General features: G+C 31.4%; 4 protein-coding genes and 1 long non-coding RNA gene across 13 annotated transcripts; 3 read left to right on the top strand and 2 right to left on the bottom strand.

Moving 5' to 3' along the window:
- Positions 1-15,479: 15,479 nt before the first annotated feature.
- Positions 15,480-19,753, top strand: LOC107430249 (deoxyribodipyrimidine photo-lyase). Of its 7 annotated transcripts, none has more exons than XM_048463778.2 (10): positions 15,480-15,924; positions 16,055-16,395; positions 16,520-16,760; positions 16,930-17,087; positions 17,185-17,218; positions 17,482-17,540; positions 18,172-18,253; positions 18,877-18,948; positions 19,092-19,146; positions 19,219-19,753. In XM_048463778.2, the coding sequence occupies exons 1-10, from the start codon at positions 15,613-15,615 to the stop codon at positions 19,371-19,373; spliced, it is 1,509 nt and encodes a 502-aa protein (XP_048319735.1). In that variant the 5' UTR covers positions 15,480-15,612; the 3' UTR covers positions 19,374-19,753. The 7 variants fall into 7 exon arrangements, 5 of the variants coding, with proteins under 5 accessions (XP_048319735.1, XP_048319736.1, XP_048319737.1 ...); XM_048463779.2 differs by having other exon boundaries at positions 17,182-17,218; positions 19,252-19,753; XR_007237933.2 differs by lacking the exon at positions 19,092-19,146 and having other exon boundaries at positions 17,182-17,218; positions 18,864-18,948; positions 19,200-19,244.
- Positions 19,754-19,952: 199 nt separating this feature from the next.
- Positions 19,953-30,165, bottom strand: LOC107430247 (SNARE-interacting protein KEULE). 2 transcript variants are annotated; one of them, XM_048463777.2, is made up of 22 exons: positions 29,853-30,165; positions 28,592-28,650; positions 27,967-28,048; positions 27,483-27,561; positions 26,704-26,754; positions 26,468-26,564; positions 26,300-26,332; positions 25,778-25,903; positions 25,506-25,697; positions 25,326-25,409; positions 25,153-25,251; positions 24,996-25,072; positions 24,185-24,281; positions 22,959-23,084; positions 22,780-22,875; positions 22,511-22,630; positions 22,357-22,434; positions 21,271-21,461; positions 20,922-21,012; positions 20,747-20,836; positions 20,537-20,633; positions 19,953-20,405 (listed from the first exon to the last, which is right to left on the bottom strand). In XM_048463777.2, exons 1-21 carry the CDS (start codon positions 29,923-29,925, stop codon positions 20,580-20,582), a joined length of 1,995 nt encoding a protein of 664 aa, XP_048319734.1. In that variant the 5' UTR covers positions 29,926-30,165; the 3' UTR covers positions 19,953-20,405; positions 20,537-20,579. The 2 variants fall into 2 exon arrangements, with proteins under 2 accessions (XP_048319734.1, XP_048319733.1); XM_048463776.2 differs by having other exon boundaries at positions 19,953-20,633.
- An 11,331-nt stretch (positions 30,166-41,496) lies between these two features.
- On the bottom strand, positions 41,497-44,014 carry LOC107430243 (IRK-interacting protein). Its single transcript, XM_016041061.4, has 2 exons — positions 43,591-44,014; positions 41,497-43,457 (listed from the first exon to the last, which is right to left on the bottom strand). Exons 1-2 carry the CDS (start codon positions 43,684-43,686, stop codon positions 42,060-42,062), a joined length of 1,494 nt encoding a protein of 497 aa, XP_015896547.3. The 5' UTR covers positions 43,687-44,014; the 3' UTR covers positions 41,497-42,059.
- A 12,162-nt stretch (positions 44,015-56,176) lies between these two features.
- Positions 56,177-61,509, top strand: LOC107430245 (probable protein S-acyltransferase 14). Of its 2 annotated transcripts, none has more exons than XM_016041064.4 (7): positions 56,177-56,739; positions 57,359-57,605; positions 57,691-57,782; positions 59,599-59,722; positions 59,838-59,923; positions 60,048-60,113; positions 60,918-61,509. In XM_016041064.4, the coding sequence occupies exons 1-7, from the start codon at positions 56,551-56,553 to the stop codon at positions 61,047-61,049; spliced, it is 936 nt and encodes a 311-aa protein (XP_015896550.3). In that variant the 5' UTR covers positions 56,177-56,550; the 3' UTR covers positions 61,050-61,509. The 2 variants fall into 2 exon arrangements, with proteins under 2 accessions (XP_015896550.3, XP_015896551.3); XM_016041065.4 differs by having other exon boundaries at positions 56,187-56,739; positions 60,921-61,509.
- Positions 61,510-64,667: 3,158 nt separating this feature from the next.
- On the top strand, positions 64,668-67,450 carry LOC112493295 (uncharacterized). Its single transcript, XR_007238143.2, has 6 exons — positions 64,668-65,314; positions 65,460-65,521; positions 65,613-65,750; positions 65,841-66,625; positions 66,780-66,848; positions 66,989-67,450. It is a non-coding gene; the product is annotated as an uncharacterized LOC112493295 (long non-coding RNA).
- Positions 67,451-72,089: the final 4,639 nt, after the last annotated feature.

Raw genomic sequence — 72,089 nt, 5'->3', positions numbered from 1 at the left:
CAGCAAGTACTTGAGAAGCATCTAGATAATATGGGTGTCAAAATGGTCCCGAACTTACTTTAAAATGAATGGGGGTTAGTTATATTTGTTAGTTACATTTATGCTTTAGGAGCAAAACAAGTTGTAATTTCATTTTCTGATTTAATAATTTGAAGTTTTTTTAAATCTTTGTGCATATTATATTTTACATGAAGTTTCGGATTAATTATATAGTATATGGTCATATAGATAAGTTCATAGAAGACATGATCATAAGTTTTCATAATTAATGCATTGTCTCACAGTTGATAAATAAAGTTGGGTACTTTATTTAGTCTATAATATTTTGTGAAATAATCTATCTTACATATTATAAAAATGTTGGTATGAATTATGGTTACTCTAAGAGGATCATGAGAGATTTAATTAAGGATGAATTTCTATGACAACGAATTAAATCTCGAACAATATTGGATATGTTATTTTTCTTCATTTTAAGTATATTATAAAGAGGTAACTTAGTGATTATAATTATTTAAGTTATTAATAAGTGAAGCCTATTATAAACGGCTAATATCTTGATAATTTAGAAATTATGATTATTTGATTACCAAGTATTTATGAAATATATAAAATGAAATTTATTTGAAATATACTCTTAATATGTTTTAGTACTTAGATATTGAAAGTCACTAGCCAGTGCATTAGATCCATTAGAGAAACTGATAAGTTTAGAGAATAAATAGTTAATTGATTAATTGAAAATATTATCAATTATTTATTGATATTTTACAAAGGAAAAATACATTTAATATGAACATTATTAATCTTAGAGTTTAAATCGGAGCTTTTAGTGGGGCAGCATCAAATTAGATCAAAGTTCCAAGCTTACTCAAAGCAAGTGGAAGATTGTTATATGTATGCTATTGGAGCAAAATAACCAATTGGTCAAGAGCTTTGATTAATAATGAACTGTAAGATTCCTAAACTAACTCATTATGTGACAAAGCCCATTAGTAAACCCTAAGGTGTTTGTTAAAACCCTAATAAGCAAGGTCGGTAGTAGATACATGTACTACCTTCTAGCCTTCAATTACATAAGGTTTTATGTATTATTTTCAAGAGATTCATAATCTTAGTAGGAAAATTAAATACTTTGAGAGAAAATAAAAATTGTGAAGTCTTAGAGTGCTTTTTCATGTTAACCTTTTTTTTTTTTTTGGTAATCAAGTGCACCCATTCATAGATCTATTAGTTTGGAAGGTCCTGCGAATTCAAAAAGATATTCTTTACACTACTATAGATTAGTAATGGGTGAAGAAAATATATTTATCACATGTTTTATTCAACTGTGAGATCCTAGCCTCTGCTGTATGATTCCAACACACCTTACATAATCTTGAAAGAAGCAAATATTAGAAAATGACAAGAGGATAATATTGAATGAGTTTAGCTTTTTTTATATAAAGATTCTGCAATCATTTTACTCCACCCATTTCAATTGGAATTTTAGTAAACTATCTGACAAAATGGATTGACAACGGAGATGGAGTCTAAAACAAAATCAATTTGCTTACAAGCGCAATTATTCAATACTCATGTGGTTGTCAAATTAGTTAGGGAATTTGTTTTAAAACATCTAGTGATTCGATCACTAGCAACATGATTATAAGTTGAGCTTTTTTTTGGCATCTCTATTGCAAATATATTGGGCCAACTACATAAGATAATCAGTAAATAATGATGATTTAGGATGTTTGCTTCTGGAATGTCCTCATCCTTTTTGCAAAGTCACTATTGAAGAAGACACTGTCAATGCATTGGTTCTGATCATGCTGATAAGGAGAAGTACTTATCTTAAAAGGAGAAGTCCTACTTTCTACCAAAAATCTTGATCTTAAAATGGGGAATTCCAATTTTAGGGGTTGAGATTTTAAAAAAGAGTTGCCTATACTCTATTAAAAATTTTAATCTTAATAGGAAATTTCTACTTTAAGGGTTGGGATTTTTAGAAATGAGTTGAATACTTTCTACTAAAAATCCTAACTTTAAGTAAGGATTCGTGACTTTAGGTGTTTGAATTTTTGGCAAAGAATAGGTGGCTCTTTGTCAAAAAAACTTGACTTTAAGTAAAGAATCCTAACTTTAAGGGTTAGGACATCTAAGTCATCTTCAACCATTTAGACAGACTAGGTTTCATATCGGCTATTTTGATTTTTCTATATTTCCCTATTTCAAATTATATTAAAGTATTTTAACGTCTATAAATATACTTAAAACACTATTATATGCAAATTTAACATTGTTTAGAGAGAGAGAAAGCAAAAATGGAGGTCAAAATGGATACACACCCAAGTTATAGTAAGTCTTGACATCTAATTATATGTAATTTATAAAATATATTAGCCAATTACATATAATTTATTGAATTATTATCGGAACTACATATAATTTTTTTTTTCGGATGTTGGAATTACATGTATTAGAAACACAGTTCCACTATAACATGGATAACATTATAGCATAATATATATATAGATCGATAAGGAACGATTTGCATGATTCAAATTTTGGACAGTTTGTTGTAAATATGTTGGGATTTTAGTTATCTCAAAAATGAATACAAAAAATTTTACTTTTCCAAAGAAACAATCAAGCTAAGATCAGGAAGATTTGATGGTTCTAATATCAGATTTTCTTTTATTAGCCCTTGTATAAAAAAAAAAGTTAGAATTTAAAATTACAAAAGTAGTCAAATATTCATTATATGACATATAAAAACTCTATTTAAAGAAATTGAACTTTGTCGAAACTTTGTGATTAAAAAGTATAATTTAAAATTTCAACATTTATGTGATTCAAAAATTCAAAAAAAACAAATCTTGACAATAATAATAATATTAAGTACCTAATTATCCAAAGTAAATGTCTAAAACAAAGTTTTTAAATTAGTCAACTATAGTTATTGTTGTTTTATTCAATCCCACATGTTGACTGAGACTAAAATTAATGGCCTGGATAAGATTGGTCTAATTCACATTATGTTTGTTCAGGAAACACTTACCCTTCAAAGACTCAAGTATTGAATGGGTTATTATGATTTTTGCCCTTCTTTAGGCCAAGTTAAAGAGAAAAACCCTCCCACTTCTAAATATTAAATTTTTACACCTATCAGCCTTTTAGTAAACACATCTTTCCCAAAACGTCATTGTCTTCAACCTTCGTACACCCAGATGTTCGAAAATTGATCCACCATTTTTTTACCTTCTAATTTCATTTTTGTTTCTATATAACTCTCCCAAGTACAAGAGATTTGAATTGAAAAAAAAAATCATTTTTTGATGCATTTTTTATACTTTTGCTTGAAACAAAATGTTCTCATTCTTTATTTACCTGAGTATACTGCGTTTTCAAAAGCTTCCTATCAAACCTATTTCTATTTCTATCCGTGCTGGAACGATCGTTATATACCAATAATAAAGTCTACAGTAAATCAGTGGAATACATCGCATCAACCTCAGAGCATTAGCCTACCTGGCACATCAATACATGCTCCTAGACCCATTCAAATCTTAACATCCATACCCACGCACAGACCTAACATCACACACACACTCTCCCTCTCTCACTCTCACTTAGTTACATAAAAAAAAAATGAATGTTTTTTTTTTTCTTGAATTGAAAATTTAATAACCAAATGAGGAAGAATCAATGACGAAAAGTACAATGAAATTTTCCAAAATATCTCCCTAATTCAATAGAAATTAAAAATAAAAATTTATTATCTTTTTCATTAACTAAAAAGTTAAAATCTAAATAAGTATGAATAGATGGCGGGAGGTGCAATGTAATTTTCCAAAATATGGAGTTTAGTTACTGGAACTTAGTTGGGTCACCGAAAGATGGAGAAAAGAAATTCCTTCGGTCGATTGCTTTTTACAAATTTCCATAACTTTGATGTATCAAAATTCCTGATCTTAAGTAGGGAATGCTTACTTTAAGGGTCAAGATTTTTAAAAATGAATTGTTTATTCTTTGACAAAATTTGAATTTTAAGAGTATCTCAAAATAAGTCTTTAAAATAAAAAACATATTCTCCACAATAAAGAACATCTTTTAAAATAAAAAGTGAAATTTTAAATGATCCTTCAACAATACTCTTTATTTATTTTTATTTTTTTGGTAATTTTTTTATTTATATTTCCTTTATATTTTTTTAATCTAAATTTTGCTTTAAACTATTATTATAATAGTATGAGAACTTATATTGCATTAAATTAAAATACTATAATATTAAAATAAAAAGTAAATTTAACTTTTTATATTTCAAAAGCCAAACTCACTCTTCATATTAAAAAATTAACATAAAATGCCCATTAATGTCCTTTTTTTAAGTGTGAGCTCTTTATGATAAGGAATATAACACAAATAAAAAATCCATTGGATGCTTTAAGTAGTGAACCACTGTTTTAATGTTGGGCTTAAAAAAAAAAGTTGCAATTTTTGGCTTTTCCTTAAAAAAAAAAAAAAGTAAAGTAAAATTAACAAAGCAATAAAAAAAAATAAAAAGTAAGCATAAGGATGTTTACCATAAACAAGATGTTAACTAATTCTATAATACCTAAGCTAAAAAAATGAATCTAAAAATAAATATTTTATTTTTAAGTAATTTTTTGTCTTTGGGAGAGTTAGGAAGAAAACAAAAATGTAATTAGACGTGTTAAGAAACAAAAACGGTGTATCAATTTTCTAAGATAAGTTGTACAATATGGTAGGGGTGGCAATTCCTGTTGCCATGTCGTGTTTGTGTCAATACTTTTATTGATCGTGTTGAAATTGCTCAATCCCAACCAGACCTGTATATTAATCGTTTCAGAAATCTTCAACCTGAAGACAACCCTTTTAATAAACTGGTAACCTGACATGAACCCCGTATAACCTATTTATTAAATGGATCAATTTGGATCAATACGATCCGTTTATACAAAATTGACCCGTTTACACAAAATTAACCCATTTATATTAAATTCATCCAATTAAATAAATTACCTTATTTAAATTAATTATTCATATAAAATAAAATCAATTTAGTCATTAATTAATTCAAAATTAAAATATATATGTAAAACTATATAATTATATTTACAAATTTACAATAATAAAACATATGATATGATAATATAACAATCTCATATAAGAGTTAAATATAGATACATATATACATAATAAACCTAATATTACTCCTCTAAAAATAATATAAAAAAACTTTATTAATAATTATGTTTTTAATTTTCTACATCTCCAATACTCTTAGACATATTAATTTTTATTTTTTTGATGTCCATAAATCCATACATGTATTAAACATATATATTTAAGTAAATAAGTATTATTTTAATAATTTTTATTCTTTAGTTTTAATTAATAAAAGAAAATTACTAATGCAACCTTAACTAAGTTTGATATTTAGTAATAAAAAAATTATTAGTTAAAGTTTTATTAATGGTAAATTTAATATATTAGAGTTATAATTTGAATAGGTTATAATCGTGTCGGATTGAATTGACATTTTAAGTGATATGTTTAGGTAAACTAGTCAATTTGTACCAATTTCAGGTTTAACGGGTCAACCTAAAATTGACACGTTTAATTAAACAGATCAACTTTTGTCAAGTTTGTATTTAACAAGTCAATCCGAAACTAACACGTTTATTAATCCTGTTAAACAAGTTTATCCAAATTTGACCCAAATCCATTTATAATAAACTCAAACCCGTTAACTTCGTATCGTTTTCGAGTCGTGTTACCTTGATCTAAATTGCCACTTCTAAATATGGGTATGTTTATGCAAGATTGTATTAGCATATATTATATTAATATTTATTGTATATTTTGCATTGAATTGTGCTGTATTGTATTAATGTTGTACAACATTTAGTTCAAGATGGTATTATACTACAAATTTTTATTAAAAAAAAAGAAGTTATGTTAACAAAAAGTATAGTGAAAATTGATTTTTTATTATTATTTATAGATATTTGTTTTTTATTAATTATATAATTATACTATTCATAATATATTAAATAATATACTTCCTGACTCACCATGGTAGAGAAAATTGAAAAAAAATAAAAATAAAACAACTGCAGAGTTACATTTAAAATACAAAAATCGCATCAATTATAAGAATAATACACTACAATGCAAGTTACACCCATGCCCCCTTGGATGTATATAATGCAACATAGGTGGATAAAAAGATAGGACCATAAAATTTTTTGCACATTGGCACACGTGCTTCTTCATCCAAACGTAAGATTGCAATATTAATACAGTAAAATGCAAGTCTATACTAGTTACCCAACACGCTCTGTGTGTTTAAAAAATCAATTTATATAATGCAACATAGCAACATAAGGTGGATAAAAGATGGGACCATAAATGTTTTTACACATTGGGACATGTGCTTCTTCATCCAAACATAAGATTGCTTTATTAATAAAGTAAAATGTAAATTTATACTAGTTACCCAACACACTCTGTGTGTTTAAAAAATGATCTGATAGGAGCAAAAATAAGGGAAAAAAACAAAAATGTCCACCCCTTCTCCAAAATGAAGAAAAATGCTCATTTATTTTTAAACACATAATTTTGGCTACACTTTATTTATCTAACCCAATGAATTATCAATTATACCGTGTGATACTCAGACTCTTCAAAATCATCGAAGCATCCATGTTGATATGACATGAATACGGTTGCAGAATCCTTTCCGGATACACCATGGGAAAAGTGGATGCGGCTATTTGTACAGTCAACATCTACAAAGCTTCCATGAAGAAAATAAAGAAACCATCCATGAAGAAAAGAGAGAAAGAGAGAGAGAGAGAGAGAGAGAGAGAGAGAGAGAGAAGCATGGGTAAAGAGCAGAAAAAAGAAAGAGATGGAAAAGAGATAGAAAAGAAAGGATCCAAGCACCATGGCATAAAGAGAGAGAATAGAGGTTCCTACCTACTAAGCTTCCATGGTGGAATTGGAAAGAGAAGAGAGAGGAGAAAGGTTGAAGAAAAGCATAGGGAAGAGAAGAAAAAAAGCATCAAGCGGTGAAGAGACATGCAGAGTCACCAATCTATCTACTATATGTAACTTTAGAAATTTTGAGAAGAAAACACAGACCTAACCTATTAATTACCCTATTTTCACTATTATTTTATTAATTTTATATTAAATAAAAATTACATAAAAAAATCATTGCTTTTAATTTCTATTTTTTATTATTAGTTTGAACTTTGGGAAGAGATGACATTTATTTTTGTCAAACGCACCCCTGCACCTGTATCCAAGTTTTGGATACTTATCATCCATATCCCTATATTTTAAATTTTGAAAATTAACTAATCTGACTCTTAGATATGTAACCTATTTTTATTTTTTTTAAATAAAGTGTGAATGTTTTAACTTAAATGGGAGGCATTAATGTGCATTAATGGGTTTTTATTACTTAATGTTTTGATTTTGATTTGAACGGTTTTTTTTGGGGGGGAAAATAGCTTTTGGAAAGCCACATGTATTGAAGCTCCCTTTGAAACAGAGGGGAAAAATTAGAGATTGCATTTTTTTTGCATTGTGGGTGATAAAGTGAAGGTACTGAAAGTTCGAAGAGAAAGGCTTTAGGAGTATCGTGTCCAAGCCTTAGCATTCGTTTGATCTTGGAAGACAATCATTACAGATCCATCTATACCGGTGGGGCGAAAATCATTTTAAAGATATTGTGATATCACACAGACCTCGGATAGATTGGTCAAAAACACATAAATAGGTTCTAAAATTGTTTATTAATTTTTTAATTTTATTCCACATATATATATATATATATTACAACAAGCTTAAGACGACATTACCTTTTGTTTATTTATATATGTGTGTTGGTTATTTACATTGATACACATATATGTGGATATGTGGGGTTGTGGTTATTTTTTATCTATTTATTTTGGTTAGAAAAAATAAAATATATATATATATATATATATTTTTTTTCCCCCTTACCTATGGCTTTTGAATTGTTTGGGTATTGATTTTCCTTTATTTTTCATTAATTGCCACTCCTATTTGGTTACCCATGCGATTCAGATGAATTTTCGATGCCGGATTGATGAAAAAGGTGAGAAAAATTTTGAACAGAGTCGGACAACCTATTTAACAGTGAAACTGCTCAAAATCGATCCAGCTGAAGGCTGAAGGTCGAAAAAGGATAAACAGGCCGAATTCTAGATTAGTGGGCCTGAAATTAAATTCTATTAGATCTGGCTCAATTTCAAAGCCCAATCCGTGATTAGAACAGGCTACTGTTCAACCTAAGACACAAGGCCCAATAGAAACCTGGCCCAATTGTTATGGTTCTGCCACGTGTCGTGGAAAGAGAATCTTCATGTGTCATACAATGGCGAGGTTGCATGTCGCACAGTGGAAAGGCCATGTGCTGACTGATGACAAATGACATGTGATGTGCAAAGACACAGGCCACACTTCGGCCAGTGGAGGACGTTATGTATCTGCCAAAGACGGTGACACATGTCAAGCTGAGATTGGGCCATATGGCCATGCTATTGGTGACAATAGTGCCACATCAACGTGCAATATTAGCACAGATGTGCCACATGGCTTTTTCACATCAACTAGGTGTACCATGTGGCAGTGCACCACATCAACACAGTGTGCCATGTGACCTGAGCCACATCAGCATCATCGATGCCACATGGCAATGCCACATCAGCATACTACCACATTAACATGACATCGATGATGATGTCATCGTGATGAGGTTAGCCTAGTAGGTGTATAAAGTAATTTTGTGAGTATATACAGCAGTTTTATGGGTGTATATAGAAATTTTATGGTGTATATAGAAATCTTGAAAAATCACATTGTTGTATTTTCTTATTAGAAATTTGTTTAATTAGTTTGTTGGGATTTAAAAAAAAAATAATTAATTAGTTTCGCTTTTTATGATTTTACAGAAATGGCAAGTGGATCAGATAATGTGATTTCTGATTCGAGATCAACTATGCCTGCTACACATATGTCAACTCCGACTCCTATGATCCAGATGTCTACCCCTGTAAACCATGTAGAAAGATCAGAGAAGTTTAATGAAGCACATTTTAAGAGGTGATAACAGAAGTTGTTTTACTTGACCACTCTGAACCTTGCGAGGTTCTTGACTTAAGATGCACCTCCGAGTATGATAGGGAAACACTCATGGTGGTGGATGCGTGAAAGCATTCCGATTATTTATATCAGAATTATGTGTTGAATGGCCTATCTGATGTTTTGTACGGAATGTATTGTAGCACAAAAATAGCAAAAAAGTTGTGGGAAACTTTAGACCTTAAGTACAAACTGAGAATACTGGTTCCGAAAAGTTTGTTGTAAGTCAATTCTTGGAATTCATGATGGTGGATTTAAAGCCTTTGATGAGTCAAGTACATGAATTGCAAGTGCTTAATCAAGAACTTCTTGCTGAAGGAATGATAATTAATAAAGCCTTTCAAGTAGCTGTCATGATTGAAAAGCCACCTCCTAGTTGTAGAGATTTCAAGAATTATCTTAAATACACGAGGAAAGAAATGGAAATGGGGACTCTTGTTGGCAAACTTCATATCCAAGATGATAATAGGAGATCTGATAAAAGATCTTTGAAGGTCGAGATCAAGGCCAATATTGTGGAGTATGGTCAAAGCTTCAAGAATAAAAAAAAGATTGGAAGAGATTCAAAGTTAGGATCTAAAGGAAGGATTTTTTAGAAGGCCAAGTTTTAAATGCAAATGCTTTAATTGTGACAAGATGGGTCACAGAGTGGCGGAATGTAAACAGCAAAAAGAAAAAAGAACAAAGAAGCATATATGATGGAATAAATCACTCGAGAGGTTGATGATATCAATTTCAATACTGTTATCTCTAAGGTGAACTTGGTGGGATAATATCCTAGAAAATGGTGGATTGATACTGTTGCGACTCGCCACGTGTGTTCTAACAAGAAATTTTTCACTTCCTTCGAACCAAGTAAAAACAGGGAGAAGTTGTTCTGGTGATTTCTGTCATATCAGAAATCCAAGGGGAGAGCAAGGTAGTCCTGAAGATGACCTCTGGAAAGGATCTAACTCTAAATAATGTTTTGTATGTTTCGAACATTCATAAGAATCTAGTGTCTGAATCGCTATTGAGAAACATGGTTTTCGCATAGTGTTTAAGTCAGATAAGGTTATTTTATCCAAGTATGGAATGCTTGTGGGAAAAGGCTATGTAACCAATGGTTTATTTAAACTAAATGCAATGACTGTAAAGCCAAAAAAAATTAATAAAGCTAGTACTTATTTTGTTTACTTGCTTGAATCTTCCAACTTGTGGTATGGTTGACTAGGTCATGTTAATTATAATTCTCTACGGAAGTTAATTAACTTAAATCGTATTCCCATATTTAAATTTGATTGTAAACATAAGTGTGAAACTTGTGTAGAGGCAAAAACAATAAGGTTATCATATCAAACGGTTGAAAGGAATACCAAACCTTTGGATTTAATCCATAATAATATATGTGATTTGAAATTCATACCAACTACAGGTGATAATAAGTATTTTATCACCTTTATCGATGATAACATGAAATATTGCTATGTATACTTGCATGAGAGCAAGGATGAGGCATTAGATAAGTTTATTCTCTATAAAATGGAAGTTGAGAATCAACTCAACAGAAAAGTTAAAGTAATAAGAAATGATCGTGGTGGCAAGTATGTAACTCCATTTGGTGAGTATTATACTCAACATGGTATTAGACATGAAGTTATTCCACCATATTCACCATAGTCAAATGGTATGGTTAAACAGAAAAATCTTATCTTGAAAGATATGATGAACCAATGCTAATAAGTTTTGTATTACCTCAAAACTTATGGGGGAAGTCATTTTGTCGGCGAACTACCTTTTAAATAAGATGTCCCGGAAGGATCAGGTGAAGATACCCTATGAGCTTTGGAAAGGAAGATAATATTTTTATAAATACTTATGAGTATGGGGGTGTCTAGCCAAAGTATTGATACCTACTCCTAAGAAAGTGAAGATAGGTCCTAAAGCAGTTGATTGCATTTTCATAGGATATGCACAAATAGTAGTGCATATCGGTTTATTGTGTATAGGTATGAAATTCCTAATATACACAAGAATACGATAATAGAATTGAGAAAAACATCATTTTTCGAGCATATTTTTTCATATAAATTTGAAGAAGGATCAAGATCATCTAAATAAACATATGATGCTATCAGTAAATATAGACATGATAGCGATCAAGAAAAAAAGACTGAAGTTGAGACTAAAGTTGATCTAAGACGAAGCAAGAGAGTAAGAACGGAAAAATCCTTCGGTCTAGTTTTTTTACTTACATGCTAGAAAGTGAATCTCAAAACTTTCAAAAAGTTGTAAACTCTCCAAAAGGAAATTTATGGAAAGAAGTCATAAAAAGTGAAATTGATTCCATCTTGCAAAATCACACTTAGAGTTAGTAGGTCTTCCTCCAAGTTGTAAACCATTGGATTACAAATGGATATTTAAAAGGAGAATGAAAGTAGATGAAACAATAGATAAATACAGAGCAAAGCTTGTAATTAAAATATACAAGCAACAAAAATGAATTGATTATAATAATACATATTCTCCAGTGACGAGAATAAATTCCATAAGAATGGTCATGGCAATCGCTGTATTGCAGGATCTTTAAGCACATCAAATGGATGCTAAAACAATGTTCCTTAATGGATATCTTGATGAAGAGATATTCATAGAACAACCTGAGGATTTCTCCGTACCAGGACAAAAAAAGAAAGTCTGTAAATTGGTGAAGTCCTTGCATAGACTAAAACAAGTTCCAAAGCAATGGCATTAAAAATTTGGTAGTGTCATACTAAATGACGGATTTAAAAAAATGAGTGTGATAAATGTGTATGTGTAAAAGATACAGAAAATGGATATGTCATTCTTTGTTTGTATGTAAATGATATACTCATTGTGAGTAGTAAAGACAATATAGTCCAAACTACAAAAGCCATGTTAAAATCTAAATTTGACGAAAAATATGAGGTTTGCTGATGTGATTTTAGGAATGAAAATCACAAAGGCTTCGAATACAATTATTCTTAGTCAAATACAAGAGGTGGACAAAATATTGGCTAATAAAGATGATACTGGTATAGCCGGAACACCCTTAAATATGAGTTTACACTTGTTCAAGATTAAAGGGGAGAGTGTATCTCAAATAGATTATGTAAGGGTGATTGAAAATCTGATGTACCTTATGAATTGTACAAGACCAAACATAGCATAAGCTATAAGTAGACCGAGTAAATACAAAGTAATCCAAATAATGATCATTAAAAAGGGATCGTTAGAGTACTAAGGTACTTACAATATACTCATGATTACAGACTGAACTATACAAGATATCATGTTGTATTAGAAGGATACAGTAATGCAAACTGGATTTCATATATCAAGAATTCAAAGTCCATGAGTGGCTATGTGTTCACTTTGGCAGGTGCAGCCGTAGCATGGAAGTTCTCAAACCAAACTGTTATAGCCCGATGCGCGATGTAATCTGAGTTTATTGCATTAGATGAATGTGGTAAAGAGGTTGAATGACTACGCTAATTTCTAAATGACATTCCAAGGTGGCTTAAACCTGTGCCAGCTATAAGTATACATTGTGATAGTCAATCTGCAATTGGTAGGGCACATAATATTATGTATGATGAAAAGTCTAGACAAATTTATCGTAAACACAATTCCATTAAACAATTAATCTCAACTGGAGTTATCTCGATAGATTATATAAAGTTGAAAGATAACATGGCGGAGTCGATAACCAAAGGGTTAAATAGAGATTTAGTTGAGAAGTTATCGAGGGGAATGGAATTAAAGCTCATGAGTAAAGTTAATACGATGGAAACCCAATCTAGTTGACTGGAGATCTCAAGATCTAGATTCAATGGGAAATGCAATTGTAAAGACTGGTATAGATTATTGCGAAGGTTAATCCTTTACCCATTCCTATGATGAAAAGTGATAGATGAAGGTTAAGCATAAAGCATGCTTTTAATGATTTCTATAAGTGTATGTTTGGTAATCTATGTATAGCCATGCTGAATACATTGGAAATAAGAATCACCTATGTGAGAGAGAAGAGTGGCCGTTTTAAAGGAGAACTATTAAAGGCACAATTCTTTAGAAACTCTCATAGAACCAAGGAGTTGTTCAAGGCCAAAATGAATACAACAGTGAGAAATGAAGTGTATCAGGAAGAAATCATATGTGAATTATATTATTATTTACACAAATGATGAAATGGTTCAAAGATATCGCATCTACCATTAGTCAGTAAAGTAGATATAGTCTCACAATGAAAAGGTCAAAGAGTAATATCTAACTATCTTATGCAAGTTCCAACCGTAGAGTTTTACCACTAAAGTCTTGCTTTATCCTAAGTAGTCAAATCATTCATGTGGGGGATTGTAACTTTTTTTTTTTTTAATAAGGTGTGAATGTTTTGACTTAAATGGGAGGTATTAATGTGCTTTAATGGGTTTTTATTACTTAACGTTTTGGTTTTGAACCACATGTATTGAAGCTCCCTTTGAAACAGAAAGGAAAAATTAGAGATTACATTTTTTTTTGCATTTTCGATGGTAAAGTGAAGGTACTAAAAGTTTGAAGAGAAAGGCTTCGGTGGTGCCATGTCCAAGCCTTAGCATCCGTTGTATCCTGGGAGACGGTTGTCACAGATCCTTCTACATTCCTGGGGTAGAAATCGTATTAAGGACACTGTAGTATCACACAAGCCTCGGACAAATCGGTCAAAAGCACATAAATAAGTTCTAAAATTGTTTCTTAATTTTTCAATTTCATTCCACATATTTATATATATATATATATATATATTCTAACAAGACATGTACCGGTACCTGATATCCACACCCGAGTCCGAGCAACATAGATTATACCTTTATAAATCCTTGTACCCAATCCTGTATTAACTGTTGAAATCATGAATATTTGCTTGCTAATATTTTTGTCAGGATACCTATTTGGAAAGTAAGTTTAATAATTAAGCAAAAGAATTTAAGAATTAAGCTATTTGCTCATCAATATTTTACGTTGGAGATTGAAGAAGGAACGGCGTGCCCTATTTGTCTAGAGAAGATAAAGTAGGGGAAGGAAGAAGAAAGAGTAGTGGCATGTGGGACTTGCAGGATGCTGATCCTTGAGGAATGCTTGTTAAGGTGGAAGAGGAAGCACTGGGACAAGATTGGCTTAGCTGCATTACTCACCAAAAAAGGTATTGCTTTCATTACATGATTCATGAATTTGTGAATTTATTCATACCATGACCACCAAATTTGGGACCTCACCCAAAGTTAATAGTAATTCATGTTTCATGATTCAAGATTTTCGTACACCGCCCCAAAGTTGGGATTCCAATCACCATTTAGACGAGGTATAAGGTAGAAACTTTATCTGGTACCCCATCTCATTGGGGAGGGTGGCTCCAACTAATAGACCGGCTCTGAAATTGGGCCTGGGTATTTTATCAGGGGCCAAGAGGCTACCTTAACAATCCAACAATTAAACAAAAAAGCAGTTTGGTCTGATGGCACTTCTCTCCGCTAACTAACCATCCCATCATTTTCTTTCATTTCCAATCCTCTCTTTGTCTCAGTTTCTTTCTTCTTCTTCAACCTCCCATTCTGCACTTTTTTGCCAATCCAATTTGGTTTTTTGTTGGCCACAAACTCACAGTTCTTGTTTATGGGTTTGAATCCTCCACAACCCACCATTGATTTTGTTAAGTATTCACTTCTGTATTGTATGTTCTTTGAATTTCAATACCAATGAGAAAAAAAAAAATTTTATGGTTTTCCATAGCACCCATATAAATCAATTTTACTCAACTTTTTTCCATGGCTTTTCTTTGTGCTACTGTCGAAGGACAGCCTGTGTGATCAATGGGGGGCAAAGTTTTTTGTTTTAATTTTAATATTTAAAATTTAATTAAGGATATAATGGATGATTCATTAAATTGAATAAATTAATAATGGGCAAAATTATGTATTTTGAAGAGGGAGGACATTTTTCTTTTTGTTACCGCATGGGCATTGTTGTATTTTCACTGCAAAAAAACTATTTGTTGAGCTTGACTTTTACGAAACACCAATGGGTCCAGTTTGATAATCCATCTCATCTAAGGGCCCACCAAACCCATTTTATTATTATTACTATTATTATTATTATTATTATTATTATTATTATAATACCATAGCCAATAATTTTGTGCCACGTTTCGATAGGATAAGAGGCCACGTACAAACTTTCAAAACCACACAGTCCTTCTTTTTCAGTTCCCTCCAGTTTTTGGGGTCTGGTCTTCCGGTCGCTCCTCTTTCCATTTCCTGCAATTCCAGCAAGTTCGGGACACTCTTTCTCCGTCTCTCTCCGGCTCTCCCTACATTTCCTGCGCGCGTTAGCAAACGCCCTCAGCTTCGCTTCATATCCACAGCTGTTCTCTCATCATTATCATCATCCATGGCGGTCAGCTCCACCACCGTTCAACCTGGTCGGATCAGGGTTCTTAAACAAGGTTTGAAGCCGTACAGTAAGAATTTGGGTCCCGTAGTTTACTGGATGTTCAGAGATCAAAGGGTCAGAGACAATTGGGCTTTAATCCACGCCGTTGAGCAGGCCAACAAATCCAATGTCCCTGTTGTCGTTGCGTTCAATCTGTTCGATCAATTTTTGGGCGCCAAAGCTCGGCATTTAGGGTTTATGTTGAGGGGTTTGCGAAAAGTTAATCTGTTGCTCGAAGAAACCCTTCAAATCCCATTTTTCTTGTTCCGGGTAAACTCTGAAATCGTAAATCCATTAGAGAAAAGTTTTTTACTTTATTTGGAAATTCCAGAATTTTGGGGTTTGAAAGGTTTATATTTTGTTTTATTTATGGATTTATTTATTTATTTGTGGTTTATAGGGAGAAGCTGAAGATACCATTCCGAACTTTGTGAGAGAATGTGGGGCTTCGCTTTTGGTTACAGACTTTTCGCCTCTACGGGAAATTCGGAAATTTAAGGACGAAATTTGCAAGAGGGTTAGTGATTCTGTGACCGTGCATGAAGTTGATGCACATAATGTTGTACCCACTTGGGTTTCATCTGAGAAATTGGAGTATGGTGCTCGGACTATAAGGAGTAAGATAAACAAGATGCTTCCAGAGTACCTCATTGATTTTCCTACATTGAATCCACCAATTGCAAAATGGAGTTCTACAACTCAAGTGATTGACTGGGATGCCATAATTGCGGAAGTTTTGAGGTTAGAAATCACTTTGTCTACTTGGTATTAGTGGGGCTTCTTTAAGATGGTTTGGTTGATGTTAATGTCTTCTTTTCTTTTCTTCCTTTTTTTTTTTTTTTTTTTTTTTTCCTCTCTCTTTTAGAAAAGGGTCAGAAGTTCCTGAAATTTCATGGTGTGAACCAGGAGAAGAGGCTGGAGTGGAACTTTTGATGGGTAGTAAAGATGGGTTTTTGACGAAAAGGCTGAAGAATTACTCAGCAGACAGAAATAACCCTTTGAAACCCAGAGGACTTTCTGGCCTGTCACCATATTTGCATTTTGGCCAGATATCTGCACAGAGGTGTGCCTTAGAGGCTCGTAATGTCCGGAAACTCTGTCCTCAGGTCGGTGATGTCAAACTCACGTCTATGATCTAGCATCTACGTATTGTATCGCCTTCAATTTTCTTAATTTACAAATCCATCTTGTAATCGTTTAACTGTTGCTTTTCATTTGGTGGCTTATTGAAACTGATATATTGCTATTCTCCTGATTCTGCCTGCTATACTGAAGTCAGTTGATGCGTTTCTAGAGGAGCTGGTTGTGCGAAGGGAACTTGCTGATAACTTCTGCTTCTACCAGCCTCATTATGATTCGTTAGAAGGGGCTTGGGAATGGGCACGCAAGACATTGTTGGACCATGCTTCTGATAAGCGCGAACATCTCTACACGTAAGAAATCTTCGTTTTTCTGGGTTTGAATTTTTGTTGGCTTTCTGTTTGATGACCGATGGTTTTGAACTCTATGAATGACTTTCATTTCCAGAAGGGATCAACTGGAGAAGGCACAAACAGCTGATCCTGTAAGCTAACATTCTGAGCAAAAATTGATTATTCTAGTTCAGAATTCTGTATGACATTTTGGTGATATCTAAATATTTCTTAGGTCTCTCCCGGCTCCTGATTCCTCCTCTTTGTTTTGAATTTCATGTACTTAGATCCTTTATTAGTATTATAATATGATAACGTATGAGAGTGTATCTACCATGTCATATTGCTTCCAGCTATGTGCCACTGTCATCTGATTTTATTGACAAATTTATTCCTCTGTATTGCTAATTTTCAGCTATGGAATGCTTCCCAGTTGGAGATGGTTTACCATGGAAAGATGCATGGATTTATGCGGCAAGTAACTCTTATCTGATTATTTATTTATTTTAACTTTGCAGTTTGGTGGCTTATTACTGTGGTTTTTCTGACTTAGTTGGCTGGAGTTGAGCAATTATCTTGTAACAAAGAGTTGAATTAGACACCAAGAATTTTCAAATATTATCAGATTTTCTAGTTCATACTTTGGATAGTTAAAAAAGTAATGGATTACCATTGAGGTCTTCTAGCTTTATATCTATGACTAAATTATAGTCTTGTGGTTATATGATTATCCAAGTAAAGAGCATGTTGTCCTTGCTTTGTCTGTAAGCAAGCATTATCACTTAACCTAATTAGGGTTCTAGAGAGCCTTAGTTTAATTCTAATTGCTAAATTCCTCCTTACTTCATGACCTTTCTTTGCTAATGAATGTCATAATAAATATGGTGCTTTCTGTCACAAGAATGACCATTGCTGAAATAGATAAAAGACACACATGAGACTTGCTACATTGTGGTTTAGTACTTGGTGAAGATCAAATAATTAACAGTTATTTTTATGTGAATTATGCTCTTAGCCATACTGATAAAGGATGCTGCCAGTTTCTTATGTATATTTGTTTTTGTAAAATGACAATTCTTCTGACATTTTTTAAAATCATGTGCAGGATGTATTGGGCGAAAAAGATTCTTGAGTGGACAAAAGGACCAGAAGAAGCTCTTGAGATATCTATATATTTAAATAACAAGGTAATTCATCTATTATTATCTCTCGAGATGAATAATTTACAAATTTTACATTTAACTCCTTAGACCGTATCAAGGAACAATCTCCTTTCCATACTTTCAGTTGAAGTAATGTGTTCTCTAAAATAATTCTTTTTGGTTTTGAGTTGGGCCACCACATCATAAATTGGTAACAAAAGATAATATTGGATATGGTATGTATAAATATATCTATATATATATATATAAAAATTATAGCAAATATATATGTTTATTTAATTTTGATTGAATGTTATTTTGTGGAACCATCTTTACAATTAATTATTTTATTCTTTATATTTGAGAAAAATTATGGAGTGTGAATTCACATTTTCTTACTCTTTAAATCCTTTAAAGCTCAATTTGGGGTTAATAATCAATTATATTGTTGATAAATAAAATTCTTTATTCTCCACAAAAATCCTCTAATTTTATTGATCTACTGGCATTGATAGATGTAACATCAAAACAGAGAGGAAAGATTAGGGGAAATTTTATTTTTAATTGAAAATTGAGAGAAATTGTCTCTCAAGTGTTAGAAGTCTAAATGGCTGAATGGTGAGAGCCACTATATTATCTTAGCTTATTGTTATAGATTCTGATTGCAGTATGAAATAGATGGGAGGGATCCATGTGGATATGTGGGTTGCATGTGGTCAATATGCGGCATTCACGACCAGGTTTGTCTCCATGTTATTGTTTTCTTTTTATCTGATTCCCAGTTTGCAGTTCTGCATCACAATACTTCTTGGTGAAAAAAATAAAATGAAGGGCTTGACTTCAGACAAGTAAACAAAATGAAAATATTGGATTTTGAATGTAGTCCTGGAATCTACAACAGATACAGACATTGGAATGGAATGGTTCGTTTCCGATAGGTAATTCTCTCTTGAAAATTTTTATTTAATGGGTTTTTTTCTCGGCTAATCAGGGTTGGCAGGAACGACCAGTATTTGGAAAAATACGTTATATGAACTATGCAGGATGCAAAAGGAAATTTGATGTGGATGGTTATATTGCATATGTCAAGAGGCTTGTGGGTGAAATGAAGAAGAGAAAAGCAGAAGACTTATCGAGTAGAAAGTTGAAGGAACTCCGTAGATAGATGGTATCTTGGGCTTTTTATCTGAATATTGACATTTTCTGCTGCTTCCCATTGAGTATTATTTAATGAAACAAAGCTCGTTTAGAATTAGAAGCCAGGTTTTTAATTTGATAGTTCTAGATCTTCCAGCTGACCAATTTAGGATGGTTATTAATTCCCAAAAAACAAAAAAACAAAAAAAAAAATTAGGATTTTTTTTTTTTTTTTGACTTTTCCAGTTGTACCCTCTCGACAACTGTGCATGTACCATCCAAGAGAAGAATATGTATGTAAATTGACAACCTTTCAATGACATGTACGCCACCTCCAATTCCGTAAGAAAAATGTAGGCGCTTATTCTTTTTGGGTGAAAAATGCAGGCACTTGTTTGGTTATAGAAATTCAATTCGCAATCATGTAAGTTCCTACGATGGATGGCAGGAAGTCGTTTTTAGTTATGTTTTTAATTAGAATGTTTAATGGTTTGACAGGATTGAAATTACATATTGGGTTTCGCAAGAATTTTTTTTATTTTTTTTAATTTGGCCAAATTTGTCTATCAACTCATTTACTAAATATGTGGATTAGTAGAGTTAAATATGAACCAATAAAATAATATCATATATATATCATGCATATTTTGCAATCAAAATAGAACCCATATTCGTAGGCCAAAAGAAATTGATAATCAAATTGGTATGCACCATGGAAGAGAGGAAGATGTTAGTTTGAGAGGGCGTATGGATGGCATAGGGATCTTGCTCTTTCATACATGGAACTCTTCATGGAATACAATTTGAGCCATATAAACTCAACTAACTGGAGCCGGACTATACTATACAATACAAAACTCCAAGAACCACCCATTAAACCATGAAAAAGATCCAGTCACAATCAGACAGCATTGGAGTTCCCAGCTTTGGAATTTGCAATGGTTGTTTCTGTCAGTTGAAAAGAATTATGTTATACACACCGTGCATCAAACCCACTGGCCTCGTGGACATGTCGATATAATACAGAGCCCAGGAGACTAAGCTGGTCAAGATGCTCCATCTTGAATATACCACAGGAAGCCACTAACCGATGTCAATTTTATATTTGAATGTCTCATGGAACAAAAAAAAAAAAAAAATGGATACAATGAGCTGAATAAAATTTTGAATGCTACAAATTTGATTGGATACCCTTGTATAAGTTCCCAATTCAGCATTCCTAAGCCGTCCGCCTTCAGATCTGGAGATCATCCAATGAGAGCTCATTCGCCGTCAGCATCTTCAGTTTCTGCAAATCAGAAGGGGGCAAAACTTTTAAGGTTTTTTGTTAAGAGGAAATGGAAGGAGACGCAGTATGACGATAGAAAATTACACTTGGAAGGAGAAAATAAATTTAATTACCGTTAAAAATTGTGGAGGATCATCAAGACTTGACGAGCCCAAAATAATTTCCCTCTTCAGCTTAGTTGTCAGCTTGTGGCAGACCCGAAGCTGAAAAAGAATTAACAACTTGTATAATCTAATGATCAGGAAAACCAACCACTACAACATATTTGATGGATAGATCTTCTCATACCTCTGATCTGGTAGCTCCACCAACGATAAATACAATAATTCGTTGGCCCATCTTCTTGAAATCGCTAGATGCATGTCTTAGAACCGAATCACTGTAGGCACCAGAGAAAAGAGAAATCCACAATTAAATATACATACATATATATATATATATATATCAATAATGGACAGACAAATTGCCATCACTAAAGTACTATAAGCAACCCAAAATCATGAACATGAAAATACATGGTTTTAAATTAAAAAGCAAATATGCAGAAGAAACTGAATGGGTAGTGCAAGAAATGAAATTATTGACAGGTCAAAGTACAAAATAATTAAGTCAGCTGTCAGATGAGTAAGAAAAGCACCTTGAATATCCATCATCAGAAGAACGAGGCCGAGCCCATGTTGGTGTCCGTCTTGATCTCATTGAATGAGCAGCTGGAGCTTGATGTAACGGTGTGCTATTTGGAGTCCCATGGAAAGTGGCACTTGGGTCATTTAAACATGGATAATCTTCTTTTGACAGTTCGCCTTTGCTAAGTTTTTCAACAAGTTCCTGAAAGGGGAAATGAATTTGAATCAAGTAATCTAGAATACTAGCAGGCTTCAACTACTGGAATAGGGACAGAAAACATATTGCATCACTATAATGACAACATAATGGAGTCCACATGCAAGCTACACTCAGAACCCAGTAACTTACTTGTTCTCATCTGCATGTTACCCAGTAAAAAAGGAATTATAACTTTTAATAATGAAAACGAAAATAGATTAAAATGCTCAGAACTAAGGGACACAAGGAATTTCAAGTAGCTTTTGTCGGCTCCAAGTCCTCTTTTCTGATACTACAAGTCTTCCTATGATTAAACAGCATCACCATTGAACAATTACCTCCCTCCACGCCCCAAAAGAAAAAGTACTCTATTTGCTATTATTCTTTGCTAAAGTGAAAGCTTTCAAAAGAATTAAATAACTAATGCTACAGAAAATCAATGACTAGTTTAATTTTCTTCTCATTAAGGTTTTAGAAATTCATGACATGATTTAAACCGGAAATTGCCTGTGGTTACCGGTTTGGAACCACAAACCAAACAATATCGAGCTTGGAAACAAAGGGCTAGGAAAGATAACACTGCTCCAGATTTATGACCATGTTAAAGCGAGGATATTCATAGAGAATTATAGTAGTAACAATATGGGAGGTAAATTGCCAGTGGTTGCTGGTTTGGAATCATGAACAGCCAAACAACATCGAGGTTGGCAAGGAATGGCTAGAAAAGATTACGATGCTCCAGTTCTACAACCATGTTAAAAAGATACAGGATATCCATAAAGAATTATACAGGAAGCAATTTGCGAGGCAAATTTGAAAGGTTGCAATAGAATGTTTCAACCAGAAACAGGTAATAATAACCATACAAGCTATACAGTTGAGATGAACTTGGATGTACCTCTATAATGGGATAAAAGCGTGAAAGCTGCCATGTTTCTTCTTCACCTGTACGATCTTTCCTAGCTGCACGTTTCTTCTGGAAAATTGAATAACTTCTGTTAGAATCAAAATTTTCATAATCAAAAGAAGAACTTAACTTTTAAGTATATTACCTTATGCATATCAAACTTCAAAGAGAAAGGTCCTGTTGAGGTTTTTTTGGTTTCCGATGATCCCCCAAGCAGTCTCAAATTATTCACAGCATTCATGTCCTCAGGTTGTAACTTTGCCAACTAAAGAAAATAAATAAAGGAACAAAGAAAAACAAAAAGTTCCCATAAATCAAGCAAATCAAGACACACTAAACACAAAAGAGAATAATCGACCTCACATAAGAAACAAGAAATGAAATTCTGTTAGTTAACAATGGAACAAATCCCACCTTCATTAAATTAAGACCCTTTTCACCATCAAATTTTTCAGGATAAATGGCTGCAAGAATCATCAGCAAGCGCAGCTTATTTTCACGAGTGGTGTCCTGCATGACAAATGGTACCCATTTATAATACATTTATTGGTAAGGAGCCTGGTGGACCCATATATATCTCTACAATTTCTTACATCTTTTGTTGTCAAATATTTGATTACATCTTTCATTCCTGCATCTCCAAAAACAAGATCCTGCTCCAGCTGTCCAAGTTCTCTAAGCCCAACATCCTTAATAGTTCTGTTTATTTTACCTGCAATCTGGACAAATAAACAAAATCTGCATAAAGCCATGGCACCCCTACCCATAGATCAACATCTAGAAATTATTCCCAATTATTCTTTTTGATTTGAATGCAAATCATTTCTAATTTGACAGAAAAGGAACTACTTTCTATGTCATTCTCTATCTCTCATTTTTTATTAACCACTCTTTTGATTATCTTACCTGAGAAAAAATTAAGCTCGATTTACAAAGACAATGGTTCCATGAGTTAAAACATAAGATTCAGTTTCTAACTATATGTACAATCAAATTTAATTATGCAATTATAGCAAATAGAAGAAATTCCATGAAGAACTAGAATCTAAATATGAACATAACAAAATAAAATTTTGTCCTATGACATCTTTCTCAGAAAAATAGAATGTTTACAATTTTGATTTTCAACCAATGGGAAGAAAAAAGAGAACCATTAAAATTGGTGGAAGGTACATACTTGAAAGTGGCGTCTTTATCATTTTGCATCCATGAACCATATAACAAGTTAGAAACAGTAATTTTTTCAAGGAATTTGAGAGCTTCTATTCAGTTAGAAGATGCTTTCCACGTGTAATGCATGTAACAGTCAATAATCTATTATTTTCAAAGAAGAAATTGATTATCTTTAATTCAACATATATAAAATAATCTATTATTTTCAAAAAAGAAATTGATTATCTTTAATTCAGCATATATAAAATAATCTATTATTTTCAAAGAAGAAATTGATTATCTTTAATTCAACATATATAAAATAATCTATTATTTTCAAAGAAGAAATTGATTATCTTTAATTCAGCATATACAAAATAATCTATTATTTTCAAAGAAGAAATTGATTATCTTTAATTCAACATATATAAATGAACGTTAATAGGAAAAAAAAAAATGTTATTAGAAGAAAGCAACCTAAAGAAGGTTTCAGCTAACACCATAGGGAATTCAACATGAAAACTGATAAAAATCGTACACGTCATAATGGCACAAGGGTTAGTAGGTTTTGCCAAATAATAAACAGGATCAAGGCATTTTGATTCCAAGACTTCAGCATAACAAATTATTTTACAAGATAATAATCTCTCATGAATAAAGAACTAACCTCCACATGAAGGGAGAGCTTGTCAATTTGTTCACTATATTGTGGTAATGCTTGAACCATCTTTTGCAAGTCCCGTGTTGACAGTTCACCACCATCTCTATAAACCATGTGAAATTTAATTTAAGAAACACACCATCAAGAAATGAAATACAAACAAACTTGCTCCAGCTACAAGTTTAATATATACTAGCATTCTGGATCTGAGAAGACGAGAAAGCTCTGATTATATCAGAATCAACCAAGAATAGAAAGCGCAGACTATTCTAAGAACTGACAGAAGAGAACTCTTATGAATGCAGTTTTAACAAGAATGTCCAGCCCATAGTAATATTTGAATCCCCTCCCTGTATCCACACTTGATGAGCGCTCATTGGTTTTGAAAGTTAATAAGCCTAGACGTTTTAACATTTTATTCTAAGTCCTTAAAGGATTAGGAGTACAGGTTGCCAAGATGTTCACAGGCAGCTGGAGCATTCAACCTCCAAATGCATCCTCGAACCCACTGGAAAGAGAAATCCACTAACACGTGGTAGAAGCTAACAAAAATCTTCGTGATGCTTTAACCAGTAAAAGCATTTATTATTTTGAAGCAGTTTGGCCATTCTCAGGATGAATACCGACCATTTACCATCAAAAAAACTACTTCCTAATAAAGAAATAATTAGGAAAAGTCAAGATATAAATTGCAAGCCATACAGATTTACAAGCCTAGATAATTGATATGGATCAAAATAAATAAATAAACAATTTCCATAAATATGAGAGTAGCAGCATTCTCAAAGAACATATTTCTGAGACAACATGCACCAACCTTGACCCATGCTGGATTTGTGCAGCTTTATTCTTTGATATAAAGTTGGTCATTTTCTCATGCAACCTTTCACTAGCCTGACAGATCATTCGTGATCAAATGGAACCAATATTGATTAAGCAAAGCAAAAATTTTAAGTCAAAAACATGGAACATACATCTGCAATATGTGCATGGCGAAGCTCAAGCCACACAGGATCATGGTCCTCTAAAAGAACCTCTTTCTTCTCAGGTTGACCACCAGTTTTGCTAGGAATCTGAATGTAAAATATCATTCATACAATATCCAATAAATTAAAAGGACATAAAATTTCCTAGTGACAAGACTTACCTCATGTACATATTTATTGCCTTCCATATTTAGTAAATCATGGCACATAGCATCATATGTCCATTCATGTATGATAGGTGCAATCTGAAAATTCCAGAAACAAGTATATCATTGCAATAATAGCACACAATCACAGTAAACATAATGCTTGTTTTATAACCAACACATGCACCTAAAAACCTGATCTACAGATCTGTCAAGGATAAGCAACTCGCATGTTTCTGTCTGTGGAAAGTTAGGGATTGATTTCTTATATTTCATAAGGCAGTCCCAAACCCCAGCAGCAAGCTTCGTAGGAATTAAATCACGAAAAGTTGTCATTGTGGTTGCATCAAGGGACTTGGCAGCTCGGTAGCGTACAAAAGGAAATTCCTAAAAGGTTAAAAACAATTACATGTATCAGGAAACTTCATTTGATTTTCTACCAAAACTTTAACTAATTATATACACACCCTTAAAGAAGCAAAAACAGTAGCTAGGCGACTAGCCATCACATTCAAACATGCAACACCTTTGCGAGTGTCCTCATCATCCCCAAAAAGTTCCTCTAAAGCCCTCTCATTGTTGGTGATAAAACCCTGTGCAAGGCAATTACAGATAAGAATTTACCCACCGAAAATAACAAACCAAAAAAAAAAAAGAGATAAGAATGAAAACAATATGACATCAGTGTCAATGGAAAAAGAAAGTCAGATTGCTTCAAAGGGGAAAAGGAAAAGGTACATGAAGATTGAAATGGAAAACACAAAAGAAATCAGCAACATGTATTAATTTACAAATTGAATGACCCCAATGAGGTTCCATTCTAGCAAATCTTATCATGCCTTGAATTTTTATTATTTATTTATTTCCAAGATATAGAGAATCTCCACATGCAGCCGTACATAAGAATACTATCTGTACGAAAATTAACATATAATAATTACACAATTTACCAAAATGATAATATATAAATAAAATAAAATATTGAATACCTGGCTGTCTATAGCAAAATACTCCAAATTCATCTGCATAATTTTACCCAAATGAGTATCTACTGAAAAATCTAAATCCATGATATATAGACGGAAGCTAGCTCAATTATAGAACTCCTGCAAAATTAACATTCTACAGATAAACTATATCCAATTTAGAACCATAACCTCTCTAAGTGCACCTATGCGAGGTAGCACAGTTGAATCCTTCTTGATGAGACCAACCAGATCTTTTGAAATGGGTGAACTGAAGAAAACAAATGCCCTTCACAAGAACAAAAAAAATAATACTAATAATAAATAAGTTGAAAAACCCATTGGAAGACTAAGACTTCTATATGAGAGAATCGCAGATAACAGGCCGACCATATCAACCAAAATATAAATAATAAATATTCACATACTTCCTGTACAAAGGTGCTCTTCCAGCCATATCTGACAAGAACAAAATAACGCTGAAAAGGAACAAGAAAGAAAGAGAAGATAGAGTTAAAGAGGCCCCCACCCATATGCCAGATCTAACCAGAAAATTTAAAAATTACTATAATACAGTGGTATGAACGTAGAGAATTTCTTATTTGCATAATACTACACAAGAAAAACAAATTCACAAGCATTGCTAATAATTCAGAAAATCATATCAACCAGAAGCGAGAAGGAAAACTATTGAATTCACCAAAATATATATAAAGGAAATTCCACAACACAGATGGTATAAGGACAGAGGTTAAATATCATTACAAATTGTATTCAGAAAATACTATGAATCGTTAAAATTAAGATTTATCCAAGAAATAGGGTGCCATTATCCAGAACATAGCCAAGAAACAAAAAAAAAAAATATATATATATGTGTGAACAGATCAAACACAAAGAGAGTCGAAGGATAGTGGGGGAGTGTTGGTGAGACAGGCATAATAAGGGCAAAAAACACAAATGAGTTGAGGCACCAAGGGTAACATTCAAATAGAACAGCAGGGGTTTCCTTCCAGATTAGCAGAAGAATTAATTTTAAGGACTGCAAATCTTAAGGACTCCAAAAGCAATACCAGTAGGGCTCAATAGCCCTGAGAACATGGATATTCAAAAAAAGGGGGGGGGGGGGGGGGGGGGGGGGGGGGGGGGGGAGAAAGAGAAAGAGGGAGGAAAAAAAAATAAAAGAGCGCAAAGATAGGCACTTTACTTGTCTTTTGTTGGCTGGATGAAGTATATAGCGTCCATGGAGGGCAACGGCTGCCTTCTCTTGTACATATCTTCCACCACTGCAACAGAAAAACTTTGATAATTAGCACCAACAATCTAATAAATGACAGTTCCTATATAGCCTTTTTTTCACCTTAACACCTAAAAAATGATCATCAAAATAATGCAACTACACTATCCTTATCTTTTTATTATTATAACTCCTTACAGCTTAGAAGGCACATATCTATTAACAAACTCATGACTGCATAAATAGCAAAATAAATATCTAGCCTGTCAGCTCCTTGACCACATGTTCCGACAAATAACCAAGAGGGCAATAATATCTATCAATACCATGATAAAAACATTCCCAGAAAACAGCTGAAAACAAGAAATGGTTTGGATAGCAAGCTCAAAGAAAATCAGAGATTCAGAATAGAGTTCTTAAAACTTATATCCAAAAATTTCGTTCTCATTCTTACATGAAACGCCTTCATCTGTAATATCAGCCATCTTGCAAGAATAAGACATTATCTTCACTGTAACTTTGTCCATGATAAGTACCTAAGGAGAAACGGGGTTAAGGTCGAAGTAAGAAATGAAAGGAGGTTAACAGAAGAAAACTTCCAACACATTGTAAATTATCAACAGTTCAAAGAGAGACAGCAAAGGCCTCCAGTATAGTAAAAATCAAAGCCTTGTATTATCTTTCAAGAAAGTGGGTCATAATGTAAGAGACATAATATTATCCCTAAAGCATACTGCAAATTGAACATTCATACTCCCAAAATTATTTCAGAGTATCTTGTACAGATGAATTTCTTGCATTGGTATGAAAACATGTACATATTATATGAATGCATTGTACAAACATGCAGTAATACCTGGAATGGGCCATTGAGAACCTTTTCGAAAAAACAATATTTTGGACTGTTCCTTATGTTCATGAAACATATGATAAACAATTTTAAATTCTTTATGTATCTTTGTCTAAACAGATAGAAAAGTAAGGACAATATAGGGAGAGAGTCATCAATATTTAAAATTCTCTGAACAAGAACAACATCAAAAAATCATAAATGTTGTCCCTATAAGAGCTGCAAGTACCTTCCAAGTGAGTTTTGAGTCCCCTGTTTTGGCCGATCGAAGCATTTCATGCAATAACCCTATGATAAAGATTAACCACAGACAGGTCACAAACATGACAACTAATCAGAAGAATCGCAATACCTCTTGATATCAACAATATCTGTATAAAATAGAACGATACTGACTAAACTAATGAAGAGAGAAAACTACTAAAATGAACGAAACTAAATACCATAAACCTCTACATGCTTAAAAAAAATTAAATAAATAAAAAAAAAAATCCCTGGCATGCACAAATAGCACCATGGTTAAGAAGTTCTCACTTTTGAAGGTCACACCAAAAACCAGCAAATTACGTTTCCCAAAAATGTTCATCAAACTGAATTCATGCAACCGAAACAGCTACTCTTACACCTTCAAAACTTCAACCTTAGTCCATAGACAAAAATGCTTCCTCTAACCTTACCTCCTCTCTCCCCACACCTTAGCTCCCACTCCCTTCTATGACATATTCCAGACAGCCTCCAACTACGTCGCATAAAAGTCAAATCATACCTATGCACCTATTCACTCAACGTCCCTTGCACCACTATTCTTAAACAATAAATCATTAATCATCATGGACATGCATCCACAATGTTTTTTTTTTTTTTTTTTTAAATTTAACCAACGTTTTTTTTGAAGAAAATTCTGCCAGTATCCACCCCTATATTCTTCAAAATTCAAACCCTTAATCCAGCATTTACCACAAATCTTCTCATGTAATAAAAAATTACCATCTACTAACATCTTCATTACATGTTTTCAACTAACAAATTATATTTGAAAATAATAATCAAACTTAAAGCCAGATACGCCTATTAGAGTTCACCTACTCATTAAGCTAAACATCATTTTCTAGCACCACTAATCGCTAACATCAACCAAAAAAATAGAGTTGCTAGAATTGCTTAAATACGGCAGCATTATCATCACAAAGCAGTAGGCAGGTTAAAACTTCAGCACGAGAAAAAAAAATATATATATATATATACATATATATATAAGCGAATTAAAAAAAAAAATCGAAACAAACTACAAACATTTTTAAAAAAACAGAAAGAAAATCTACTTGTGACTTCGAATAATTTCACTTCCGAAAAACCTACATATCTTTAACATTGCAAACAAAAAGTTATCACATATTGCTGATTATGGATTCAACAGTGAAGAAAAACGAATTCAATTCCAACGAAAGTAAAGGAAGAAGAGGAAAAAAGAAAAAGGAAATGAAACTTACGGTCACGGCTGATTTGTTTGAAATTCTTGTAGTCACCGCCATAGGATGACGAATCGGAATCGGACATAGACATAGTTCCAAGCTTTTTCTGTTCCTCTTCCTCTTTCAATTTTTTTTTTTTTTTTTTTTTTTGCTTTTTCCCCACCGACCGATCCGAGAGGAAAATCAATCGAAGAGAGAGAGAGAGAGAGAGAGAGAGAGAGAGAGATCGCTGTAATATGATGGAGGTCGGAGAGAGAAAAGGGCAAAGAAACAGAGAGGAAATGGTATTTCTTTTCTCTCTTTGTTTCTTTTTTTTTTTTTTTTTTTTCTCTGAAAAAAATAAAAATAAAAGTAAATTCGAAAGTGGTTAGTTAATTATCTTCTATAGAGACGAAAATGGAAGTTATTATGGAAAAAGCACGATTTTTATTTTTAATTATTTTTAATTTGTTGGGTTGGGAGGGTGCTGACGTGGTTGACTTTGGTGGGGGAAGGAAAAGGAAATGTTGAATATTAGAAGTTGAATCAGCAAAAGGGAATTCGCGTTTTTTCTCGTCAGATCAGAAGGAAGGCGGACAGAAAAGAAACCGGAGAGAAATGACTTGGACCCGTTAGGAAGGAAATGGTCCGAAAGCGTGTATTTTATACAAATAATAATTGAGAAAAGTAAGATATTTAAAATAAAAAAATAAAAAAATCAAAGATATTACTTGAATTTGAGAGGAATTTGAAAAAAAGAAAAAAAGTATTGTGAAATTTGAATTATTTCGTTAAAATGTTTGTAATTAATGTGTGAATTTGAAATACAGGTGTATAGATAGCGTCATCAATTTCTAAATTTAATTTTTTGAATTAATGTGTGATTTAGTTGGCAATAATTTATCTTTTCAATAGTTAATCCACTTGCTAAAATGATTGTCATTTATTAATAGTAAAATCGTAGAATTTAAACTTTAAAATAAGTGAAGACATTAAAAGACAAAAAAAAAAAAAACAAAAAAACAAAAATTAATTTTAAAGAGGCATGGTGAAAAATGACTTTTTGTTAGCTTTAATATTTAAATTTAAACCGATTTATCCAATTAAACTACTAAGCGCAAGTTTTTATTTTTTTATTTTTTTTTTCTGTAACATTTTTAGTATTAGATTCCAGCCAAAAAAACAAAAAAGAAAAAGAAAAAGACATTTTAGTGTAGGAATAATCCTATGTCGTTGGTACCTCCTGTTGATAAAATTAATTAGCAAAATAAGACAATATTGATAATAAAATTATTCATTTTATTGATAGAAATATAGTATTAGAGTGATGATCAATAAAAAACTAAGGCTAATAATGTCTCAAAAAGCTAACATCTAAACGTAAATGATTTATTACAAAACTTTTGCACAATTAATTATTGGAATCGATAAAAATTATATAAAATTAAGTTTTTTTTTTTTTTTTTTTCCTTTGAGATAAAGAAGTAATTCATTAAGAAGGGGCATCTTTGTCCAAGAAAGATTGGAGCCACGCAGGGCTCTCCTCAAGCCAAGTACACTAATCAGAAATTGAAATAGCATAACAGGCAAGACGATGAACAACAAAATTTGATGTCTTAGGAGAAAATTGAGGATGAAAACCCAAATAAGACTGGAAGACAAAGTTCAACACAAAATTAAGGTTAAATACAATTTTATCTTAAAGGTACAAAATTTTATCTCTCTTAACTATGTGACTTATTTATTTATTTTTACACGAAAATGATTTAGAATACGTTAAGAAAAAATATTAGAACATACATGAGATTGGATATCATGAAACAATCACTTGGGTCCTTTTTCCATTCCAGTTTCAAAAGAAATTAAATATAAAACATAACAGGCTAAAACATGAGCTAAGGATTAACGTCTTTATGCATAAGAAAACAATTAAAACTACCACTTGACAACAACCTTTCCCTAATATCATTCACTGAAAAATAATCATGATCCAAAAGGACATTTGAACCGCTAACCAGCTATGTAGCAATTTTAGAATCACTAACCAGCTCTCCACCATGAATCCCAATTTGTTTACAAAATGACAAAGCTTTTTTAATGGCCAATAATTCATCTGTCCAAAAGCTACACATGCATCATCACAAATTATAATCCCCCACTAGCTATCCTTAAAGCCTTTTTCAAAGCACCATGTTCATTGATTTTATACCTTCCAACATCCAGTGGTGTCCAAATAATAGATCATGCAGTTGCCATAATTTAAAATAGCTTACTATTAGCTTCATTATAGTAATCCACATGTAAAGTTGTTATCTCATCCAAAAATAACTTGTCTTCTCTCATCATCTCGCCATGTAAAACTTTTATTTACTCTATTCCAAATGCTTGAAACCATAAATGCAAACTTCTCTTTTTGAAAATAAAATAGATGCCTCATAGCCCAGTGACAAAGATCGACAAAAGCAACATACGACATAAACTTCAAGCATAAACTAAAAATCAAACTCCTTCCAAATTCTTTTAACAAACATGGCAACTTCACAATGCATGTAACACTATTTCCTTCTCTACTTTGACACATCTCATATAAACTACTACTCCTAGTTTCCTCTTATAGTTTTTGCTTGATCGTCCATCTGTGGGTTGTAGCTGAAACTCAATTTTAATGTGGTGCCATGTAATTGGAATAAGGTTTTCCAAAAGGTACTAATAAAAACCTTATACAAGTCGCTGACAATGGAGGTGGGCATTCCATGAAGTCTTACAATTTAGTTGATGAAAACTTTAGCAACTAAGGTAGCTGTATAAGGATGCTTGAGAGGAATGGAATGGGCATATTTGGATAAGTGATCTACAAACACCATCATTAATGTATGACCGTGAGAAAGAGGAAGGTCATCTATAAAATTGATTGAGATATCAGTCCATACTTGCATTGGACTTAGTAACAGCTATAAGAGCCATGGAAGTTTAGTACTTTATGCCTTGCAACGTTGACAAATATCACATTCTCTAATATATTTCTTAACAGTTGTCTTCAAGTATGGCCAAAAGAAGTCACGTTTAATGCGAGCTAAAGTACTATGGTAACCAAAATGCCCACCAACCAAGGAAGAATGGGTTTCAGCAAATGTTGCATGAATTAGAGCTAAAGTGGGACTCAAATAAATCCTGTCCCCTTTATACCAAACTTTATCACGCAAATGATAGGCTTGTTGAGGGGATGAGGACACGTTAGGTATCCCAGTGAAAAAAAGGGTATATAGAAACTTTCTCCTACAATGTGGCCCACCAATCTAAGTGAGGAAGAGAAAGTGCATGACATTGAACCTCTTCTCTTCGGGATAAAGCACCTACACCAAAATTCTCTCACCTTTTCTTATACTGAATGGAGTAATCATAACTAGTAATTTTGGTAGTCAACGGGTTTGAGCTGGTGTCATGATCCATTGCTCTAAAAAATACTTAAGGCTTCGATGATCAATGTGAATAATGAATGGTTTGCTAAATAAATATGGCCTCCATCTTCATGTAGCTTTTACAATAACAAGCATTTGATTTCCGTAAATGGACCAAGTAAAAGTTGTTCCCTTAAGAGCTTCACTATAATAAGCGATTGGTGTATCTCCTTACAACAAGATGGCACGTATTCCTTCTCCACATGTATCACTTTCTATAGCAAAAGGTTGGGAGAAATCTAGTAGTTACAATACCAGGGGTGAAGTAAAAGCTTGCTTTAGCCACTTGAAAGTTATGTTTGCTTGTAGGTTCTATTTGACGTCATTCTTTGTTAGAAGCCATGTGAGTGGAGCTGCCATTCCGCCGAAGCTGCTTATGAATTTGCAGTAGTAGCTCACCAATCCAATGAATCCTTGTATCTATTTATGAGTAGTTAGGGTATGCTAATCTTGAACTCCTTGTGTTTTGGCCGAATCCACACTTCCTCCCTCTTTGGAGATGATATGTCCTAAATAATCTATCTGCGTGACTCCAAATCGACATTTAGACTTCATGGCAAACAAGTGGTTAGTAAATAAAATTATGAGTGCTTCTCCAAGGTGATTGAGATAGTCAGGTCATGTTCTGCTATCTATCAATATCTCATCAAAGAAAACCAATATAAATTTATGGAGGAATGGCTAGAAAATATCGATCATAAGTCCTGAAAGGTGGCCGGTGCATTGGTGAGACCGAAAGACATCATAACAAACTCATAATGTCCTTCATAGATTCAAAAAGCTATTTTATGTATATCTTCATCCTTCACTCGTATTTGATGGTACCCCAAGCGTAAATCCAATTTAATAAAATATTGTGTTCCATGAAGTCCATCGAGGAGTTCGTCAATGATGGGAATAGGGTATTTATCTTTAATTTTAATTTTGTTGAGGGCCCTGAAGTCCATATAGAACCTCTAACTTCCCTCTGCTTTTTTGAGAAGTAAAACCAGTGAAGAATGGGGACTGTTGCTTAGCTGAATGATTCCAGCTACCAGAAACTTCTTAACTTGGCATTCTATTTCAGCTTTTTGATAATAAGGATATCGATAAGGCCTTACACTAACTGATCGTTGAATGAGCTGTATTGGTATGCCATGATCTTGGGCCCATTTAGGTGGTAGCCCGAATGGTTCCTCAAAAATCTTTTAGAATTCATCAAGCACGGCACATAGATCTGCTGGTGGTCCATTTCCTTGTTACTCCTACTCCACACACTTAATTAAGAGAAGGAAAGTCATGCCATTCATACTTTTAATTTCCTTTTCTTCCAAAACTTCTAGAGAATTAAAAGTCTTTCCTTACAATGTATAGTGCATGCCATCCTTCCAGAAAGTCATGATAAGATTTTGATAATCTGTTTCAATGGAACCCAAAGTAGATAACTAATGTACATCCAAAACAATTTGGCAAGCCACTGTAAGGAGAATATAAAAATTAGTTCGTATGGGGCATACTTAGACATTCATGGTGAGTCCCACACATTTTCCTGCACACAGAATTCTCTCACAGTTGGCAACTTTCGTTAAGAAATTTTCAGTGTGATACAATGGAAGTCTCAGTCGGGTTACCACCATTTGATCAATAAAGTTATGAGTTCTTTCCCAGTCAATCAGGACAACCACATCTCCTGCACACAGAATTCTCTCACAGTTGGCAACTTTCGTTAAGAAATTTTCAGTGTGATACAATGGAAGTCTCAGTCGGGTTACCACCATTTGATCAATAAAGTTATGAGTTCTTTCCCAGTCAATCAGGACAACCACATCTCGGTTTCATATTTTCCCCATTAATTGAAAGATTTTTGGATGAGTAAACCTTATCATTGCATAGAACGAGATCTTTGGCGTCGGGGTGTACTTAATTTACTATGGTTAGGGCTCACGTCTTCCTCTGTTTCTTCCCTTGTATTCTATCATGAGTAGTTACGGTCATTTACACCTATGTCCAGAAACATACTTTTTATCGCAATAAAAGTACAGACCTTTGATTCATCGATCCCTGGATTTTTGGTTTGTGAGGCATTTAAAATTTGGCTAAAAATTCATCTATGTGATAGTTTCAACTCTTCTTGTGGGAGAAAGACCTAGGAATTCAGTTGCAATATCCACCGACGATCTTAGGTTCTGTCCAAATCCTTACTGCTATGAAAGCATCATTCCTTTTTTCTGCAATCAATTTTGTTCTTCAACTAACCTAGCTAATTAGAGTTCAAGGCTGCTTGATTTGGACATCCAAACGGATGTTGTCAAATTCTGCTATGAAATATCCCACTGAATAAGGCTCTAGCTAGTTGTCAATTCGTTATGATAACTTTCCAAACTCAGTTTGATAAAGTTCTACTGAAGAGCTTTGCTATAATCTAGTGAGAGCCTTAAAAGGATCCTCATATTCTATTATTCCGAACTGCTGCAATACCGTCCTTGTGAGAGGGCCCTTAAATTTGCTCAGCCACCGGTGCCATTGAAGGGCTATTCCTTCCAAATGAAAGAAGGCCAATTGCACCTGCTGAGTAGGTTCTCCCCCTTGAATTCAAACTATTACTGACATTGTTAATTCAACCATTGAGATCTTCTCCATCGAACCATGGAAAAGAGATATTAAGCTTGGTTTATGTTCCTTTCGATTGTTGAGTTATCTAATCTGTCGCTCTTCTAGAAATTTGTGGGTGATGCGATGATTTCCCTTAGAATAAATGGTTGATTTCCCATTCATCCCCGTAGTTGAGATTGTTGAACTTGCAAGGTTTGTAGTTCAATTAAGACAATCTACAGGTAACATCATGCCTGGCCAAAGCTTTCGGGACTTCCATTCGGAATTTTGCATTAGACTTCCCCCTCGTATCCATGGCTCTGATACCAATTGATGGGTGCCATATTTTGAGTAGAGAAAAAAAAGTAAAAAAGAGTATTAAGAGAGAGAGATATTGAGAGGTAAAGAACAAAGGTTGAGAATTATAACTTTTCATTCATCATGACCCCTATTACAGCCATTAAATGGATATATATGCATATTAACAATAATCCTACTTCTACTAATTAGTAACTTCCACTATGAACATGGACACAAAGCAACATAAAATAACTACATAGTAACTGATAGTACTTCCACTACCACAACCCCCATATTCATAATAGTTTCCCTGCGTAGATTGCATGTGGAAGAATGGGTGACTCACGTCTATGCATAGGTTGCATGGGAAGGGTATAATTCATGGGAGAACCCCATCATATCGTAATTTAACTATGTAATTACCAAAAGCATTTTAAATTGCATTTGCTTTCCAGACAACAAAACTTCTCAGACTTGCTCATGAACTATTATCTTTTTGCTAATTTAGTCCAATCATGCAATTTTTAATAATAAATTTAATAGAATTAGTCATTTATTGCAATTTAAAAGTAAATTAAAAATTATAATACAGTGTAAAAAGATTTTTAAACAAAGTTACATGAATTGTGTATTTTTAATTTAATTTACATCAATTTCCCTCCCCTTTGGTTCCAGTATCTCAAATGCACGACCTTTTAAGTACAGGTATGAATGTTATACCAACTAAGTTAATTTAACTTGATATCTATTAAAATACATGATTGGATTTAATCAATAAAAAAAATTTATGTTTAGAAATATACAACTTAAAATGTCAAATGTATTTAGAAGTATGTAGTTGAATATTTCAAAAGTATTTAAAAGTGTATGACCAAGCATTTTCACAAATAAATATCTCAAATGTGTTTGAAAGTATGCTACCAAACATCTCAAATATGTTAAAAAGTATGCGATTGAATGTTAGAAGTTCATAATTTTTATACCAAATATGTTAGAAACATATTTTTGTTATCCAAAAGCATTTTACTTGGAACAAAAATTCCGTGAAGTTTTCATAACTATCAGTTTTATCCAAAAGCTTTCTGATTCTTACCAAGTCATGACTACCATGGAATGTGGTGTTTTGATTTGTGAAAAAGTTGTTAAAAAAAAAAAGTGTTTTTGGCTTAGTTGGAACGATATGAATTTAATTTTGTTTTGGTGAATATTTGTTCGTTCAATTTGAATTACACCCTATATATTTTCTTATTAAGTACCTTTTCCAACTTTACAATTTGGAACATATAACATACCTAAATGTTTGTGCCTAAACTTTGTTAGGGAAGTGTAAAAGGAAACATTGCTGGTGACTCAACTAACCATCGTGATCTTGTCCTTAGCCATGGGGCTTTAATTCCACTGCTTTATGAGGTTTTCATATTGATCTTTTAGCTGGTTTAGCAGCTGGAGGAACAGTAATTTTAAGCACATATCTATTGGACGTTGCTCATACTAAACTTGCTTATCAGATCAATATCAAGTTTTTTAGATTTTAAAAAGAAAGATCTCAATCTTAACAAACAATAAATCTAGGGCAAGAGGGGCCTAGCATTCACCACTATTTAATTATTCCTCAAATTTTCAAATCCCACGATTCAAATTTTCCTTTCTTTGCCATATCTAACCCAGAAACTTGCAGATTCTTTCGCCAATAAAAATAAATAAAGGGGAGAAAATCCATTCTTATTCATCCGAGGGAAAAAGAGTCCATAGCCTTATTTCTCTATTAATGGATTAGGTACATTAATGAAGATGACCTTTTGCACTTTATGGGAAAGGAAGAGATGGACCTTGTGCTTCCACTGTTTAAAGGAGCTATCGAAACCGATAAGATCAAGAGAAAACTTTGAAAATCTTCATGTACTTTCCATATGGTATTACTACAAATTCTATCTTCACTCACTTGCCCCACCAATAAAGCTTCAGTATTTTAAAGACTAAAATCATATGCAAGTCATATTTAAAATATTGAAGGTATCTAAATTGTTCAATTTGAAAAATTGAATGCCTAAATTGTATAATTTGAAAATTTGAAGGCTTATTGCACATAAAAAGTTGAAAGTTTAAACCGTACAAACTTGAAAATTATGGGTACAAAATACAATCAAAAGAAGTCACACGCATTGCAGTTAGACACACACTAATAATTCATTTGTAATTGGACTAATTTGTACAAAATTTGAAACTTTAAGGCCCAAGTCATGCAATTTCAAGGTTTAAAGCTCAAATCGCATAATGCTAAAAGTTTAGGGTACTTTAGTGCAATCTATCCTCCAAAACAGCTATTTTATATTTTGCACAGTTCATATACCATAAAATCTCTCATATTGCCTCTTGAATTAAATATATTAAATATCCTTAATAGTAAATTTAAATGAGAGTAAAAATATAAATTTATAATATAACTGTAAAGAGTTTATCTGATAGTGCAATTATAACTTTTCTAGTATAATTTAAAAATAAAATAATACTTATTAAAAGACAATTAATAAATCATTATTCTAAAAAGTATAAACAAGTTTAAATTCTATTTAAAAACATTTTAGCAAGAAAACAATATATTTTCAAAAAAAAATTAATTAATTATTTAAATAAACTTCTTTTTTGGTGAATAAATTTAAATTAATATTTTTATTTTAACTTAAAATTTTATAATATAATAAAATAATTATAAAACAATATAAATTTTAAAAATCAATAAAAGCATTTTTGGGTTAAAAGAATAATAATAGGAGAAACAAAAGATAAAACATTTATAATTTATTACAAGTTTTATTAAAAAAATTAATTTTATTTTCTAAACTGCTCGAGGTAAATAAGAAAAAATTAATTATTTTCATATATATATATATATATATATATATTAATAAATTTATAGATATTTTATCATTTATTTCATCTGTTATTATTTTTTTTACCCAAAAATGCTTGCATTGATTTTCATTCTTATTCTTTTATGAAATTTTATTATATCGTAACTTCTAACATGAAAATAAAAATATTAATTTAAACTTATTCACCGAAAAATAAAGTAAAATTATTAAGTACATTTTTCTTTAATTTTTTTTTTGCTAAAATGTTTTTATATAGAATTTAAACATATTTATACATTGTGTACTTTTAATTATTAATTATTTTGTAATAAATATTATTTTATTTATAAATTCTTTTTATTTGATAAATTAAATAAATGAAATACTGAAGGTTTAAATTGCACGGTAAAAAATTGAGAGTCTAAATCACGCAAATCTAAAAATTGATGATACTAAATACAAATAAAAAAAAGTCACATGTGTTGTACATGAATGGTAGCTAACGGTTCATTTTTAATTAGATCAATTGGCATAAAATTTGAAACTTTAAAACCTAAATTACACAATTTTAGAATTTAAAACTTAAATCACACAATTTAAAAGTTTAAGATGTTAAAATGTAATTAATCCTTTTTGTCAGATAAAAAATGTAGTATAGCTTTTTCCTTTTTTCCCCCAAAATATAAAATGTAGTATATATAGCTAAGGGAATAAAGTAGTCATTCTTTCATGTTAATCTCACAAACAATGTTAAAGTTGATCATGGTCCATAATGGGACCGGGTATAATAACGCGTTGGATGTCCCTATTTTCAACTCCGTCATTCATATCTTAAAAGAGAAGAAAATGATTTATACAATTCGTAGGGAAAATTACTCCCACTTTGTCCCGTTTGACAAAAAACTTTCTAGATCAGCATCGTTAAATGCTAATGAGACTCTTTAAAGTAGTTGACGATATCTCATTTTGCAAAGAAGTTAATTTTAACGTTTAATTTGATTTATGGTTAAGCAACCTTCCAAAAGAATCGAATTTTCTGGCTTATTTGTTCTAGATTCATGTACCATATTCTCTTTGAATAATTTCTCTTATTATTCTAGTATAAAATAAATAATCTAAAATTTGTTTGTAGAGAAAATTTCTCAACCAATAGGTAAAAAAGTTGTAAAAGCAAACACATAATACATAAAAATAATATGAATTACTTAATAATATAGTATTAATCATATCAAATGTATTATTAAACATATCATATGTACTACATTTCCAATGAGCAATACACCCCAAAAAAAAAAAAAAGGTTAAATTAAAGGTCTAAAAAAATGTGATAGAGACACACACATAGGATCAGGACCAAAAAGAGCAAAGCCTAAACATGGTCCTTTTGGAACCAAAACCGAAAACTCGAAGCCCAATTTTTCCATTCTTCTATAAGTGTTAAGTATCCGATGCCCCAACCCCAGCCCCAAAAAGCAAACACAACAATAAAGTAAAATTTTGTTTTTCTATTTGTACATGCCCATATCACTACCAGCCATCAGGCCTCCCTTCCCACGTAAATTTACGTTGAACTAAACAAAATCTCCATCTCAACGGCAAAAAACTTATGCATAACATTTATATTTTTATATTGTCTCTGTAAAGCAGTTGTAAGGTAAAGGTAATTTTTTTTTTCCCAATATTAAAATTTAAAAAAAAAATTATGTTATATCACTCATACAATATAAGATAATCATATAAGACAAAAACAAAACAATAAATATATTTATATGTACAGTCAAACTATAATAAAGTCCACTTTATAAATGAGGTCCTTCAATCATAGTAATTGAATTCTAATTCTATGAAATTGGGCCAAATTTCATACAATTTCCAAAGCTAACAAAAAGGAAAAGACCTCTTTGTTTAAGGTAAATTTTATTAGAGTCCAATTGTACTTGTACATCTATCAGCCTGTTACTTTAGTCTTTCAATTCTATAGAATTATTAAAGTATCCATCAAATATATTTACTAAATTATGTGGACAATATCATATTTATACATCTATTTTTCTATACTTTTATCTTTCAATAATATTAGAATTATTAAAATATCTATCAATTTTATTTATTAAATTAGGTGATAAATGATTTGGTTGAGTTATTAAAATATCTATCTAATTTATTTATTAAATTATGTAACAAATAATATAATAATATTTAATTAATTAATTTTTTAAAATCACTCTTATTTTAATATAATTTGATAAATAAATTTAATAAACTTTTTAATATTAGTTTTTTATCAATTTATTTTTTATGCAAGTTTGTGACCTCCCACTGTAGAATCATATTTAATACATAAACACTATATCACTCGATTGGTGCCAACACTCTTAACTATCCACTAATAAATATTTAAACTAAACAAATTAAGTAGAGAGAGAGGAAAAAAAAAAAAAAAACCCAAAAAACAGAAAACGAATAGTTAACAAGCTGACACTTTAAATTATGGATTTAAAGTTATAAAAATGGTGAACTGCATTTCTCAAATAGTAATAAAAAAAATTTAAGAAACACACTGTGCTAGATAAAAAAGCAAAGAGAATCCAGACAAGATCCAAAAACCATTCACAAGAAGGAGCATCTGCTCCCTTTCTTTCGTTTTGGATCTTATCCATACGAAGTATATGCACTCGGACCCATGAAAAAACAACCAGCATGTTGCTTCTGCTTAAAAAACAACAAAATCAATATCCTAAACCCCAATTAACCAACAAGAGAATATGATAAAGATTAGAAATTGACGGGACAGTGAATAAAACAAAATTCACCAAATGCCAAATTATTATTATTATTTTGGTTATAAGCCAAAATTAATTCTTTTGATCCTAAAGGAAATCCCCTTTTTAATAATCACCATGCATAATCAAATATTTACCCATAATAATGATAATTTCACAAAAAGTATACATACCAAAAAAAAAAAAAAAATAGAAACAAAATATACTTCTAAACTTTTTTTTTTAAAACTTTTAATAAAAGAAAAAAAAAAAAAAGTTCACCATCAATAAATTGAATCTCTTTCAAGGTGAAGGAACTAAACCCTGCTGGGAATTGATATTAATGCTGCTGTTACTATTGTTGTTGTACCTGCAGAGAACCTTGCACTTGACCACATTGCCATAGACATAAAACCCAGGTGCCACCATTATTCGGACCTCAGAGGGAACCAATTTCCTTGCTTTATCACCACCCATGTCTTCCATGTAAACCGAATCGAACCCAACCCCTTTATCGACCCTGTAAATGGGCAAGCTCGGGTGCATAGAGTTTGCCAAGAGGTGAACCAACCAAACACTCTTCGAAGCTCCGAAGAAAGCCTGCAACAATGGCTCCGGCCAAGCTCTGTTCCAACCCAGCATCGCTACGATCTCGCTCATTTTCCGATCGCAGAAACCACTGAATTCCTCGCTGAAATGCTTCGTCCCTTTGTTCAATACCTCTTCCCATGTCAAACCCTTTAGCAAGTTGAACGACGCGTAGTTAGAATCGCAGCGTTCGATTGGGTTCAAGACTTGGTTGGTTGCGTTCTTAAGGAACCCGATGGATTCGAAGTCTTCGAAGAGGGCTTTGTTCAAAAGGGCTTCCAGATAACAGAGCAAGGTTCTTGGGTTTTTTGAGAGAGAGACTTTGATCTCGTATGGTTGGAGGAGTATTGAAATTCTCTCGTAGACTTTGCTTCCCATGTGACGGAGTTGCGTGGTTAACGATCGGCTTAGGACTCTGACCGAGCTCCGAGCTTCGGAGACTGAAACCAAGAAATTCTCCACTACCTGTTTGTCGTTATGCCCCACTGAAAGGTTTCGTTGCCGATTCGATGCCTGATACGAATTCTGGGTTTTACCCATTTGAAACGGCGAGTTTCCGCTGCATTCGTCGAGACCGGACTTCAAATTGTGGCAGTAGATTTCGAGCTTGTTGAGCTTTTTTTCTAGTTCGGCCATGGAATATTTAAGCCTTGAAGCTTCTAAAAGCGCCTCATCTCTTTTCCTCGTAGTTTGGATAAGCTTGTGAGAGAGCTCCGCCACCGCAATCTTCCAATGCTCTTCCCTTGCCGTCGTCGACGCCGCCGCTGAGTCCGTCGGTCTTGGACTTTTCCTAGTTATCGACGAAATAATCGATCTGAAAATGTTATTGGGGCTTGCCATGAAGGACGAGCCTTGCTTGTTAAGGCCATTGTTATGATCCAAAGGAACAACGGAGATCTTTTCCCTAGCGTGTGGCCTGCACTTGTTGCACAACACCGTACCATCATCTCCGGCATCACTTTCAGATTCCGACCGCCGACTCTTGGAAGAGTTGTTGGGTTTGCCACCGTTCTGGTGGTGGAGAGGCGTCGGGTGGTGCTTCGGAGTAACAACTCCTTTGTCCGTACAACCACCTGGGGTACTTCTTTCATCTTCGTGCTCACATTCTTGAATCTGAAACAACCAAGAAACCAACGTAAAAAGAGTGGAAAAAAAAGATAAAATAGTGTTTGGAAAACCCTTTTCAATTTTCTTTTAGCTTTTTGTTTAGTTTTCCCAGCATACAAAACGGAGAGAAAAAACTTACAGGAGTGAAATGGGTATTGTGGTGGGGTGGTTGAGGAGGAGAGGGTGGGGATTTGGAAGTAGTAGTAGAAGAAGACGACAACGACGACGAAGCCATGTTTTCTATTGCATTTTTTGGTCTGTTTTACAGTTTATTGACACATATATGTAAAATATACCTGAGCAAGCTGTTCTATCCCAAAGATTATGTACGTGTGTGCGAGCGAGTGTGGGTGTGTGCGAAGGAGGTGAGTTCTCCGTTTTTGACTGCTTTTTATGTTTTCTTTTGTAAATGTATATTAATGTTGTGATTTTCATCGTTTTGTAATCATGACCCTGATCAGCAATGCAGAAAAGTCGAACAGAAAGGTTGTTCTCTCTCTCCCCCTCTCTATATATATAATAATTATATTTTGACCGTGTTATTTCTTTTTTCTGATCATATGAGATTTTAAGATTACTGGTTTTGTTTTTTTGATTGATTTTCACACTTCTGAAACAGGGTAAAAATAAAAATAAAAATGGAGATTGTTATTTTGAAGCAAATTTTGTTCTGAAATTTTGTGCCATTGATCCAAAAATTTAATTTGAGGTACAATTTGGAGTAGGACATTTCGTTGCATGTGGGGTCCAATTTAAATCTGTAAAATTGAAACCCATTAAAATTTTAAGTTTAAGTTCATTATTTTTTATGGGATTTACTATTGTTCCTATTCTGTTTGATGACTAATATTTATTGAAAGGGTATTTAAAACTTCATCCAATAAACAAATAATTAATCTGTCAAGGTACTATATCCTTCCCCGCAACAATTAAATTTATGTGGTAAATTTTTTAGATTGATTCAAATGTTGGAATTGACAAGCAGGAATATCACATATTAATTGGCCTTGATTTTGATGCTTTTTCCAAATTCATTAACAATGTCGAAATTTCAACTAACTAGATAGGTTTGTATATGTTTAAGACGATCAGGCGGTAGGAAGAATGATACATCATTCTCTTAGCCATTTGATTTTTAGGACAAATTAAAGAGGAAAAAAGAAACACAAAAAGACTCAAAAAAAAGTTAGCTACTTTTCCCTTGAGAAGTATCAATAGCACATTGAATATGTTTGGACCAAAGTTCACAAAGCATGCTGTGAAGCGTCTTGTTGCCAGTTGCCACTCAAGTCATTTTTGCATTAAATTTTATGGACCAAAGTAAAATAAACGTTGTCATTAATAGCAAAGTCCTAGATATTCTAGTGCCTTCCTCGTCGTTGATCGCATTTATTTTAATTGCACTATTAATTAAATTTTTGATAAAGTGCCAACTACCAAAGAAGATCCGACCCCTTTAAATCAATTTGTTTTTTTGAGTGAACCCGTTTCACACAACTTAATTTAACTTGTTTCTGACTCAGAAAATATTTTTAGTATTACGTGTTTCACGAAACACAAACTGCAAAAGCAAAAAATTATTTATAATATTTGTTACTACCATTGCTGATCTCAGTAAAACAAGATTGATATACCAATTATTTTTTAAACAGCATTTAAATCACTTTTTATTTATTTTTTTTTTCAAAACTGAAAATCTATATTGAAAAATAAATTCATGGCACAAACCTCTTAACGATTGATACATCAACATAGATTTTAGATATAGAAAAAAAATTTGGATACAACAGATAAAATTTTTATTAATCAAGTAAAATATATATAGTAATTTATAATTACATTTAATTATCTGGCAACATCAAAATAAAACGTATAAAGCTTATAAAATATATATATATATATATATTGAGTGTTCATATGTAAATGGACTATTACACTACATTTCTTGTACAAAGGCTACACAAAATTTTTTTCCCATCCGTTCATAAATAGCATTTTTCTCAAAACAAAATTAAACAAAAAATGAAAGAAAGACAAATTTAACAAAAAAGAAAGAAAGACAGAGAGGGTAAATTGAAAAAGCAAAGAAGAAGGTGTAGCAGTAGCTAGTCATGGGAAAGTGTGAAAAGTATGTTGGTGAAAGAATTAATGAGGCAGAGCTAAAAGAGAAGAGATCAATCGGAGTAGGAATTTAATGAGGATTGGTATTTTAGGTGGGTTGGGAAGCATTAAGGCAATATTTGGAGTCTCTTGGTCCCAACTACTCTCATTTAAAGCCAGGGGATGGACATTTGTGCGGTGGGACTTTTGGAAGATGGAAGAAAAATGAAGGATTGGGTTTTGGGCATGTGAAAATCATAAATAGGAGACTCTTATCTCCAAAGTGGTCCATGTGCCAGCGTTTAAACGTTATTAGCTGCTGACTTGTATATTATGTTCTTGTCTTATCGTAGGATCACGTGCACGTGCCCCACACCTCTTCTTTCTCTCTGTCTCTCTCTTATTCATCTTCCTCTTCTCTCTTTGCCACTCTTTCGGTTGTACGTTCTGGTGGCTTTGCCAGATTACAGGTTTGCTCAGAGGCCATGCGCACCACTACTGCTTTCAAATTTCATTTTTATCAACAAAGTTTTTAACAAAAATCCACCGTTTGAAAATATGATTCCATAAGTAAATTCCTAAGAACAATAGTCAATATAAAACATTTTTGTAACGTCTAAGTTTGGTCTGCCCCCAAATTCACATATTTGAAGTTGTTTATTTAAGTTACATACTAAGTATTAGATAATTATTTGAATCTCAACTAAACAAATAACGCTTTTATATTTTTATCCAAACACCATGTAGAGAACAATCTTATTTCTTAACTTAAAAGGCATTTCCACATTAATCTCAAGCCGACATTATTGTGATAAACATAGGATTATTTGCATTACTATCCCTGTCTTATGTCTCGAGTTGCAAATTGCCCCTTAATTTATGAAATTGATTATTACTCTCCCTTAACTTTCAAAATAGTGTTCCATGCAAGCCCCAATTCGTGAGTCAAAAATCAAATTGAAGTAAATTGCGTCAAATTGAAAATTGGAAGTCTAAAATGGTAAGTTTTAAAATTGAAAATCAAAATTAAATACAAAGTTCTAAAATTTAAAATGTATTAAAATATAATTAACCATAGAAATAAATATAAGAGAATGATTGGAGTTGGATAGTGCTTGTGTTGTGTGCAATCTTTAGGGGCTATGCTGGGGAATTTTGAATTCTATTGGGGGCTTAAACATGCATATACATGCTTATTTCTTTCACTATGATTCTCACGACCTGAAAGTAAGCTTACAAAGTAAAAACCATAATTTTTAGTATGAGTGTTGGATAATATGGAAATGAAGAAATTGATGTTTGATGAATATAGTTTAATTATTAACTATATATACAGATTTTAATCTCCTGAATGTTGCCATCATTTTTTAGTCGGGAGTTGTTGTCCTATTACTGATAATAGGATGTTGATACCCAATAAACAGCAACGTTTAGGACTATATATATTGCTAAGAGACAAACAGAAAGATATGTCGATTAGCTAGGCATACTCTTAAACGAATTTTGGCTCAAACTCAGGACTCATAGAAGCTATAAAAAATGTTGCATTTTTGGATTTTTTGGTCAATGATAAAAAAGCTAGCTTTCTTATTGTTGAATGTAGGACCTTGTAATGGTTTGAACTCTGAACCTTGCCTTGATAATAAATTTTCAATGAATTCTAGGGCTGTATTTAAGCATTGTCGAATTCTATATACATATCGATGATGATACGGATATTAATCGGATTTGGATCCCCAATATGCTTTTCTTTTATGCACTTGTATATGCTTTATATTAACGAAGAAGAGAAATTCATGGGATTAATTTAGCTATAGGAGCTATATATTTAATATATAATATTCTATATAGCTGTATAATTATTTGTACAGCAATAGTTGCCTTATCAGGCTCTTCAATTATACCTATATACACTATGTCATTATCTCTTCTTTGATGTATTGAATAATAAGACATATATCTTTTCTGGTGTGCTGGTAGGTTGTTACTATAGCTTCTGAAACACGTTAACATTGTATCCTTGCTCTATTTTTTCACTTAATTATTTTCTATAGTATCAGAGTAGGTTTGACATTTTTCTCTTATTTCTTATACACTTTTTTTTCTCTTTTTGTGTGTTTGGCTGGTGATCTATAGCTGATACAGTTCCAAGTCTAAAAAGCTTTCATATGTTCTTTTCAATGTATTTAAGTTTATATCTTGGTTTAGAGCTGTTACTCTATAACTTGGTAGCAAGCGAAAATTGGGTTATGCATATGACAACTTTGTTTGTATAAGAAACTAAGAATCCAAATTTGAGGATTGGGTAGCTACTGATCAACTTATTAGATCATTGATCTTAAATTTTATGGACCCACAAATTAGTTAGTGAAATATTCACATATTGTGAACCTGCAAGAGAGTTATGGGAAGCTGTAACAAAATTGTATAGTAACAAAAATAATGCTTTTCATGTTTATGAATTAAAGCTTGAGATTGCAGGAGCAAAAGAGGATGACATAACATTCAATGAGCATCTTGGTCATCTTAAAAAATTATGGAACGGATTGAATTTGTATCATCCATGTAATACAGATGCAAAAACATTGTTGTTGAGGGTTGAGGAAAATAAAATCTTTGCTCTTCTTAGCAATTTGAAACCAGAGTATGAAAACTTAAGAAGCAACATTCTTATGGATGCTACACATCCTTCTTTATCTACTCTGCGTGCCAACATTAAACGAGAAGAAATTTTGTAGGTGAACCAAGAAGGTGGCTAAGTCAATTCAAGATGCAAAAAAATTTGAATCTCATGCACTGATGATTGGAAAAAAAAAAAAATTTCAGGCTTAGAAGGAAAAATAATTCTAGGTACAAAGGAAAGAAGGAACCTTTCTATTGTGAATATTATGGTAAACCTGAACACATAAAAGATCGATATTGGGAATTGTATCCACATCTTAAGTTAAATTTTGAGAAGAATAAAAAGGATTATGCTGCAATGGCTAATGCCTTCATCTCTACGAATCAAATGAATCAAATTAGTCAACTCTTTCAACAATTTTATATGTCCATATTTTCTGAGTTAAATCCTTCTTCTGCATCATCTACTCATCTTTTAGGTAATTTGCAAGCCTATCTCACTTCATCTTCTAATGTCACTTCATGGATTATTGATTTTGGAGCAACTGATCATATGATTAATAATTTTTTGTGTGTACATGATTTTATTCCAAAAGTTTATAACCATGGAGTTTCTATAGCCAATAGGTCTCCTACTCTTATCATAGAAAGTGGAAAAATTAGTTTCTTTTCTCATTGTCCCAATTCAGATGCTCTAGTTGTTCCATTTTTTCCTTATTCAACTTTTATCTATTGGAAAGATAACTAACTTTTTGAACTGTGATGTTATTTTTTCTCCTACCTTTGTAGTTTTTCAAGATAAAAAAACAAAAATGAAGATTGGTGAGGGAACTTACTCTAATGGATTATATATGTTGAATTCTAATATTTCTTAAAGAGCTTGTCAAACAAAGAGTGCTGAGAAGAGTCAAGACTTACATAAAAGGCTTGGTCATCCATCAACTCATATTTTATGAAGACTATTTCCATTTATTGTTTTTAAGTCAGATATTTGTGATGTTTGTCATTTCTCTAAATAAACTCGTTTACCTTTCCCTAATCCTCTTACATTTCAAATCAATGTTTTGAATTGATTCATTCTGATTTATGGGGCCTTGCACCTATTGACTCTTATGATGGATATAAATATTTTATTTTCTTTATTAATGATCGATCTAGAGCCACCTGGATTTATTTATTAAAATCTAAAATAGAGTTACCTTTGATTATTTAATAGTTTCAAAAAGCTACATAAAAATTGGAGTTTTATTAGTGCCTAAAGAGATCATCTATATGGTTTTCTCTTTAGAAACGACTAACAGTGTCTAAAGTAAAGAAGAAGTCGAGAAGAACCAAAAAAGGGGTTCAAAATATCTAAAAGAAGTAAAACTAAAAGGAGAATAAATAAAAGAATCTAAAAGAAGAGAATGATATAAAGGAGAGGTCTAGAAAAGAGAAGCCAAAAAGATGAAGAATAAAAGGTCCTTCCATGAGAAAAGTTTCTCTTTAAATAAAGGAAGAAAATTGATACTAAAGTATAAGGGAGAAGCTCAAACTCAAAGGAAAGATTGAAGGTTTTCTTTATCATAAGGATTTAAAAGGGTGTTAAAAAAGAGTTAGACTAGTCTTCTTATAATCCAAGAGTGTGCTCTCTTGTTTGGAGGTTAAAAGGAACCCAACTTGTTAAAAAGAGAAATCTTGTTGGATTAACCCATATTCCCACTAGATTACTGTTGATCTTTCCTATCTCTTCTAAAACTTAGTGCATAAGGAAAAATAACAATATTGATATTTTGCTAAAGATAAAGGATTAAATCTAACTTGGAGAGAAGAGAAAGAGAGATTTGGAAAGGGAAAAAGCCTTGGGGATTGCTCCCATAGTAAAAAAATGCTTTTAGGAATCTAAAATGTAGCTTTTGGATAAGACGAGTGGCATGTGCCACATTATTTCATCATCCCTTAAGCTTTCCTCTTTCTTCCTATCAAACTTCCTAATTTTAGAATTTGAAAAAAATGAAATTCCACAAAAAGGAAAATATGAAAACATTTGGGGTTTACAAGAAAAAGTGGGCCAAAAGGGATTTTATAGAGAACTTAAGCCTTTTGGAAAAATGTTATAACTTAGGTATTATTTTGGTTTCTTTGTATAAAAATGAAAAAAATATAACTTTTTGGGCTTGTAAATAGTATGATTTTTAAGCTTGTAAATAATACGGCTTTTGGACTTATATTACTCTTGATTCAATTTGGTTTATTTTATGGATATGGATTATAAAACCCTCAAATGGGTCGCCCTTTACATGAAAATGAACCACTTTAGGCTTTTACTATAATGCTATGCAAGCCAAACCACACTCCCCTTTTAGCTCTATAAGATAGCTTGGATCTACTTGTCAATTGAAAAATATAGCTTTTGTATAACTAAAGTATAGTTAGGTCTATTGGACCCAAAGGTTTAGCTTTTTAAAATTGGCTGTCAACAATGTGTTTAGAAAAATTATTAAAGAACCAACTGCTACTTTGATGTGGAAGAAATTAGATGACTTCTGAATGTCTAAATCCCACTTAAATAGTATTTCTTAAAGCAAAAGTTCTTTGGATTTAAAGTAGAAAAGTCAAAGTTAGTAGATGAAAATATTGATCATTGAACATGACTAGTTCTTGATTTGGTGAATGATGTTGTTACAACTGGAAAAATTGTTCTATTGTATGCCATGTCAAAGTCATATAAATAATTTAGAAACACATTAAAATTCAGTAAAGATAAACTCACATTGGAAGAGTAATTGAAGAAATTCTTGCCAAAGAGATGGACTTAAAAATTGAGGGATAGAATTCAATGATTGGAAAAAACCTTACTGCTAGAGGAAGATCAAGGGACAGTACTGAAAGATTTAAAAATCATAGCAGATCAAGATTAAAATCAATGGGGAAAAAAAATGCTAGTTTTGCCATATAGAAGGCCATAGTAAAAGAAATTGTCTTGAAAGAAGTCAGGAGGAAAAAGAATAAAAAACTGCAGATGTATCTATTGCCAAAGATGGATATGGTAGTGCAGATATTTCCATGGTGTCATTTAAACTTTAAATGATTGGGTACTAGATTTAGGTTGCACAGTCCATATATGCCTAACAAGTTAGGTTCAGTATGTATACATTAGTTGATCAAGAGAAGGTACTTATAGAAACTAATCAATTTTAATTTTTGAAGTTAGACCTATTACACTAAAATTACATGATGGAACTGAAAGAGTATTATCTAACATTAGACATGATTTTGATTTGCAAAAACAGTTGATATCAGTGAGTATGTTTGTCAAATTGAGATATACATGTAAAATTAATAATGGAGCACTCAGAGTTGTCAAAGGTTAATGGTGGTCATGAAGGGAATTCTACAAAATGAACTCTACATATCATAAAGTGAAATTCTTATAGGCTCTGCAGCTTCAGTTACTAGGAAGTATGATATGGCTTCTATTTGGCACAAAAGGTTAAGTCAGAAAAGAGTTTCAATCATTGACCTAGCTGAAGCTAAACAAAAGCCACACTAATATGTCAATGAATTTGTTACCAAATGGAGGAATCGCAATCTTCAATGCTTAGAGAAATTAACTGAGCAAAATATAGTTCAAATGTGCTTAAATAATCTACTCTCTAAAATAGCAACATTTGTAAGCACCAAAGCTACAATCATTTGAGGAATTGTTTCCAAAGCAAGCAATGTTGAGATGTAAATGAATTATTAAAAATCCATTTCTTAAAAGGTATGCATCGAACATAACAAAAATTATTCTAGTAAAGAAAAAACAATGATCACCTAGGAAAAAATGGAAAAGCAAACGCAAATGAAACACCAAAGTAGCTCACACTCAAAAAAATGAAAGAAGTCAAATACTCTTTCTTTGATGATAATGTTAAAGAAATTTTTGATGAGTTGCTTGTATCAAATGGATTAACACTTCTTGAGTTAAAAAGGCCTGTAAAAGTAAATATGATTGATGATCCAAAATATTGTCGATATCATAGAATCATCAATTATCCAAATGAATGTTACATCTTCAAAAACATTATTGAAGAAAAGATAAAAAGGAAAGAGATCTGCTACTTTATAGGACATTGCTTCATCCAACAATGTCTCTTTAACTAAGGGGGCAATTTTAGCCACCTTTAAACTAGAAAATAAAGTCTCTCTTATCGATGCTCACCCCGACAATGCCTAAATTAGGAGATCACCATATTCCAACCTTATATGAACTCATGATAGAGTCAAACTTAGACATATAGGATGACTCATAAGTTTTAGAGGATGAAATTAAAAATGGTTTGGAAATGTATTTCAGTAAGAAGTCAACAAAAGCTACATGTTCTTCTTGCTTTGATGTAAAATCTTCAAAGCATATTATAAGGAAGAATTTAGGTGAAATAAAGACAGAGAAAAATCCAAGAAGAAAGTTCCAATTGTTAAGAAAAATAAATATCAATAGTTAAAAAGAATTTTAGTTACTCTTATTAAATTCTTACCAAATGAAATATGTAATAATTAGTTCATTGATGACATAGATGAAACGACTACAAAAAGTCATCTTAACACAAAATAAGAAGACTAAATCTTCAAAACTTTAAAAAAGGAAAAAACAAGTCATGTTTCAAATAAAGAACACTCATCCAAAGCAAAGCCAGTAGAGAGTATAAAGTAAAATCTTCCACATGTGCCAGTCGCAAACTACATCACATGGAAGATGCAATGAAATTTAAACGAAAAGAGGAAGGACTCTACATCATCACTAAAGTCTTTCCAAAAGAGGGCAGATGAGCTTTCTAGCTTAGAAAAAAAAAAGCTTCAGAAAAAAATATAAAGAAGCTTAAATGGATTGCCTGAATTACGAATGGTTTGGTCACCGTATAAGATACATAGGCAATCTAGAAATCATCTATATGCAGCCATAAAATAAAAACAAATCTATTTTCCCACTTAATGCATATATTAAATGGGTGAATCAAATTTTGGACAAAACTATCAGGAAAAAAACAAAAATCCTACAAATTCTGAATCTTTTCATTATATGGTTACACATAATAAAAAGAACAAAATTATTGAAAAAAAAAAATCAAATGCTTGAAAGCATAAAAAAAAAAAAAGGAGATAAAGTTAATATTCTCCTACAAATGAAGCCTTATATAATGTAGTTTATCTCATTCAAATTGGCAAAAAAATATTTTAAGAAAGAATGGTTTAATATATATATTTGAACTTACTAGAAGAATGCATCAAAACAAAATCCCAAAGCAAGTCATGGGAAACCATTACAGAAGCATCAATTTTGAATGGATGAGTTGAGATACATCAAACCTATGATGAACCATTTTAAAGACTGATGGTGCCCATGAAACTTTGACCCCCAGTGTTTGTCGACAAAGTCATAAACAAGTTATAGGCCTAATTGCATTACCTTTGTGCAAAAAGTTTTTCTCTATAAAAATATTTGATTCATAGTTCAAAAAGTCCTCACGATGAGCATGGAAAGTTTTGCAACTTTCAAGAATGACCCTCACAAATCATCCCTTTTCTAGCAGTCACTCAAGTGAATCAAATCAATCATTTACATATCACAAAAGGAAATCTATATATCGTCATCGCATTGTTTGAAAAATTATAGACAAATGATTCAAATTCAACAAATGCTTGCCAAAAATAAAACTCAATTTACTATTAAAATATGACTGAAAATTTCTTTACAACTCATCTTTTCGGTAAAATCAAAATTGAAGATGAAGAAAGAAAATCAAGGTTTGAGCATTGCATGCTTACATAAATAAATCTCTTTACACCTTGAATGTTAAAAAGGCTTTGTCTAAGTCATCTTTTCAATGAAATGAAAATTAAAGATGAAGAAAGAAAACCAGGGTTCGAGTATTGCATGTGTACATAAATAAATCTTTTTACACCTCGAATGTTAAAAATGCTTTGTCTAACTCATCTTTTCAATGAAATGAAAATTAAAGATGAAAAAAGAAAATCAGGGTTCAAGCATTGCACGCGTACATAAATAAATCTTTTTACATCTCAAATGTTAAAAAGGCTTTGTCTAGCTCATCTTTTCAGTGAAATGAAAATTAAAGGCGAGGAAAGACGATCAGAGTTTGAGCATTGCACGCATACGTAAATTATCGTGCACATGCTCGAAGGTGAAAACTGTTGAACAAAAATTTTCAAAAAAGGGAAAAAAGAAAAGATAGGATATTTTCTTAGGAAATTTCAAATTTCCACTAATTTTGATACTTTCTAAACTGTGCTTAAAGAGATTTTAACAGTAAAATTATGAAGAAAAATACCAATGTGAAATCTAGCCTTAATTCTAAAAATTTTATAGGATTCTTACAAATTTTAGATGGAATATATGGAATTTTATAACAGTCCATCAAATCCTTTAAAATTTATAATTGCTTTTAAATTTTTTAAATTCTAAATTGAATATATCATTTAAAATTTAAAATTTCATTTATGGTTTACCAGACCCTATAAGGTTTACTTTCTCCAAATAGAGTTAATATATTGTTAAATCTATCTTATATTATTTTTTGATTTTTAAATTCTAAAGTTGAAATGATCTAACAACTTACAATAGAGGATCTTATAATAAAATCATCAAGTCGAGCTAATATGATCCTTACTCTTATTTATAATCAAAGTTTGAAATTTCAATATCAAAATATGAAAATACCTATAAAAATGTAAAAAATTATTAAATATTAATAAAAGCTGATAAAAAATGATGGAAATTTATTATTAAAAAATAAATTTTTTTATTCAAACATTAAAATTGCTTATTTAATCAATTAATTATCAACTTGACTATAAAAATTAGAAAAATATTTGATAAATATTATATTTCTCTTAATCAATCAAATAATAGTAAGCATTGATATTTATAAATGTACTACTATTTATAGAAAAAATATGCAAAAAAACATATTTGATAAAATTATTTATTAATTAAGATATATATAAAAAATTTATTACAATTACATTATATTTATAAATGTTATCTTAATATAATTTAGATTTTTGGATTGTTAAAAATTGTTGTTGTTGTTGTTTTTTTTTTTTTTAATAAATTTTGAAATATGAAATGTAAAAAGTAATTATCAAAATATTTATTTTTTTGATAATTTTATATGTAATTGTTAATATGTAAATAATATGAAAATTTGATAGTTAAGTTTCCAGAGAATATATCCTTCATGTCTTTTTCAATTTTTGTCTATGTTCTAATTTTTATCTATTTTAATATATATTAAATATTAATTTATAATAATAATAATAATAGATAAGTAGATATATAATTTGTCACATTATTTTTTTTAAGAATATTATATGTAAACTTATTTAAGTTAAATTTTAGATATTATTTGTTAATTATGATTTTTATTTTTATTTACTTAATTATTGAAAATCAATTAAAAAATAAAAAAATCTATCAGTAATGTTATAGATATTTACTTAATAATATTTATATTTTTTTTATTATTTTTGAAAAAAATAAAAAAATTAAATTTTATAAATATTTTTAAAATTTTTATAAAAATTTAAAAATTTTTATAAAACTTATTAACCGCTTAGGTCGTGAAAGATTTGATATATATTATAATGAAAATTTCGATAAAAATTATAAAAATATCAAAAATTTTAATAGATATTATAAAAATGATATATTTTTTTATTTTTTTTAAATTTTTTAACCATACATTTATATATTAATGTAAGTAAAAACATATTCCTAACTCCTGGTAAATTAAATGAGCAACGTAATAAAAATAATAAAATAAACTTTTTTATTTTTATTTTTTTTAATTGTTTCCAAAAAAACAAGTTTTTGGTAGAAAAAAACAACCGGATACTTATTTCATTTTTTTTTTTTTTATTTTAAAAGAACAGGATTTCAATTAAGCTAGGAATTTCGTCCAAACAATAATAAAAATAAGCTGCAAAATGTAAATTTTGGAGCTACCACGAAATGTCCATGGACAAAGAAAACGCAACCACACTGCAATTTACAATAAATGAATAATAATATTTAAAAATCAGGCTCTACATGCAGAAGAAGAAGAAAGGAAAAACACCATCAAATGCTGGCGACGAAATAAAATTGTTATTACATATAATACTTTTTGTTTTTATTTTATTTTTCTTTTCTTTCTAGATAAGCCCAGTAATTCGTCTGTAACATTTTCCCAACAAAACCCTCAAATTGGGAAAGTTTCAAAACTTTCCCAAGAAAATATCCTCGTCATGGAGAAACTAACTTCTCTGTAAATATTTTCCAATTCGTTGATTTTTTTTTTCTTTTTAGTTTTTTTTTGGTCGTAATTTGACTATTCAAAGATCTGAACCGGCAATGGCGTGGAACGTGTTCAAGTTCTGTACGGCGCTGCGAGCGCTCGGCTCCATCATGATCGTCTTCGTCCTTGGCATAATCTGCCTCACCTATTACGCCGTCGTTTTAGCCGATTTTGGACCCGCTCTCTTTCTCGGAGGTCTTGATTCCCTCACTGCTTTCGCTGTCTTGCTTTTGTTCCATTTTCTGGTAATAGTTTTACCATGATATTTTCTTCTTTATTTTTATTAATTTTTATAGCATCCTTGATTGGAATTTCTTTGGATTTTGAAATGGTCATGATTTTGTTGCTTAAGTAGATCCCTCTCTCTTCATATATGTTAATTTATTTTGTTTTTGGTTATTGAACTTGACTCAGGTTTTGTTTGGCTGGTAAGAAAATGATAACAAATGTAAAGAAAGTCAAAGGCTTAATGATAATGAATTTTTTGGTTGGGAAAAAAAAAAAAAAAAAAAGGACAAAGACTATACTAGTTCTACCGAGTAAATTATGAAGTTAATTTAATTTTCTAGACCTTCTCAATTTCAGCATCAGCATTGAAGAGGGATTTGATTTCTAAATTTTAAATACGGACTTGAGCTTGTTATAAATAACTACAAGATGGCAAAATGACATTGCGAAATGACATTCTCTTATTTGAAAATGTCCATTATGGAACATCTTCCATTCTACTAGCAATCTCATTAAATCCTTTTACAAGGAACAAGCATATACTATGTGAGGTCTTAGTTTTAATTTTCTATTTAATTTTCATCCACTTAAACACATCTCTGTAATAGTTTCTTTTTCGTTTTTGTGGTTATGTAGTTGGTGATGTTATTGTGGAGCTACTTTGCTGTTGTTCTGACTGATCCTGGTGGTGTTCCTCCGAATTGGAAGCCTGCAATAGATGAGGAGAGAGGCGACACAGATCCGTTGGTGGGGTCAGAATACAATCGAGAAGGTTTCAATTTGAACCAATTGACTATGCTTGGTGATCCTGCAAATGAAAGAATTCGTTTTTGTAGAAAGTGCAACCAGTATAAACCTCCTCGATGCCATCATTGTTCTGTTTGTGAGTTGTATTAATTAATTTTTTCTTTTTAATATTTAATTTAAACATCACATCTGAGCGCAGACTAATTATGTGTCGGTTTTAGGTGGAAGGTGTATATTGAAAATGGACCATCATTGTGTATGGGTCGTCAATTGTGTCGGGGCATTGAATTATAAGTACTTCCTTCTCTTCTTGGTATGTTAACTGTATTCAATATTCATAGCATTCAAGTGTGTGAAAAACTCATTTCACTTTGAAGCTTGACTGGACTACTGCATGCATTATCATTGACATGCAAATGATTAGTTTCATCTTTGGAATTATTCCTTAGTCGGTTAATTTTGCTTTTAGTCGGTTAATCATCTTTGGAATTATTCCTTAGTTTAGACCTTCATTGCATGGCAATTTGCTTTTATCTGTACAATATACCGTAACCCTTATTCTTTTATTTTGTATCTCTGAATAAGTAGTTCGTAAATGAATAAAACGATATTCGAATTGTAGAAGATGGAAAGGAAAGGGATATTAGGTGAAAGATGCTTAAATAATTCTATCTAGATTAGCTATTTAGCAAGGTTTCTTTTACCGTACCACCCTCCAATCCAGGCATCTGTTTTAACTTTCTATAAATTTTTTCGAAAGTATGCATAGCCTGGAGGATTAGAGAAAGTTGCATTTGACTTCTGGAGCTCTCAAGTAAACATAGAGATCTATGCATTAACCTTGTGGTGCTCCTTAAGAAAGCATTAATCTATTAATATTAGATCCAACAGATAATTCCCAGCTGTCTTCATAAAATTTAGGATGCGTCACTTCCCATCACCACCAATCACATATGCATTGTAAAACCAAGACAGAGTCGTACATTTATACGGGCTTAATGTTTGTATGTATCAGATTTAAATAATGAGATCAAGTGTTGAATAATTGTTTTGGTTAATGATTCTTTTCCATCCCATATCTGGTTCCAAAGATTATAGCATTTGGGTTTGGTTATTATTATTATTAGTGTTACATTGTGGTTGTAATGTAGGAATAGGCTTCTGTCCGGTCCTGTTTCCTTCTTAACTGTTATTAAGAGGGTTATCAACTTCTGTAGATAAATTGTTTACCAAAAAAAGGTCCTAAGATAAAATGTTATTTTCGGTGTGGTTTGCAATGATTGCATTTGGTTTTTTGTACATCAAGAAAATAAATTCTAGATTGATCACTCATTCTTCAATTTTCTACCAGCTTACCGATCAAGCCCATGAGTAGGACCATTGTTGATCTCATATTTTAACTTAAAAGAATTTGCTCTTAAGTTTTATTTGGGCTTAGGGCTCTTGTGTCTGGCTTCTCTGTCAGGCTATTGTGTTCCAGATTTATAATGAATTCATAGGTGGTTATAAGCTATATACATATATATATATATATAGAAAAAATTATGAAGCACATCTTTATTGGATAGCATGGTGGTTGTTCAATTTTTTCAAGGTAAGATTGTAATTTTCTTCTTTTTTGACTGTAATCCTGGTTTACACGGAGATTTGCATCAAGGAGTGGGGTACTATTGAATGTCTTGTTTAAGAATGAGTGTAGTTGCTTCAATATAGTTTACCTAGAGAAGAAATGTTAATCAATAAGAAAACTGCTCTTTGTTTAATTCATGATATTGTGCAACAAGTTATTCATAAAGAAGTTTCTTGAAAGTCTTCCCTTAAAACATGAAAAGAAAATGAGATGCAAGTGTGGTTGGTCAAGCATCCATTAAATCATATTGAAAACCAAATGTTTATTTTACCATTTATAGGCTGTCCAGAATTTAAGCATATTAGTATATATTTTTTCTTCTGCAATGGTGTTAGGCTTTCATAAGATCTGTTAAGTTTATAATACTTTGTTGATATGTTTGTTTTATGCAATTCTTGTGCTGTATGCATATTTCTACTAGCATGCTAAATTGTATATTTCTGAAGTTAACCTTAAAAAGAAGTATGATTTATATCTATATTTCTTATTGTTGATGCAGTTTTATACATTTCTTGAGACAGCTCTTGTCACTTTATCGCTATTGCCGTATTTTATATCATTTTTTACTGGTGGTGAGCTACCTGGAACACCTGGCACCCTTGCGGCAACTTTTATAACATTTGGTAAGTTCAAGGACGACCAAAGTTATTTCTTTATTTATCATTTTTACTTTTATTTTTTCATTTTTTTAAATTTTTTGTTTTTATTAACTCATTTTTATTATATTTCAACTTTCAGTTTTGAACTTGGCATTTTCATTGAGTGTTATGGGCTTTATGATTATGCATTTATCATTGGTTGCAGCTAACACCACCACGATTGAGGTGATGGGTTTGTCTCCTATGCTTTCTTGTTTTTCCAAATGAACTTATGTACTAGTATAGTATCACATAAAGCTCTTGATTGTCTGAATTGCCTTCTTTATTTATTTATGTATTTATTTTCCAGGCTTATGAAAAGAAAACTAATCCTAAATGGCAATATGACCTTGGTCGAAAGAAAAATTTTCAACAGGTTAGACCTTTTTCTTCTTGCCCTTTTACTAAGAGCTGGTTAAGGCATCATTAGTAATTGTCTTTGCAGTTTGTTTCCTTGTTGGTAGTCTTAACCTGAGCTTATGTTCCAAATAAAACATTTAGAAAGATCGCTACATGCGCATACACTAGATGGTGCTAGGTGGAAATTAACCCCATTCTAATGCTAGATCACAACATGCACATTTAGCTTGATATAAAACTTTTGTTATCATAAGGTTGAGGTTCAGCTAAGATTTTGTTATCCTTACAATTCCTGCATGGTTTGGTTTGACCTGAGCCGAGAAATGCAAGACTTGATAGCTTTAATTCACCTTTTCCTTGCTTGGTCCTCTTATAATAGTGTAGCTGCTAGTTCATGTGTTTTGTTATTTGTTTCTGTAAATGCACCATTATCATTAAACTGCTAAACTACCATATGAGGGCTGATAACCAAGAATTATTAGTTTTAAATTCTTTTTGATTTTCCTTAAGTGTTGGTCCTTGTATCACAACCTAAGAAATCGCATAATTGTAATTGTCCATTTCATATCTGCAATCCTAATAATTGTCTCTCCAAATATCACGAAGGGCTTTTTGACACCATTTTTTAACATCCTCCTGTAATTAAATGGGAATAATACGTTTTTTGGGCCTCCTTATAATCTGTGTTAAGTATAAATTTAATGTTGACTATTTCTATCTTTACTACTCCCATTGAAGTCCTAATGCAGTTATCTATTTCCATCAAGAAGGAAAAATTTGTAATGTTTGATTGAAGAATGATCGACTTTTTCCATATCAGCAGGTGTTTGGGTTGGATAAGAGGTATTGGTTCATCCCTGCATATTCAGATGATGATTTGAGACGTATTCCGGCACTGCAGGGTCTTGAATATCCAACAAAGCCAGAGTTGAATGCACTCCAGCATTTCTAAGTCTTCCGACCATAGACAGCAACACAAGGATATGAAGTAGCAGTTCTTCATGCCTATATACAGAATCGCCACTTACACTAAAAAATTGTGCTTGCCAATGACACTGTTCACCTATGTGCAGGCATCAGCTCAGGCCAAGACTTTTAGCTGATGGGATGCAGCCGGTCGAATATCTTTTGGAAAAATGGCTGGATTGGTGAACTTTCATAGATGTAAGAATAGAAAATTTCATTGTTTAGGTGGTCTTATATTGGGTAACATTGATAATTAAACAATACTTGCTGAAAGTTGGGATTTTGTAAAAAGGATGAACTAACTTCATATAGGATCATGACGAATCTCGGTGATTGTTTGATGATAAATACCATACATTTCAAAGTGGCCATAAAAAAAAAAAAAAATATGTGGTCGTTTAAAAGATTTATTTATAATGAGATAATAAATGATTTATGAACATGGATTTAGTGTCGCTCAGCGCCATTTCATTATCTTAAAGAGTGTTGAGAAACAAAATGATGAAAATGAGGGAGGACTGAATGAGTGAAAGATGAAACTTAAAAACTTTTTCGTGAAACCTTAAATGATTGAAAAATACAATGACTTTGCTAAGAAGTAAAATCTAACAAAAAGAAGCAAAAATTTATTGCAGGAGGGACGCAAGAATTTTTCTGAAAGTTGCAAACCTCTGGGGGTTAAATCTCGTTAGATAATAAGAATAGATCTGAAACCTTATGGATTACTATTGATCCTTGAAAAAGATCAACATCAAATGCAGGCCAATCTCTCTTCAAGTTGATTATGTAGGATTTTGAAAGAAATGGTGAATTTAATGTTGGAACCATACAACCGAAGTTAATAATCGCACAGTTGAATAAGATATAAGATAGATATATTTTAATTATTCATTACTAATATGTAGTAGTGCAGAAAATGTCTTTTTAAATCTGCAGAATCATTTAAATTGTACTCTATGTAATAAATTTGCATAAGAACGGACCTGATAATAAAATAAACAATAAGGAAAACTACATTAAAATCTCACAGTTTTTGTTTTTTTTGTTTTTTTTTTTCTGAAAATGCATTATTTTTTTTATTGAGATTCTTAATTTGTAGAAAATAATATGTAGAATCTTATATAACTGGAAGCTATTAAGTTGCTCACCCCAATTCTCCTTGGGTTTTATAATATTTGAGCCCCATTAATGGGCTCATTTTTGCAATTTAACAACTAATTAAATAGGCTCTGTCATTTAATAAACTAGTTTGGGGATTCTATAGTTCATTATTAATTAAAGCTCATGATCAATGAATTAACTTTCTTCAAGAGTATAAATTCAACAATCTACCATTTGCTATGAACAATTCTAGTATTCTAATCTAATCTGATGCTACTCCACTAAAAGTCCACATTTGAACTCTAAGATTAATAATGTTTATATTAAATTTATTTTTCTTTTGTAAAATATCAATAATTAATTGATAATATTTTTTGTCAATTAATTAATTAATTATTTTTTTTGACTTATCAGTTTCTCTAATAGGTCCAATGCACTAACCAGTGATTTTTAATATCCGAGGATCGAAACATAGCAAAAAGATATTTCATACAAATTCCATTTTGTATATTTAATAAATTCTTGATAATCATAAAACCATAATTCTCAAATCATCGAGATATTAGTTGTTTATGATAAACCTCACTTATTGATAACTCAAAGATATTTGCCATTTGTAATTCATTTTAATATTTTATAATACTCAAGACAGATTATTTTATAAAATATTACAGTCTAAATACAGTATCCAACTTTATTTAACAACTGTGAGACAATTTATTAGTTATGAGAATCCATGATCATGTCTTTCATGAACTTATCCATATGATCATATACTAAATAATTAATTTAGAACTTCTACATAAAATATAATGTGCATAAACATTAAAAAATCTCCATATTATTAAATAAAAAAATAAAATTATAACTTGTCCTACTCTTAGTGTACAAATGTAACCAACTCCTACTACTTATAAAGTAAGTCTAGGGCTCTCTCTAAACCTATACTATCTATATGCTTTTCAAATACTTGTTGAGGAATCAATATCCACTTGGATATCTGAGTTTGTATAACCAAGGGCTCTCATATGTCCACTAGAATATAACAAACATATAATCTATCGTTATCTTTAAATACTTGAGTATATGTTTTATTGCAATCCATATTTCACTCTAAGATTTGATTAGAACCGACTCACTACTCTCACTGCATAGTAGATATCTGGCATAGTGCACAATATGACATATATGAGACTACCATTTATCGAAGCATAAGATTTCTTACTCATGAATTCTTTCTCCTCAAGAATTTTTGGTGATTACTCCTCAGAAAGATGCATTCCATGTCTAAAGGTAAGAATCCCCTCTTAGAAGTCTCCAAGCCATACCTAATCACTCTTTTTTTTTAATCAATATAGGAAGCTTACATTCTCGTAAAAATTTGATCTCTATAATATAGTTAGCTTCATCGAAGTCCCTTTTATATCAAATTGTTTTTTTATGTAACTATTTACGTCTGATAACACCTTCATATTGTTTCCTATTAAAAGGTTATTATCTGGTCCTCTCTTATTCTTGTAGATTTACTTGCACCCCATGGGTTTTACTCCTTTAGATGTTTCTACAAGAGACCGAACTGAGTTAGAATACATAAATTTCATCTCAAGGTCTGTGGTCTTTTTCTACTGTTACACATTAACATCCATCAATACTTTCTTGTAAGTGGTAGGTCATCATATGGATTATCCATAACGATCTGATACATCTCACCTAACAAGGCATAATTTGTAGGTTTATGTATCTCTCTTCCACTATGAGTTTTCTGCACAGGCTATTGTATGTGTACAAAGAAATCCAAATTCAGTGATTACGGTGGTGGATCATTAATTTCTTCATTATCATGTTTTTGTTCACCTTTGGATAATTTAGAAGAAAAACAAAAATTGCACTTTTATTATGGTTTTAGGATTTTATAACATCTTGGGCCCAGTTAATGGGCTACTTCTTGCATTTTAATAACTAGTTAAATGAGCTTATCATTTAATAAGCTAGTTTGGGATTTTACAGTTCATTATTAATCAAGACTCTTAAGAAATGGATTAGCTTGCTTCAAGAATATAAATCCAACATCTATATATATGTTTTTTCTTTTTTTTCTTTTTTTTTTTTGCATTTTTGAAATTGAATGCATCTATAATTCTATACATGATGGGCTCTTTGAAAACTAGTGGCTAGAAATTTAGCAAATTGACCAAATACATGCAAGACTTTACATAGTTTCAAGCGAGTCTAATAAGAAATTAGTTTTATACTTATCCACCATATAATTTGAAAACAAAAACATATTAGCGATTCTAATAAGAAATTAAGTTTGTACTTATCCACCACATAATTTGAAAGCATAAACATATTTCAAGGCACACGTTGTTAAAATTTCAAGCACGTGTGAAAAAATTCCACTTCAAGTTTGGCTACTAATTGTTTTGTTTTAGCATTTTGTGTCTCATTTTCTTGGAAAAATCGCCAATCTTTGTCAGATATTAAGTATATGGTCAAACAAAGAAAAGATATTTACGCCATCTCCACCCTCCATTCTTATGCATCAAGATCAATGGACGGTGTGCAGCATATCAGATGACAATAGGAGAAAAGTCTTGATCAGCAATTGCAATCTGTATGCGACATCAGTTTTCCTTAGTTTCCAAGCTTTTCTATATTATATAAAGTATTTTTGGTAATATTCTATAGTATATAATGCAAGATTTCAATTCTCATCTTCTTCATATGGTACTAGTTCCAATACGAAGAACTTTGTTGTTATTAAGCAGAACAATTTTCTTCGAGCTGCAATAATTTCTTTTATCCAAGGAGTAGTTTTGCCTCATCGTCAATATTGTAACTCCAAATATTTCAGAAGCTTTATATTAACTAAAACAATTTCCACCAAACAGCATCGATCTTTGGCAATCCAAAGCGAAAATGGAGAGCTAATATCTTTCTCTTTTCTGTTTAGGAAGAATGTCTAGTGTTGATAAATATTTAGGGGCAAAGCCATTTTCTGCTGCATACAAGGAGAAGTTTCATGGAAGCATATGATTTAGATTGATAAAATATTTACTTGAATTTGGAATTAGTTTGAAGACTGACAAATTTGCGCTCCTTACTTGTTTTGCATTTGGTGTTCTGCAGACTCTTTCACGGAAATTTGAGGTATAACTTGCTATTTCTATGTATTTTGTTGATTCCTTTTATTTTATATGAAGATATATATATATATATATATATATATATATATATATATATATATATATATTTGTTCAGTTTACTAAAATGCTGATAAATATTTGGATTTCAGAAAGAATTTGTGCAAGACTCTGAAAGAGTAAAATCAGTGGATTTTCATCCAACTGAGCCATGGTTATTAATTAACTCTCCTAAGTCTTCTGCATCTCTAAATCTTTTGTTGCTGTTGTTGTTGCAATATAAGCGTATAATGGTTTTCATGCAGGATTCTGGCAAGTTTGTACTCAGGAACTGTCTGCATCTGGGACTACCAGACAAAATGTTTCAATATTTAGACATATTGCTAAATTTATTATACTATTTCAGACATTGGAGAGATCTTTCAAGCTAACCGAATGACCTGGTACATTACACATTTCCCTTACAGAATAAGTGGAAGTTCCCACTTGCATATTGTTCTCAACATGCTCAAATTTTTATCTGCTGCTTGCAGTCAGACCAGCAAAGTTCGTAGCAAGCAAACACTGGATTGTTGCTGGAGCTGATGACAAATTTATAAGGGCCTATAACTATGATACAATGGCAAAGATAGTAGAATTTGAAGCACGCGACGATTTCATTAGGTCTGTGGCTGTTCATCCCACTCTTCCATATCTGCTGTCAGCATCTGATAACAAGGTTGTAAAGCTTTGGGATTGGGGAAAAGATTGGATATGCACTCAGATCCTTGAGGGACATTCCCATTATATGATGCAAGTGTCATTCAATCCAAAAGAGATGAGTACTTTTGCCACTGCTTCGCTTGATGTCACTATTAAGGTGTATATATACATTAATTGCAGAACATTTGGTAACCATTTTATTTAAATTTTGTTCTTTTTGAAATTTATACTTTTGCAATGCCTCATTGGAAATATATGGAACATTGGCTCTCCTGCTTCAACTTTTACATTAGAAGGTCATGCACAAGGAGTGAATGGTGTTGATTACTTCGTTTGTGGCAATAAAACTTTTTTACTTGGTGACTCTGATGATTATACTAAGGTTGGCAAGCATATCAGCAGGTCTTTTCCATCTATGCATACGTCTAATAGTACATTCAGAAATATTTATCTTATGGAAGTTGCATGTATGGGACTATCAAACCAAAAGCTGTGTGCAGACGCTAGAATGTCATGTGAACAATGTTACAGCAGTTTGTTTTCATCCAGAGCTTCCCATAATAATTACAGCTTCTGAAGATGGGACTATTCGCATATGGCATGCCAGCGCACATAGGTGACTTGATTTCATGACTCAAAATCTCTACATAGTAAATAGACTTGACTGCCTCAGTTATTTTTCAATGAATTAAAAGCTAATGGATCTTGTGACATCTATTCTGCACCCTTATTGAATAATGTTTCCTTTATAAACTCAAAATAATTCACAGGCTAGAGAGCTCATTGAACTTTGCTTCTGAAAAAGTTTGGGGTATTGGATACATGAAAGGATCAAACCAGTAAGTTTTTCTTGTTTTTTGTATTATAGATTCCTTTGAGTTTTGTCAAGTATTAGCTAAATGACAATTGACAATTTACACCTAATTTGTTTACTGCGTATAATTTTCTCTTACTTATATAACTACTACTCTCTCTACAGCGTTGTGTTTGGTTGTGACATTGGAACCATTATGGTCAAAATGAATGGTTCTTGTGGTTAAGATTCTCTCTATCTTCAACCAGAGGAGGAAGTTATATATAAAAAAGGAATAATTCAAGAGCATGGTTGAACAAGAATAAAGATTCTATTTTTTAGGGTTTTAAAAATAACATTTCTTATATTAATTGGTCTTCAGAAAACCCGAAACTAGTTTTCTAGGTAATGGCCAGTAAAGGTCTAAGCAGCTGCTGCTGTCCTACTTCTAGCATTGTCTGCAGGGAATTGTCATGTTGATCAGGTAAAGTTGAAGAACAGAAAGCAGAAAATTTTTTTACTGTTACTTTTGTTGTTGCCAATGCTGTTTCTTTTGTGTGATATGAAACAAGTACCAGACTGAGTAAGCCAATAGATGTGAATATATGGTGTGATTTATGGTTACTCTTCAATAATATTGATTGTGAAATCAGTAAATTGAATTTTCACTCATGACTTCTCTCTCAAATGAAAAACTCATTTTGCAGCAATGTTATTTATTAGTATTGTCTCACCTTTTTACAACAATTTCTAATCCACGTTACTTATGATTCGATAATGAAGAATATTAATCCACCCAAAAAAATAATAATAATAATAATGCATAATATTAAAACTCCATTGATAAATGCATTAATCTATCAATGCACCGTGTAGCACAATGGATGACAACAGAGACATTTTTTTTTTTTTCCTAAAAATTCTAAAATCATTGAAAGTCCGATATTTCTAATAAAAAGTTTATATAACATAAATTATTTTTTAAAAAAATATAAATATAAATTTTTTTAAGATAAAAATCGGATGGATAATGTGTTTGTGGGTTTGATTTTAAGATTTGTTCAATTTGTTCACTGTACATGTACACTTCCATGTGTAATGATGTACTTCATGGCGCAAAAAAGCAGATATGATCTTTTATTTATTATTTTATTTATTTATTTTTTTTCTTTTTGTTTAAATTCCTTGCATTGGCTGCGTAACTATGTTCTTCATTTCAGGGCGGAATGGAAAGCACCTTAGGAAACCCGCCTTCCCCTTGTTTGGACAGACGAAGCCTTTTCTTTTTCTTTAGTTTACATCCACTAATAGGCCAAGCCTAACCATCCTCTCGGTTTCGGTTTCGGTTTTTGTTTTTGTTTTTTAGTTTTTTTTTTTTTTTCCTTTCCATTTCATAGTTTTTTTTTTTTTTTTTTTTTTTAACAACTCCCTTTCATAGTTAGAAAAAGATCATAATTTGGATTTTTCATATTGTGACATATATTTTTAAATGGGATATAATGGTTATATTTGTCCCAAATAATGATTCAACCATGGTTATATTTGTCCCAAATAATGATTCTGCTAGTACTGCTTTGTAACATCGATAAAATTACCAAACAGCATTATCAATTTAACACAATCAACTTCCTTTTTATGGTCAATAATTTTGAATAAAATAATAAACTAGAAAAATTAAAAAATAAAACAAAATAATACACATCTTTTCATTTACAAATTATCTTTTGTAATAGCAATTAATTATATAGAATTGTTTAGGAATTCTTTTTCAACTAAAGCTGCCCAATCATATATCTGTTGTCATACATTTGATAATGATAACTGTTTTCTTCTGAAAAAAGGATTTTATTTTATTTCATTTAAAATTTAAAATTGTTTTTTTATTATATCGGTTGCATTTAACCTAATAAAATATTAAAATATATATTCTTTACGTTATAATTGAGGTTGCCATACTTGCAAAAAGGTGAGCTGCCTTTAGATTATTTTCAAAATGATAAAATGTATGAAAAACGATATGAAAAACGATTTGTGTAGTTAAAGAATGCCAGTGTCACTAACAATACCTAAAATATATATAGGAAGCTTTTAAACCTATATGGGAAGCTTTTAAAAACCTATTATCACTAAAATTTTGTTTTATTGAAAAAAAAAATACCATATATACTAAATTTCAAATAAAAAATGTAAGTAGTATTGTGTAGATAGAATCCATCAACTAAAATATTATTTATCTTAAAATTTAAAAATATTACGTGGGAAGCTTTTAAGCCTATTAGCAATAAAATTTTGTTTTGCTGTAAAAAAATATTATACATACAAAAAAATAAGTAAACATTCCTTAGCAAACAAATAAAATAGTGAAAATATATAAGCATATATTTTTTCTCTCCTAAATTATGGTGATATGTTGGTTATAAATTAAAAAAAAAAGTATATATTAATATTGTTAGAATTATTGAATGAGAAAAGGTAGTACTTAAAATAGATATTTATGAATTTAAAGGCAGCATTCACCCTTTATGCAAGAGCACATGTTTATCCAATTTTCAAAAAAAAAAATAAAAAAAAAGCTAAAATGCAAGTAGTGTAGCATAAACCGAATCCATCAACTAAAGCGCTTATCTTAAAATTTACAAATATTATCTGAATTATATATGGAAAATTTTTAAACTTATTGGCTTTAAGATTTGGTTTATTGTAACAAATAGTATGCACACACAAAAAAAGTAAAAATTCGTTAGCAAACAAATAAAATAATTAGAATCTATAAGCATGTATTTTGTCGCTCCTAAATTATAGTAATTTCTTGGTTATAAAGTTAGTGTCTGTTTGAGAGTAATTTTGAAAAGGTTACAATCACTATCAAATAGAAAAGAAAAAATAAAAAAAGTGCTTCATATAATGCTTGGTAACAAAATGTATAATGATTTTGTTATTAAAAAATTACCTATTAGATGATTCTGGAAGAAGCACCAACTATTTTTCTTAGAAATCACTCTTAAATGGACTTTTACAAAAGCAAAAAAAGTGCATATATTAATTTTGATTGAGTTATCGAACACAAGAAGGCAATCTCAAAATAGATATTAATTAATTTAAAGGCAGTAATCATTCTTTATGCAATAACATATATTTGCCCAATTTTCAAATAAAAAAATTATAAATAGTGCAACATAAACAGAATCCATCAACAAAAAACTGAAATATATATGGAAAGCTTTTAAACTTATCGGCATTAAGATTTTGTTTTATTGTAAAAAAAAAAAAAAAATACTATACATGCTACAAGTAAAATTTACATAGCAAACAAATAAAATAATAAAATTCTATAACCATGTATGGTTTTATCTCAGAATTATGGTTATTTGTTATAAATTAAAAAAAAAATAATACATTACAATATATGATTATACACTGGATTTTATGACTTTTTTTAAATTATTGGCTTAATCCCTGAATTTTGCTCATAGTTACACTTTGATCCCTGCAATTTTTTTATTTTTATTTTATTTTATTTTATTTTTTTTACGTTTTGGTCCTTAAACTTCACTTGTAGATACTTTAATCCTAAAAATATTTTTAATCTAGTTTTTAATAGTTTTGAGACATATAATATACTTACTATGATATGGATCAAAGTGACAAAAAAACAAAACTTATAGATCAAAATACAACTATGAATATAGTTTAGAGACTAACAAAAAAATTGTATGATGAGATGAATTTCGTCTAGATCTTCTTTATTAGTTATGGTTCTTTATTTGCGAATATAGATATAATTTTTGTATGTGAGAAAACCGATTAATGATCATGATACACTCTTACCTTACTCTATTTTTTTTTTTTTTTTAAGTGATCTTTCTTCATTTTTTATTGCCTTATATGCGTTGATTTATGTAGGATTACCAACAAGTAATATTATGATATGACCAAGTTCTATTAAGTGGAAAACAGAGCTAAAGTTGTGTTTTGAACATGTACAAGATCCCAAAGTTTATAGGTAAAATGTGTTTTGCCGTTTTTGAATATTTAGGAGATTTCATGCTAACTTTCAAAAATATTTATTTATTACAAAACCAGTAACTTGTTGAGTTATATGTTCATTTATTACTGTTATGGTTTCATGTTTGCCTTATTTTCATGACAAATAGTTGAATTTGACATAACTTTGATTTTATTTAATTGTTCTTTCTTTTCTTTTAATTTATTAGTTTGTCAGGTTAGTCCTTCGAAAAGCATTTATGCTCGGTGCTAGTCTTGCCAGGGCGTCCCAAAAATCTCTCTGGGCATGAAAATTTGAGCATTACTCTCAAAGAGTGTCACCCTACTACTCTCATTCACCTCACTAATGCCTTTATGTAATGCCTTTATGCCTATCCACCGTTAATGCAACCAATTCAATCATTTTCTTTGTAGTTCCATGGGTTATTTTTTCCAACAAAGTACCATGATCAGATGCACTAATATGATCCTCTAATTAGCTCCTCAACCATGAATTAAAGGGAATTAGATCTATAGATGGGTGATCTTGAAATAATATTGGAGCCCCTAGCCCCTTTTCTCCCATTAGCTCTAGATTTATTTTGGTCAAATATTTGATGTTCCATAAATTTGTTACGAAATTTTAGAGACAATTACTGCTCTTAGTGTTTATGTTAAAGATATCCATGAAATTAGTAAATTAATATTAAAGAAATAATAATTTATTAATTTAATAATTATTATATATATTTAATTATAATACCTGAAAGGCTTACGCCCTAACACTTTTAAGGCTTACACCTTGACTCATGACATATAAAATGTTCCACCTTATACTTTCGTCTTTTAAAACACTGTGTAGGGCTTTGTAAGGTGGCTAAGAATTGTTATTAAACTGTATTGTTGGGTTTTTTTTTTTTTATTATTTTTTTTAAAAACATTGGATATTATTATTTTATTGTTTGGAGAAGATTTTTGTTATAGTACATTATTTTTAAGCTATCAATGACAGATTTAGGCTTAAAGTTTTACATTTTGGAATTTTAAATTTTGTGGTGTGACCAGAAATGTGTTCAAAACTAAAATGGAGTTTTAGGGTTAGGATTCGGGTGGCTATGGATATGAGAGGAAGAAAATGACTTTCCAACAGAAAGTCATTGATAAAAGGTTTTGGAAATTGAAGTTTTTGATGGGTTGGAGAATTGACCTTTTATACTATAAGGCTCCATTTTGAGATGCATGATTGAATTAAATTACATATAGATAACAGGATTGGATTGGATTGGAGTATACAAAATTTGAT

This window comes from Ziziphus jujuba, chromosome 6 (assembly GCF_031755915.1).
Source record: "Ziziphus jujuba cultivar Dongzao chromosome 6, ASM3175591v1".
In the NCBI taxonomy this organism is placed as follows: Eukaryota; Viridiplantae; Streptophyta; class Magnoliopsida; order Rosales; family Rhamnaceae; genus Ziziphus; species Ziziphus jujuba.
The sequence above is the reverse complement of the archived record's forward strand: the minus strand, read 5'-3'. Positions and strand labels throughout refer to the sequence as shown.

Bases quoted from the DNA above. Each gene is read 5' to 3' on its own strand.
- LOC107430247 (XM_048463776.2), bottom strand. From the start codon at position 29,925: ATGTCTATGTCCGATTCCGATTCGTCATCCTATGGCGGTGACTACAAG. The intron at 24,282-24,995 runs GTTGGTGCATGT...CATGGTTTATAG, and splicing joins CAAATCCAGCATGGGTCAAG to AGATGGTGGTGAACTGTCAA. The intron at 23,085-24,184 runs GTTAGTTCTTTA...TTATTTGTCCAG, and splicing joins AGCTCTCCCTTCATGTGGAG to ATTGCAGGTAAAATAAACAG.
- LOC107430249 (XM_048463778.2), top strand. From the start codon at position 15,613: ATGGCGGTCAGCTCCACCACCGTTCAACCTGGTCGGATCAGGGTTCTT. The intron at 16,761-16,929 runs GTCGGTGATGTC...GCTATACTGAAG, and splicing joins TCCGGAAACTCTGTCCTCAG to TCAGTTGATGCGTTTCTAGA. The intron at 19,147-19,218 runs GTAATTCTCTCT...AGGAACGACCAG, and splicing joins GAATGGTTCGTTTCCGATAG to TATTTGGAAAAATACGTTAT.
- LOC107430245 (XM_016041064.4), top strand. From the start codon at position 56,551: ATGGCGTGGAACGTGTTCAAGTTCTGTACGGCGCTGCGAGCGCTCGGC. The intron at 59,723-59,837 runs GTAAGTTCAAGG...TTCAACTTTCAG, and splicing joins GGCAACTTTTATAACATTTG to TTTTGAACTTGGCATTTTCA. The intron at 59,924-60,047 runs GTGATGGGTTTG...TTTATTTTCCAG, and splicing joins CTAACACCACCACGATTGAG to GCTTATGAAAAGAAAACTAA.
- LOC107430243 (XM_016041061.4), bottom strand. From the start codon at position 43,686: ATGGCTTCGTCGTCGTTGTCGTCTTCTTCTACTACTACTTCCAAATCC. The intron at 43,458-43,590 runs GTAAGTTTTTTC...TGGTTGTTTCAG, and splicing joins ACAATACCCATTTCACTCCT to ATTCAAGAATGTGAGCACGA.